General features: G+C 48.6%; 1 protein-coding gene across 1 annotated transcript; it reads left to right on the top strand.

The window, feature by feature from the left end:
* The first annotated feature begins 22,032 nt into the window (after positions 1-22,032).
* Positions 22,033-67,566, top strand: LOC135533000 (maternal embryonic leucine zipper kinase-like). The gene is made up of 19 exons (XM_064960411.1): positions 22,033-22,151; positions 22,594-22,675; positions 23,110-23,195; positions 24,140-24,256; positions 25,621-25,764; positions 27,638-27,706; positions 28,866-28,958; positions 33,039-33,137; positions 34,804-34,872; positions 36,014-36,112; positions 41,711-41,797; positions 42,648-42,782; positions 43,371-43,454; positions 43,538-43,838; positions 49,982-50,087; positions 58,313-58,475; positions 64,072-64,175; positions 65,488-65,575; positions 67,147-67,566. Exons 2-19 carry the CDS (start codon positions 22,618-22,620, stop codon positions 67,234-67,236), a joined length of 1,992 nt encoding a protein of 663 aa, XP_064816483.1. The 5' UTR covers positions 22,033-22,151; positions 22,594-22,617; the 3' UTR covers positions 67,237-67,566.
* Positions 67,567-72,089: the final 4,523 nt, after the last annotated feature.

Below are 72,089 nucleotides of genomic sequence, written 5' to 3'. Positions count from 1 at the left end.
CCTCCCTCAGAGCCCTGTGGTGCTCCCCAAACCCTGCCAACATCAGCCCTCCTCCCTCAAAGCCCTGTGGTGCTCCCCAAACCCTGCCAACATCAGCCCTCCTCCCTCAGAGCCCCGTGGTGCTCCCCAAACCCTGCCAACATCAGCCCTCCTCCCACAGAGCCCTGTGGTGCTCCCCAAACCCTGCCAACATCAGCTCTCCTCCCTCAGAGCCCCGTGGTGCTCCCCAAACCCTGCCAACATCAGCCCTCCTCCCTCAGAGCCCCGTGGTGCTCCCCAAACCCTGCCAACATCAGCTCTCCTCCCTCAGAGCCCTGTGGTGCTCCCCAAACCCTGCCAACATCAGCCCTCCTCCCTCATAGCCCTGTGGTGCTCCCTAAACCCTGCCAACATCAGCCCTCCTCCCTCAGAGCCCCGTGGTGCTCCCAAACCCTGCCAACATCAGCCCTCCTCCCTCAGAGCCCCGTGGTGCTCCCCAAACCCTGCCAACATCAGCCCTCCTCCCTCAGAGCCCCGTGGTGCTCCCCAAACCCTGTCAACATCAGCTCTCCTCCCTCAGAGCCCCGTGGTGCTCCCCAAACCCTGCCAACATCAGCCCTCCTCCCTCAGAGCCCCGTGGTGCTCCCCAAACCCTGCCAACATCAGCTCTCCTCCCTCAGAGCCCCGTGGTGCTCCCCAAACCCTGCCAACATCAGCCCTCCTCCCTCAGAGCCCCGTGGTGCTCCCCAAACCCTGCCAACATCAGCTCTCCTCCCTCAGAGCCCTGTGGTGCTCCCCAAACCCTGCCAACATCAGCCCTCCTCCCTCAGAGTGGAGGTGACATCAGCCCTCCTCCCTCAGAGCCCCGTGGTGCTCCCCAAACCCTGCCAACATCAGCCCTCCTCCCTCAGAGCCCCGTGGTGCTCCCCAAACCCTGCCAACATCAGCCCTCCTCCCTCAGAGCCCTGTGGTGCTCCCCAAACCCTGCCAACATCAGCCCTCCTCCCTCAGAGTGGAGGGGACATCAGCCCTCCTCCCTCAGAGTGGAGGGGACATCAGCCCTCCTCCCTCAGAGCCCCGTGGTGCTCCCCAAACCCTGCCAACATCAGCCCTCCTCCCTCAGAGCCCTGTGGTGCTCCCCAAACCCTGCCAACATCAGCCCTCCTCCCTCAGAGCCCCGTGGTGCTCCCCAAACCCTACCAACATCAGCCCTCCTCCCTCAGAGCCCCGTGGTGCTCCCCAAACCCTGCCAACATCAGCCCTCCTCCCTCAGAGTGAAGGGGACATCAGCCCTCCTCACTCAGAGCCCTGTGGTGCTCCCCAAACCCTGCCAACATCAGCTCTCCTCCCTCAGAGCCCCGTGGTGCTCCCCAAACCCTGCCAACATCAGCCCTCCTCCCTCAGAGCCCCGTGGTGCTCACCAAATCCTGCCAACATCAGCTCTCCTCCCTCAGAGTGGAGGGGACATCAGCCCTCCTCCCTCAGAGTGGAGGGGACATCAGCCCTCCTCCCTCAGAGCCCTGTGGTGCTCCCCAAACCCTGCCAACATCAGCCCTCCTCCCTCAAAGCCCTGTGGTGCTCCCCAAACCCTGCCAACATCAGCCCTCCTCCCTCAGAGCCCCGTGGTGCTCCCCAAACCCTGCCAACATCAGCCCTCCTCCCACAGAGCCCTGTGGTGCTCCCCAAACCCTGCCAACATCAGCTCTCCTCCCTCAGAGCCCCGTGGTGCTCCCCAAACCCTGCCAACATCAGCCCTCCTCCCTCAGAGCCCCGTGGTGCTCCCCAAACCCTGCCAACATCAGCTCTCCTCCCTCAGAGCCCTGTGGTGCTCCCCAAACCCTGCCAACATCAGCCCTCCTCCCTCATAGCCCTGTGGTGCTCCCTAAACCCTGCCAACATCAGCCCTCCTCCCTCAGAGCCCTGTGGTGCTCCCCAAACCCTGCCAACATCAGCCCTCCTCCCTCATAGCCCTGTGGTGCTCCCCAAACCCTGCCAACATCAGCCCTCCTCCCTCAGAGCCCCGTGGTGCTCCCCAAACCCTGCCAACATCAGCTCTCCTCCCTCAGAGCCCTGTGGTGCTCCCCAAACCCTGCCAACATCAGCCCTCCTCCCTCAGAGTGGAGGTGACATCAGCCCTCCTCCCTCAGAGCCCCGTGGTGCTCCCCAAACCCTGCCAACATCAGCCCTCCTCCCTCAGAGCCCCGTGGTGCTCCCCAAACCCTGCCAACATCAGCCCTCCTCCCTCAGAGCCCTGTGGTGCTCCCCAAACCCTGCCAACATCAGCCCTCCTCCCTCAGAGTGGAGGGGACATCAGCCCTCCTCCCTCAGAGTGGAGGGGACATCAGCCCTCCTCCCTCAGAGCCCCGTGGTGCTCCCCAAACCCTGCCAACATCAGCCCTCCTCCCTCAGAGCCCTGTGGTGCTCCCCAAACCCTGCCAACATCAGCCCTCCTCCCTCAGAGCCCCGTGGTGCTCCCCAAACCCTACCAACATCAGCCCTCCTCCCTCAGAGCCCCGTGGTGCTCCCCAAACCCTGCCAACATCAGCCCTCCTCCCTCAGAGTGAAGGGGACATCAGCCCTCCTCACTCAGAGCCCTGTGGTGCTCCCCAAACCCTGCCAACATCAGCCCTCCTCCTCAGAGCCCCGTGGTGCTCCCCAAACCCTGCCAACATCAGCCCTCCTCCCTCAGAGCCCTGTGGTGCTCCCCAAACCCTGCCAAAATCAGCTCTCCTCACTCAAAGCCCTGTGGTGCTCCCCAAACCCTGCCAACATCAGCCCTCCTCCCTCATAGCCCTGTGGTGCTCCCTAAACCCTGCCAACATCAGCCCTCCTCCCTCAGAGCCCTGTGGTGCTCCCCAAACCCTGCCAACATCAGCCCTCCTCCCTCATAGCCCTGTGGTGCTCCCCAAACCCTGCCAACATCAGCCCTCCTCCCTCAGAGCCCCGTGGTGCTCCCCAAACCCTGCCAACATCAGCCCTCCTCCCTCAGAGCCCCGTGGTGCTCCCCAAACCCTGCCAACATCAGCCCTCCTCCCTCAGAGCCCCGTGGTGCTCCCCAAACCCTGTCAACATCAGCTCTCCTCCCTCAGAGCCCCGTGGTTCTCCCCAAACCCTGCCAACATCAGCCCTCCTCCCTCAGAGCCCCGTGGTGCTCCCCAAACCCTGCCAACATCAGCCCTCCTCCCTCAGAGCCCCGTGGTGCTCACCAAACCCTGCCAACATCAGCCCTCCTCCCTCAGAGTGGAGGGGACATCAGCCCTCCTCCCTCAGAGTGGAGGGGACATCAGCCCTCCTCCCTCAGAGTGGAGGGGACATCAGCCCTCCTCCCTCAGAGCCCTGTGGTGCTCCCCAAACCCTGCCAACATCAGCCCTCCTCCCTCAAAGCCCTGTGGTGCTCCCCAAACCCTGCCAACATCAGCCCTCCTCCCTCAGAGCCCCGTGGTGCTCCCCAAACCCTGCCAACATCAGCCCTCCTCCCTCAGAGCCCTGTGGTGCTCCCCAAACCCTGCCAACATCAGCCCTCCTCCCACAGAGCCCTGTGGTGCTCCCCAAACCCTGCCAACATCAGCTCTCCTCCCTCAGAGCCCCGTGGTGCTCCCCAAACCCTGCCAACATCAGCCCTCCTCCCTCAGAGCCCCGTGGTGCTCCTCAAACCCTGCCAACATCAGCTCTCCTCCCTCAGAGCCCTGTGGTGCTCCCCAAACCCTGCCAACATCAGCCCTCCTCCCTCATAGCCCTGTGGTGCTCCCTAAACCCTGCCAACATCAGCCCTCCTCCCTCAGAGCCCTGTGGTGCTCCCCAAACCCTGCCAACATCAGCCCTCCTCCCTCATAGCCCTGTGGTGCTCCCCAAACCCTGCCAACATCAGCCCTCCTCACTCAGAGCACTGTGGTGCTCCCCAAACGCTGCCAACATCAGCCCTCCTCCCTCAGAGCCCCGTGGTGCTCCCCAAACCCTGCCAACATCAGCCCTCCTCCCTCAGAGCCCCGTGGTGCTCCCCAAACCCTGCCAACATCAGCCCTCCTCCCTCAGAGCCCCGTGGTGCTCCCCAAACCCTGCCAACATCAGCCCTCCTCCCTCAGAGCCCCGTGGTGCTCCCCAAACCCTGTCAACATCAGCTCTCCTCCCTCAGAGCCCCGTGGTGCTCCCAAACCCTGCCAACATCAGCCCTCCTCCCTCAGAGCCCCGTGGTGCTCCCCAAACCCTGCCAACATCAGCTCTCCTCCCTCAGAGCCCCATGGTGCTCCCCAAACCCTGCCAACATCAGCCCTCCTCCCTCAGAGCCCCGTGGTGCTCCCCAAACCCTGCCAACATCAGCTCTCCTCCCTCAGAGCCCTGTGGTGCTCCCCAAACCCTGCCAACATCAGCCCTCCTCCCTCAGAGTGGAGGTGACATCAGCCCTCCTCCCTCAGAGCCCCGTGGTGCTCCCCAAACCCTGCCAACATCAGCCCTCCTCCCTCAGAGCCCCGTGGTGCTCCCCAAACCCTGCCAACATCAGCCCTCCTCCCTCAGAGCCCCGTGGTGCTCACCAAACCCTGCCAACATCAGCTCTCCTCCCTCAGAGTGGAGGGGACATCAGCCCTCCTCCCTCAGAGTGGAGGGGACATCAGCCCTCCTCCCTCAGAGTGGAGGGGACATCAGCCCTCCTCCCTCAGAGTGGAGGGGACATCAGCCCTCCTCCCTCAGAGCCCTGTGGTGCTCCCCAAACCCTGCCAACATCAGCCCTCCTCCCTCAAAGCCCTGTGGTGCTCCCCAAACCCTGCCAACATCAGCCCTCCTCCCTCAGAGCCCCGTGGTGCTCCCCAAACCCTGCCAACATCAGCCCTCCTCCCTCAGAGCCCTGTGGTGCTCCCCAAACCCTGCCAACATCAGCCCTCCTCCCACACAGAGCCCTGTGGTGCTCCCCAAACCCTGCCAACATCAGCTCTCCTCCCTCAGAGCCCCGTGGTGCTCCCCAAACCCTGCCAACATCAGCCCTCCTCCCTCAGAGCCCCGTGGTGCTCCTCAAACCCTGCCAACATCAGCTCTCCTCCCTCAGAGCCCTGTGGTGCTCCCCAAACCCTGCCAACATCAGCCCTCCTCACTCAGAGCACTGTGGTGCTCCCCAAACGCTGCCAACATCAGCCCTCCTCCCTCAGAGCCCCGTGGTGCTCCCCAAACCCTGCCAACATCAGCCCTCCTCCCTCAGAGCCCCGTGGTGCTCCCCAAACCCTGCCAACATCAGCCCTCCTCCCTCAGAGCCCCGTGGTGCTCCCCAAACCCTGCCAACATCAGCCCTCCTCCCTCAGAGCCCCGTGGTGCTCCCCAAACCCTGTCAACATCAGCTCTCCTCCCTCAGAGCCCCGTGGTGCTCCCCAAACCCTGCCAACATCAGCCCTCCTCCCTCAGAGCCCCGTGGTGCTCCCCAAACCCTGCCAACATCAGCTCTCCTCCCTCAGAGCCCCATGGTGCTCCCCAAACCCTGCCAACATCAGCCCTCCTCCCTCAGAGCCCCGTGGTGCTCCCCAAACCCTGCCAACATCAGCTCTCCTCCCTCAGAGCCCTGTGGTGCTCCCCAAACCCTGCCAACATCAGCCCTCCTCCCTCAGAGTGGAGGTGACATCAGCCCTCCTCCCTCAGAGCCCCGTGGTGCTCCCCAAACCCTGCCAACATCAGCCCTCCTCCCTCAGAGCCCCGTGGTGCTCCCCAAACCCTGCCAACATCAGCCCTCCTCCCTCAGAGCCCTGTGGTGCTCCCCAAACCCTGCCAACATCAGCCCTCCTCCCTCAGAGTGGAGGGGACATCAGCCCTCCTCCCTCAGAGTGGAGGGGACATCAGCCCTCCTCCCTCAGAGCCCCGTGGTGCTCCCCAAACCCTGCCAACATCAGCCCTCCTCCCTCAGAGCCCTGTGGTGCTCCCCAAACCCTGCCAACATCAGCCCTCCTCCCTCAGAGCCCCGTGGTGCTCCCCAAACCCTACCAACATCAGCCCTCCTCCCTCAGAGCCCCGTGGTGCTCCCCAAACCCTGCCAACATCAGCCCTCCTCCCTCAGAGTGAAGGGGACATCAGCCCTCCTCACTCAGAGCCCTGTGGTGCTCCCCAAACCCTGCCAACATCAGCCCTCCTCCCTCAGAGCCCCGTGGTGCTCCCCAAACCCTGCCAACGTCAGCCCTCCTCCCTCAGAGCCCTGTGGTGCTCCCCAAACCCTGCCAAAATCAGCTCTCCTCACTCAAAGCCCTGTGGTGCTCCCCAAACCCTGCCAACATCAGCCCTCCTCCCTCATAGCCCTGTGGTGCTCCCTAAACCCTGCCAACATCAGCCCTCCTCCCTCAGAGCCCTGTGGTGCTCCCCAAACCCTGCCAACATCAGCCCTCCTCCCTCATAGCCCTGTGGTGCTCCCCAAACCCTGCCAACATCAGCCCTCCTCCCTCAGAGCCCCGTGGTGCTCCCCAAACCCTGCCAACATCAGCCCTCCTCCCTCAGAGCCCCGTGGTGCTCCCCAAACCCTGCCAACATCAGCCCTCCTCCCTCATAGCCCTGTGGTGCTCCCCAAACCCTGCCAACATCAGCTCTCCTCCCTCAGAGCCCCGTGGTGCTCCCCAAACCCTGCCAACATCAGCCGTCCTCCCTCAGAGCCCTGTGGTGCTCCCCAAACCCTGCCAACATCAGCTCTCCTCCCTCAGAGCCCTGTGGTGCTCCCCAAACCCTGCCAACATCAGCCCTCCTCCCTCAGAGTGGAGGGGACATCAGCCCTCCTCCCTCAGAGTGGACGGGACATCAGCCCTCCTCCCTCAGAGTGGAGGGGACATCAGCCCTCCTCCCTCAGAGTGAAGGGGACATCAGCCCTCCTCCCTCAGAGTGGAGGGGGACATCAGCCCTCCTCCCTCAGAGTGGAGGGGACATCAGCCCTCCTCCCTCAGAGTGGACGGGACATCAGCCCTCCTCCCTCAGAGTGAAGGGGACATCAGCCCTCCTCCCTCAGAGTGAAGGGGACATCATCTCTCCTCCCTCAGAGTGGAGGGGACATCAGCCCTCCTCCCTCAGAGTGGAGGGGACATCAGCCCTCCTCCCTCAGAGTGGAGGGGACATCAGCCCTCCTCCCTCAGAGTGAAGGGGACATCAGCCCTCCTCCCTCAGAGTGGAGGGGACATCAGCCCTCCTCCCTCAGAGTGAAGGGGACATCATCTCTCCTCCCTCAGAGTGAAGGGGACATCAGCCCTCCTCCCTCAGAGTGGAGGGAACATCAGCTCTCCTCCCTCAGAGTGAAGGGGACATCAGCCCTCCTCCCTCAGAGTGAAGGGGACATCAGCCCTCCTCCCTCAGAGTGGAGGGGACATCAGCCCTCCTCCCTCAGAGTGGAGGGGGACATCAGCCCTCCTCCCTCAGAGTGGAGGGGACATCAGCCCTCCTCCCTCAGAGTGGAGGGGACATCAGCCCTCCTCCCTCAGAGTGGAGGGGACATCAGCCCTCCTCCCTCAGAGTGGAGGGGACATCAGCCCTCCTCCCTCAGAGTGAAGGGGACATCAGCCCTCCTCCCTCAGAGTGGAGGGGACATCAGCCCTCCTCCCTCAGAGTGGAGGGGACATCAGCCCTCCTCCCTCAGAGTGGAGGGGACATCAGCCCTCATCCCTCAGAGTGGAGGGGGACATCAGCCCTCCTCCCTCAGAGTGGAGGGGACATCAGCTCTCATCCCTCAGAGTGGAGGGGGACATCAGCCCTCCTCCCTCAGAGTGGAGGGGACATCAGCCCTCCTCCCTCAGAGTGGAGGGGACATCAGCCCTCCTCCCTCAGAGTGAAGGGGACATCAGCCCTCCTCCCTCAGAGTGAAGGGGACATCATCTCTCCTCCCTCAGAGTGAGGGGGACATCAGCCCTCCTCCCTCAGAGTGAAGGGGACATCATCTCTCCTCCCTCAGAGTGGAGGGGACATCAGCCCTCCTCCCTCAGAGTGGAGGGGACATCATCTCTCCTCCCTCAGAGTGGAGGGGACATCATCCCTCCTCCCTCAGAGTGAAGGGGACATCATCTCTCCTCCCTCAGAGTGGAGGGGACATCAGCCCTCCTCCCTCAGAGTGGAGGGGACATCATCTCTCCTCCCTCAGAGTGGAGGGGACATCATCCCTCCTCCCTCAGAGTGGAGGGGACATCATCCCTCCTCCCTCAGAGTGGAGGGGGACATCAGCTCTCCTCCCTCAGAGTGGAGGGGACATCAGCCCTCCTCCCTCAGAGTGGAGGGGACATCATCTCTCCTCCCTCAGAGTGGAGGGGACATCAGCCCTCCTCCCTCAGAGTGGAGGGGGACATCATCTCTCCTCCCTCAGAGTGGAGGGGGACATCATCTCTCCTCCCTCAGAGTGGAGGGGGACATCATCCCTCCTCCCTCAGAGTGGAGGGGGACATCAGCTCTCATCCAGACACTCTGCCCCCCCCTCCTCTCTTCTCTCCACCACTCTGCCCCCCCCCTCCTCTCTTCCCCCCTCCTCTCCCCCCCTCTTCTCTCCACCACTCTGCCCCCTCCTCACTCAGATCTCCTGCCCCCCTCCTCACTCAGATCTCCTGCCCCCCCCCCCTCACTCAGATCTCCTGCCCCCCCCCCCCTCTCTTCTCTCCACCACTCTGCCCCCCCTCCTCACTCAGATCTCCTGCCCCCCCCCCTCCTCTCTTCTCTCCACCACTCTGCCCCCCCCCCCTCCTCACTCAGATCTCCTGCCCCCCCTCCTCACTCAGATCTCCTGCCCCCCTCACTCAGATCTCCTGCCCCCCCCCTCCTCACTCAGATCTCCTGCCCCCCCTCCTCACTCAGATCTCCTGCCCCCCCCCTCCTCACTCAGATCTCCTGCCCCCCCCCCTCACTCAGATCTCCTGCCCCCCCCCCTCACTCAGATCTCCTGCCCCCCTCCTCACTCAGATCTCCTGCCCCCCTCCTCACTCAGATCTCCTGCCCCCCCTCCTCTCTTCTCTCCACCACTCTGCCCCCCCTCCTCACTCAGATCTCCTGCCCCCCCCCCCTCCTCACTCAGATCTCCTGCCCCCCCCCCTCACTCAGATCTCCTGCCCCCCCCCCTCCTCACTCAGATCTCCTGCCCCCCCCCCCCCTCACTCAGATCTCCTGCCCCCCCTCCTCCTCACTCAGATCTCCTGCCCCCCCTCCTCACTCAGATCTCCTGCCCCCCCCTCACTCAGATCTCCTCCCCCCTCCTCACTCAGATCTCCTGCCCCCCCTCCTCACTCAGATCTCCTGCCCCCCCTCCTCACTCAGATCTCCTGCCCCCCCTCTCACTCAGATCTCCTGCCCCCCCTCCTCACTCAGATCTCCTGCCCCCCCTCACTCAGATCTCCTGCCCCCCCTCCTCACTCAGATCTCCTGCCCCCCCTCCTCACTCAGATCTCCTGCCCCCCCCTCCTCCTCACTCAGATCTCCTGCCCCCCCTCCTCACTCAGATCTCCTGCCCCCCCCTCCTCACTCAGATCTCCTGCCCCCCCTCCTCACTCAGATCTCCTGCCCCCCCCCCCTCACTCCAGATCTCCTGCCCCCCCTCCTCACTCAGATCTCCTGCCCCCCCCCTCCTCTCTTCTCTCCACCACTCTGCCCCCCCCCCCTCACTCAGATCTCCTGCCCCCCCCCCCTCACTCAGATCTCCTGCCCCCCCTCCTCACTCAGATCTCCTGCCCCCCCCCTCCTCTCTTCTCTCCACCACTCTGCCCCCCCTCCTCACTCAGATCTCCTGCCCCCCCCCCCTCACTCAGATCTCCTGCCCCCCCTCCTCACTCAGATCTCCTGCCCCCCCCTCCTCACTCAGATCTCCTGCCCCCCCCCCCTCACTCAGATCTCCTGCCCCCCCTCCTCACTCAGATCTCCTGCCCCCCTCCTCACTCAGATCTCCTGCCCCCCCTCCTCACTCAGATCTCCTGCCCCCCCCCTCCTCACTCAGATCTCCTGCCCCCCCTCCTCACTCAGATCTCCTGCCCCCCCCCCCTCCTCACTCAGATCTCCTGCCCCCCCTCCTCACTCAGATCTCCTGCCCCCCCTCCTCACTCAGATCTCCTGCCCCCCCCCCCCTCCTCACTCAGATCTCCTGCCCCCCCCCTCCTCACTCAGATCTCCTGCCCCCCCCCCCCCTCACTCAGATCTCCTGCCCCCCCCTCCTCACTCAGATCTCCTGCCCGCCCCCCTCCTCACTCAGATCTCCTGCCCCCCCCCTCCTCACTCAGATCTCCTGCCCCCCCCCTCCTCACTCAGATCTCCTGCCCCCCCTCCTCACTCAGATCTCCTGCCCCCCCCCCTCCTCACTCAGATCTCCTGCCCCCCCTCCTCACTCAGATCTCCTGCCCCCCCCCCCCTCCTCACTCAGATCTCCTGCCCCCCCCCTCCTCACTCAGATCTCCTGCCCCCCCCTCCTCACTCAGATCTCCCTGCCCCCCCCCCTCCTCACTCAGATCTCCTGCCCCCCCTCCTCACTCAGATCTCCTGCCCCCCCCCCTCCTCACTCAGATCTCCTGCCCCCCCCCTCCTCACTCAGATCTCCTGCCCCTCCAGAACCACATTTCTCAGGAGGCCGGTTGGTTACGTCTGATTCAGAACCATTAAATGACACACCACTACGGACCAGCTATATCAGGAACCAATTAGAGTGATTCAGAACCACTCCACCACCTGATGATTCACTCTCCTTTAAGAATCAAACCATTAAATGACACACCACTACGAACCAGCCATATCACGAACCAATTAGAGTGATTCAGAGGTTTCCAGTCAGTTCACTGGCAGAGAATCAAACAACACAACACTGTATTCCCCAAAGTCTGCAGAAGAGGGGCTCATTGCAAACTTAACCAGGAAGCAAGTTAGCCTATTGGTTAGAGTGTAGAAGAGGTAGGTAGTCTAGTGGTTAGAGTGTAGAGGAGGTAGGTAGTCTAGTGGTTAGAGTGTAGAGGAGGCAGGTAGCCTATTGGTTAGAGTGTAGAGGAGGCAGGTAGTCTAGTGGTTAGAGTGTAGAGGAGGCAGGTAGCCTATTGGTTAGAGTGTAGAAGAGGTAGGTAGTCTAGTGGTTAGAGTGTAGAGGAGGTAGGTAGTCTAGTGGTTAGAGTGTAAAGGAGGCAGGTAGACTAGTGGTTAGAGTGTAGAGGAGGCAGGTAGCCTAGTGGTGAGAGTGGAGGGACAGCAGGTAGCCTAGTGGTTAGAGTGTCGAGGTGGCAGGTAGCCTAGTGGTTAGAGTGTCGAGGTGGCAGGTAGCCATGTGGTTAGAGTGTAGAGGAGGCAGGTAGCCTAGTGGTTAGAGTGTAGAGGAGGCAGGTAGTCTAGTGGTTAGAGTGTAGAGGAGGTAGGTAGACTAGTGGTTAGAGTGTAGAGGAGGCAGGTAGCCTAGTGGTTAGAGTGGAGGGACAGCAGGTAGCCTAGTGGTTAGAGTGTAGAGGAGGTAGGTAGTCTAGTGGTTAGAGTGTAGAAGAGGCAGGTAGACTAGTGGTTAGAGTGTAGAGGAGGTAGGTAGTCTAGTGGTTAGAGTGTAGAGGAGGCAGGTAGCCTAGTGGTTAGAGTGGAGGGACAGCAGGTAGCCTAGTGGTTAGAGTGTAGAGGAGGTAGGTAGTCTAGTGGTTAGAGTGTAGAAGAGGCAGGTAGACTAGTGGTTAGAGTGTAGAGGAGGTAGGTAGTCTAGTGGTTAGAGTGTAGAGGAGGCAGGTAGCCTAGTGGTTAGAGTGGAGGGACAGCAGGTAGCCTAGTGGTTAGAGTGTAGAGGAGGTAGGTAGTCTAGTGTTTAGAGTGTAGAGGAGGCAGGTAGACTAGTGGTTAGAGTGTAGAGGAAGCAGGTAGCCTAGTGGTTAGAGTGTAGAGGAGGCAGGTAGTCTAGTGGTTAGAGTGTAGAGGAGGTAGGTAGACTAGTGGTTAGAGTGTAGAGGAGGCAGGTAGCCTAGTGGTTAGAGTGTAGAGGAGGCAGGTAGCCTAGTGGTTAGAGTGTAGAGGAGGTAGGTAGACTAGTGTTTAGAGTGTAGAGGAGGCAGGTAGACTAGTGGTTAGAGTGTAGAGGAAGCAGGTAGCCTAGTGGTTAGAGTGTAGAGGAGGCAGGTAGTCTAGTGGTTAGAGTGTAGAGGAGGTAGGTAGACTAGTGGTTAGAGTGTAGAGGAGGCAGGTAGCCTAGTGGTTAGAGTGTAGAGGAGGTAGGTAGACTAGTGGTTAGAGTGTAGAGGAGGCAGGTAGTCTAGTGGTTAGAGTGTAGAGGAGGTAGGTAGACTAGTGGTTAGAGTGTAGAGGAGGCAGGTAGCCTAGTGGTTAGAGTGTAGAGGAGGTAGGTAGACTAGTGGTTAGAGTGTAGAGGAGGCAGGTAGTCTAGTGGTTAGAGTGTAGAGGAGGTAGGTAGACTAGTGGTTAGAGTGTAGAGGAGGCAGGTAGTCTAGTGGTTAGAGTGTAGAGGAGGTAGGTAGACTAGTGGTTAGAGTGTAGAGGAGGCAGGTAGTCTAGTGGTTAGACTGTAGAGGAGGTAGGTAGACTAGTGGTTAGAGTGTAGAGGAGGCAGGTAGCCTAGTGGTTAGAGTGTAGAGGAGGCAGGTAGCCTAGTGGTTAGAGTGTAGAGGAGGTAGGTAGACTAGTGGTTAGAGCGTTGGACTGGTAACCGAAAGGTTGCAAGATCGAATCCCCCCGAGCTGACAAGGTAAAAATCTGTCGTTCTGTCCCTGAACAAGGCATTTTAACCCCACTGTTCCCGTCACTGTAAACAAGAAAATAAAGGTAGAAAAATAATAAGTTATTTCAAAAATGTTAAATAGCTGCCATGAAAGCTGGTATTTTACCATTAAAAACATTAAAAAGCATTACATTTGGTACAAACATTCTTCTGATCAACTGAAAACATCCCAGAACCGAGACGTGGAATTCAAAATGGCCGCCGACGTAGATGGTAATGTTTACAACAGGACGTTATTTAAGGACGTTATCTCAAATAACATGAAGAAATAATAGAGGAGAAAAGGAAACACTTCAGAGCCCTGGTTCGGCGTCATTACGGTACAGCATCTTGGACACTTCAGAGCCCTGGTTCGGCGTCATTACGGTACAGCATCTTGGACACTTCAGAGCCCTGGTTCGGCGTCATTACGGTACAGCATCTTGGACACTTCAGAGCCCTGGTTCGGCGTCATTATAACACAGCATCTTGGACACTTCAGAGCCCTGGTTCGGCGTCCTTACGGTACAGCATCTTGGACACTTCAGAGCCCTGGTTCGGCGTCATTACGGTACAGCATCTTGGACACTTCAGAGCCCTGGTTCGGCGTCATTACGGTACAGCATCTTGGACACTTCAGAGCCCTGGTTCGGCGTCATTACGGTACAGCATCTTGGACACTTCAGAGCCCTGGTTCGGCGTCATTACGGTACAGCATCTTGGACACTTCAGAGCCCTGGTTCGGCGTCATTACGGTACAGCATCTTGGACACTTCAGAGCCCTGGTTCGGCGTCATTACGGTACAGCATCTTGGAAACTTCAGAGCCCTGGTTCGGCATCATTACGGTACAGCATCTTGGACACTTCAGAGCCCTGGTTCGGCATCATTACGGTACAGCATCTTGGACACTTCAGAGCCCTGGTTCAGCATCATTACGGTACAGCATCTTGGACACTTCAGAGCCCTGGTTCGGCATCATTACGGTACAGCATCTTGGACACTTCAGAGCCCTGGTTCGGCATCATTACTGTACAGCATCTTGGACACTTCAGAGCCCTGGTTCAGCATCATTACGGTACAGCATCTTGGACACTTCAGAGCCCTGGTTCGGCATCATTACGGTACAGCATCTTGGACACTTCAGAGCCCTGGTTCAGCATCATTACGGTACAGCATCTTGGACACTTCAGAGCCCTGGTTCGGCGTCATTACGGTACAGCATCTTGGACACTTCAGAGCCCTGGTTCGGCGTCATTACGGTACAGCATCTTGGACACTTCAGAGCCCTGGTTCAGCATCATTACTGTACAGCATCTTGGACACTTCAGAGCCCTGGTTCGGCGTCATTACGGTACAGCATCTTGGACACTTCAGAGCCCTGGTTCGGCATCATTACTGTACAGCATCTTGGATACTTCAGAGCCCTGGTTCGGCGTCATTACGGTACAGCATCTTGGACACTTCAGAGCCCTGGTTCGGCATCATTACGGTACAGCATCTTGGACACTTCTGAGCCCTGGTTCGGCATCATTACGGTACAGCATCTTGGACACTTCAGAGCCCTGGTTCGGCATCATTACGGTACAGCATCTTGGACACTTCAGAGCCCTGGTTCGGCGTCATTACGGTACAGCATCTTGGACACTTCAGAGCCCTGGTTCGGCGTCATTACGGTACAGCATCTTGGACACTTCAGAGCCCTGGTTCGGCGTCATTACGGTACAGCATCTTGGACACTTCAGAGCCCTGGTTCGGCGTCATTACGGTACAGCATCTTGGACACTTCAGAGCCCTGGTTCGGCGTCATTACGGTACAGCATCTTGGACACTTCAGAGCCCTGGTTCGGCGTCATTACGGTATTACGGTACGGCGTTACAGGGAAGACATCCTCCTCCCTCATGTGGTACCCTTCCTGCAGGCTCATCATGACATGACCCTCCAGCGTGACAATGCCACCAGCCATACTGCTCGTTCTGTGTGCGTGATTTCCTGCAAGACAGGAAGGTCAGTGTTCTGCCATGGCCAGCGAAGAGCCCGGAACTCAATCCCATTGAGCACGTCTGGGACCTGTTGCATCGGAGGGTGAAGGCTCGGGCCAGTCCCCCCCAGAAATGTCCAGGAACTTGCAGGTGCCTTGGTGGAAGAGTGGGGTGACACCTCACAGCAAGAACTGGCAAATCTGGTGCAGTCCATGAGGAGGAGATGCACAGCAGTACATAATGCAGCTGGTGGCCACACCAGATACTGACTGTTACTTTCGATTTTGACCCCGCCTTTGTTCAGGGACACATTATTCCATTTCTGTTAGTCACATGTCTGTGGAACTTGTTCAGTTTATGTCTCAGTTGTTGAATCTTATGTTCATATAAATATTTACACAGATTTAAGTTTGCTGAAAATAAACTCAGTTGACAGTAAGAGGACGTTTCTGCTGAGTTTAGTGTGTGTGTGTGTGTGTGTGTAACTCACCTCTCATGGTGTTGGTTGAGTGTGTGTGTGTGTATCTCTCCTCTCATGGTGTTGGCTGTGTGTGTGTGTGTGTGTGTGTATCTCTCCTCTCATGGTGTTGGCTGAGTGTGTGTGTGTGTGTGTGTGTGTGTGTGTGTGTGTGTGTGTGTGTGTGTGTGTGTGTGTGTGTGTGTGTGTGTGTGTGTGTGTGTGTGTGTGTGTGTGTGTGTGTGTGTGTGTGTGTGTGTGTGTGTGTGTGTGTGTGTGTGTGTGTGTGTGTGTGTGTGTGTGTGTATCTCTCCTCTCATGGTGTTGGCTGAGTGTGTATCTCTCCTCTCATGGTTTTGGCTGAGTGTGTATCTCTCCTCTCATGGTGTTGGCTGAGTGTGTATCTCTCCTCTCATGGTGTTGGCTGAGTGTGTATCTCTCCTCTCATGGTGTTGGCTGAGTGTGTATCTCTCCTCTCATGGTGTTGGCTGAGTGTGTATCTCTCCTCTCATGGTGTTGGCTGAGTGTGTGTCTCTCCTCTCATGGTGTTGGCTGAGTGTGTGTGTGTCTCTCCTCTCATGGTGTTGGCTGAGTGTGTGTGTGTGTGTGTGTGTGTGTGTGTGTCTCCTCTCATGGTGTTGGCTGTGTGTGTATCTCTCCTCTCATGGTGTTGGCTGAGTGTGTGTGTGTGTCTCTCCTCTCATGGTGTTGGCTGAGTGTGTATCTCTCCTCTCATGGTGTTGGCTGAGTGTGTATCTCTCCTCTCATGGTGTTGGCTGAGTGTGTGTAGCTCTCCTCTCATGGTGTGTGTGTGTGTGTGTGTGTGTGTGTGTGTGTGTGTGTGTGTGTGTGTGTGTGTGTGTGTGTGTGTGTGTGTGTGTGTGTGTGTGTGTGTGTGTGTGTGTGTGTGTGTGTGTGTGTATCTCTCCTCTCATGGTGTTGGCTGAGCTCCTCTCCGTCTTGGTAATATTTATCTGGACATAAATGATTGGTTCAACTTTAAACACATAGGGACGCAATATTTTCATAACTCTGCTAACACACACACACACACACACACCGTGGGAGGTAACTGTAGAAGTTTCCAGACCTTCTGATTTTAACTGCTGGAAAGTGACGGATGTGAAGACAGACGAGAGATAAATAAATATTCCAAACGATCTTCACATTAAGAAAAGGTTTTCTACAGTACAGCCATATCTATCAGGTGTGTCAGAGGAAGAGCTGATCCCGGATCAGTTATGCCGGGGCAAGATCACAATGAATGAGATTACGTGGAGGGGGGCGGGGGGAAACCCTGATCCTAGATCAGATGCAGACTCCCCCCCTCAGAAATGCTGGAAGGCTCCGGAACATTGCTCTGGAATGTTGGGAATTCTAACCGGTTCTAGAACCGGAACACCAGCGTTCCACTGTAACAGCTTCATACAAGCCATGTTGGATAGTGTGTGTGTGCGCGCGCCAAAACATGTGGTTAGTTACGAGCATTGAGGGACCCTGAAATAACTTACAACACACACACACACAAACACACACACACACACATCAAGTTTCCCATTTTAATGTGCAGTAAAATACCCTTCTTGCTCTAAACTCTAAGCCCCACGACGCAGTCCTCAATAACAATGTAATAGTACAAATAACATAAAGGTCGAACAGAAAACACACAATCATTTTTCGATGATTCACTTCCTGTATTTGCTTCCCGACTCCCAGTGGACACGTTACACACACCTACTAAGGTTTAGAACACCTACTCATTCCAGGGTTTTTCTTACTGGTTAATTATTGTCTACATTGTAGAATTAATCGTGAAGACATCCAAAACTATGAAATAACACATATGGAATCATGTAGTAACCCAAAAAAAGGGTTCCTAGACATGAACCATTAGCATGGTGGCTAAACACAACATCAGGAAGTGACATTAACCATTAGCATGGTGGCTAAACACAACATCAGGAAGTGACATTAACCATTAGCATGGTGGCTAAACACAACATCAGGAAGTAACAGTCCTAGACATTAGCCATTAGCATGGTGGCTAAACACAACATCAGGAAGTAACATTAACCCTTAGCATGGTGGCTAAACACAACATCAGGAAGTAACATTAACCATTAGCATGGTGGCTAAACACAACATCAGGAAGTAACAGTCCTAGACATTAGCCATTAGCATGGTGGCTAAACACAACATCAGGAAGTAACATTAACTCTTAGCATGGTGGCTAAACACAACATCAGGAAGTAACATTAACCATTAGCATGGTGGCTAAACACAACATCAGGAAGTAACATTAACCATTAGCATGGTGGCTAAACACAACATCAGGAAGTTACATTAACCATTAGCATGGTGGCTAAACACAACATCAGGAAGTAACAGTCCTAGACATTAACCATTAGCATGGTGGCTAAACACAACATCTGGAAGTAACATTCCTAGACATTAACCATTAGCATGGTGGCTAAACACAACATCAGGAAGTAACATTAACCATTAGCATGGTGGCTAAACACAACATCAGGAAGTTACATTAACCATTAGCATGGTGGCTAAACACAACATCAGGAAGTAACATTCCTAGACATTAACCATTAGCATGGTGGCTAAACACAACATCAGGAAGTGACATTAACCATTAGCATGGTGGCTAAACACAACATCAGGAAGTTACATTAACCATTAGCATGGTGGCTAAACACAACATCAGGAAGTGACATTAACCATTAGCATGGTGGCTAAACACAACATCAGGAAGTGGCATTAACCATTAGCATGGTGGCTAAAATCCAGATAGCAGATGTTCTGAAAGAGCTGCAAAACCTGGACCCGTACAAATCAGCTGGGCTTGACAATCTGGACCCTCTATTTCTGAAACTATCCGCCGCCATTGTCGCAACCCCTATTACCAGCCTGTTCAACCTCTCTTTCATATCGTCTGAGATCCCCAAGGATTGGAAAGCTGCCGCAGTCATCCCCCTCTTCAAAGGGAGAGACACCCTGGACCCAAACTGTTACAGACCTATATCCATCCTGCCCTGCCTATCTAAGGTCTTCGAAAGCCAAGTCAACAAACAGGTCACTGACCATCTCGAATCCCACCGTACCTTCTCCGCTGTGCAATCTGGTTTCCGAGCCAGTCACGGGTGCACCTCAGCCACACTCAAGGTACTAAACAATATCATAACCGCCATCGATAAAAGACAGTACTGTGCATCCGTCTTCATCGACCTTGCCAAGGCTTTCGACTCTGTCAATCACCATATTCTTATCGGCAGACTCAGTAGCCTCGGTTTTTCGGGTGACTGCCTTGCCTGGTTCACCAATTACTTTGCAGACAGAGTTCAGTGTGTCAAATCGGAGGGCATGCTGTCCGGTCTTCTGGCAGTCTCTATGGGGGTGCCACAGGGTTCAATTCTCGGGCCGACTCTTTTCTCTGTATATATCAATGATGTTGCTTTTGCTGCGGGCGATTCCCTGATCCACCTCTACGCAGACGACACCATTCTATATACTTCCGGCCCGTCCTTGGACACTGTGCTATCTAACCTCCAAACGAGCTTCAATGCCATACAACACTTCTTCCGTGGCCTCCAACTGCTCTTAAACGCTAGTAAAACCAAATGCATGCTTTTCAACCGATCGCTGCCTGCACCCGCATGCCCGACGAGCATCAACACCCTGGATGGTTCCGACCTTAAATATGTGGACACCTATAAGTACCTAGGTGTCTGGCTAGACTGTAAACTCTCCTTCCAGACTCATATCAAACATCTCCAATCGAAAATCAAATCAAGAGTCGGCTTTCTATTCCGCAACAAAGCCTCCTTCACTCACGCCGCCAAACTTATCCTAGTAAAACTGACTATCCTACCGATCCTCGACTTTGGCGATGTCATCTACAAAATTGCCTCCAACACTCTACTCAGCAAACTGGATGCAGTTTATCACAGTGCCATCTGTTTTGTCACTAAAGCACCTTATACTACCCACCACTGCGACTTGTATGCTCTAGTCGGCTGGCCCTCGCTACATATTCGTCGCAAGACCCACTGGCTCCAGGTCATCTACAAGTCCATGCTAGGTAAAGCTCCGCCTAATCTCAGTTCACTGGTCACGATGGCAACTCCCATCCGTAGCATGCGCTCCAGCAGGTGTATCTCACTGATCATCCCTAAAGCCAACACCTCATTTGGCCGCCTTTCGTTCCAGTACTCTGCTGCCTGTGACTGGAACGAATTGCAAAAATCCCTGTAGTTGGAGACTTTTATCTCCCTCACCAACTTCAAACATGTGCTATCTGAGCAGCTAACCGATCGCTGCAGCTGTACATAGTCTATTGGTAAATAGCCCACCCATTTTCACCTACCTCATCCCCACACTGTTTTTATTTATTTACTTTTCTGCTCTTTTGCACACCAGTATCTCTACCTGTACATGACCATCTGATCATTTATCACTCCAGTGCTAATCTGCAAAATTGTAATTATTCGCCTACCTCCTCATGCCTTTTGCACACAATGTATATAGACACGCCTTTTTTTTGTACTGTGTTATTGACTTGTTAATTGTTTACTCCATGTGTAACTCTGTGTTGTCTGTTCACACTGCTAAGCTTTATCTTGGCCAGGTCGCAGTTGCAAATGAGAACTTGTTCTCAACTAGCCTACCTGGTTAAATAAAGGTGAAATAAAATAAAAAAATAAAATAAAATAAACACAACATCAGGAAGTGGCATTAACCATTAGCATGGTGGCTAAACACAACATCAGGAAGTAACATTAACCATTAGCATGGTGGCTAAACACAACATCAGGAAGTAACATTAACCATTAGCATGGTGGCTAAACACAACATCAGGAAGTAACATTAACCATTAGCATGGTGGCTAAACACAACATCAGGAAGTGGCATTAACCATTAGCATGGTGGCTAAACACAACATCAGGAAGTAACATTAACCATTAGCATGGTGGCTAAACACAACATCAGGAAGTGGCATTAACCATTAGCATGGTGGCTAAACACAACATCAGGAAGTAACATTAACCATTAGCATGGTGGCTAAACACAACATCAGGAAGTGGCATTAACCATTAGCATGGTGGCTAAACACAACATCAGGAAGTGGCATTAACCATTAGCATGGTGGCTAAACACAACATCAGGAAGTAACATTAACCATTAGCATGGTGGCTAAACACAACATCAGGAAGTGGCATTAACCATTAGCATGGTGCTGGAAAATCACGTTTTACTTTTTTAAAGTATGCATATTTTCCACCTTCTCAACATTAAAACTACTTAAGGAGGAAATCGAAGCCTTTCCAGCCTGAATGGAGAATGTTATAGGTAGGAACCGGTCACCAGGGGACAGGAGTGTATCACCAGCTGTGTACATCAAGCCCAGAGGATAGTGGAGCCCAGAGGGTAGTGGAGCCCAGAGGATAGTGGAGCCCAGAGGGTAGTGGAGAAACATCAACCCCAGAGGATAGTGGAGCCCAGAGGGTAGTGGAGCCCAGAGGATAGTGGAGCCCAGAGGGTAGTGGAGAAACATCAAGCCCAGAGGATAGTGGAGCTCAGATGGTAGTGGAGCCCAGAGGATAGTGGAGCCCAGAGGATAGTGGAGCCCAGAGAGTAGTGGAGAAACATCAAGCCCAGAGGATAGTGGAGCCCAGAGGGTAGTGGAGAAACATCAAGCCCAGAGGATAGTGGAGCCCAGAGGATAGTGGAGCTCCATCAAGCCCAGAGGATAGTGGAGCCCAGAGGATAGTGGAGCCCAGAGGATAGTGGAGCTCCATCAAGCCCAGAGGATAGTGGAGCTCCATCAAGCCCAGAGGATAGTGGAGCCCAGAGGATAGTGGAGCCCAGAGGGTAGTGGAGCCCAGAGGGTAGTGGAGATCCATCAAGCCCAGAGGATAGTGGAACCCAGAGGGTAGTGGAGCCCAGAGGATAGTGGAGCCCAGAGGATAGTGGAGCCAAGAGGATAGTGGAGCCCAGAGGGTGGTGGAGAACCTTCAAGCCCAGAGGGTAGTGGAGAACCATCAAGCCCAGAGGATAGTGGAGCCCAGAGGATAGTGGAGCCCAGAGGGTGGTGGAGAACCTTCAAGCCCAGAGGGTAGTGGAGAACCTTCAAGCCCAGAGGATAATGGAGGACCTTCAAGCCCAGAGGATAGTGGAGAACCTTCAAGCCCAGAGGATAGTGGAGAACCTTCAAGCCCAGAGGATAGTGGAGAACCATAAAGCCCAGAGGGTAGTGGAGAACCATAAAGCCCAGAGGGTAGTGGAGAACCTTCAAGCCCAGAGGATAGTGGAGCCCAGAGGATAGTGGAGAACCTTCAAGCCCAGAGGGTAGTGGAGAACCTTCAAGTCCAGAGGATAGTGGGAGAACCTTCAAGCCCAGAGGATAGTGGAGAACCATCAAGCCCAGAATATAGTGGAGAACCATAAAGCCCACTAGCGGCTACCCAGGTTATGCACGTGACAACGTCATTTCGCTGAGTCTACCTTTAAATCTAGAATGTTATGAATGGTCAGTCCTTGCATCCATAGCTTCGTCTAGGAATTTGAGAGTGATTACATTTCTCCAGTCCCATTCTTCAGCTTTTTACCGAAACAGTGGCGTGTCGTTGCTTTGTTATTGTTTCAACCGCTGATTGGCCCTTTAAAGTTAGGTTTGTGGGCTAGAATGGTCTGATCCAAGATCCTGAATTAGGGATTTATAGTGTAGAATCCGTTTTATAACTGCAGTGTCAATACTGAACGATAGATGCAATGACGGGGTAGGCCGTAATTGTAAATAAGAATTTATTCTTAAATTACTTTCCAAATTAAATAAAGGTTAAATATATATATATTTTTTTAAATCAATTTTATAGATGCAGTGCCATTTCTCAACGATAGAGGGAGGAAGTAGATACGTTGGATGCAGACACCGGAAGTAGGACATTTCGTCACTGTAGTGGGGAATTCAAACTTCGACAACAGGACATCACTGAGCGAGAGGGCTGTAATATTACAAATACTAAGTATATATTTCCACATCCGCGATTACGTTTTGCTTTCCTCACTATATCCAAGTTTTGTATTTAAGGTAGGTTCGACGCTTCAGCATAGGATAACTTAGTTAGCCAAACTGTACAAAAGTATCGTTAGCCTCGCGAGGTGAAACATTAGCGAACTTGGGGCAACCCGCAAGTCAGTGATTTAACGAACGTAATAATGTTGCTCGCTGGTTTGAATTGATAAGCTTGCTACCGTATTTGTTTACATGTTAGAAGTGTAATTATGTTCTTTTTTGTCATCTTATGCGTTGAAACATTTCGATGTTTTAGTTTAACATGAGCTTATCAACTATTTCAAAAGAGACCGAAGGTTGTCAGTTGACAGGCAGCTATAACGTTAGCAAGCTAGCTAAGCCAGACAGGCAGGTCTGGTTGGGATGGGATGTTATTTTATCCAGCAGTAGCCACCTATCGGAAACTAACCTTCTGGAGCCTTTCAGCTAAATGTCGCTGTGTGTTTGTTTATCGCAGCTGGAAGGTTGTGTTTTCGGCGAGATGGACAGCGCGGCGGAACTCCTCGAGTACTATGAAGTCTACGAGACCATCGGCTCGGGTGAGACACTTCAACACAACCGTCTGTACCGACACATGAGCCACCAGGAATGTGTGTGTGTTCTCCGTTCTGATCGGTGTGGGTGTGTTATCCGTTCTGATCGGTGTGTGTTGTCCGTTCTGATCGGTGTGGGTGTGTTAACCGTTCTGATCAGTGTGTGTTGTCCGTTCTGATCGGTGTGGGTGTGTTAACCGTTCTGATCAGTGTGTGTTGTCCGTTCTGATCGGTGTGTGTGGTCCGTTCTGATCGGTGTGGGTGTGTTGTCCGTTCTGATCGGTGTGGGTGTGTTGTCCGTTCTGATCGGTGTGGGTGTGTTGTCCGTTCTGATCGGTGTGTGTTGTCCGTTCTGATCGGTGTGTGTTGTCCGTTCTGATCGGTGTGTGTGGTCACTCATCTGACCTGCTATTCTGCTGGGTGTGTGTTGTGTCCTACAGGAGGCTTTGCTAAGGTCAAGCTGGGTCGCCACATCCTGACGGGAGAGAAGGTGGCCATTAAAATCATGGAGAAGAAGGAACTGGGGGTGAGTCTCTCTATCTCTCTTTCTGTCTCTCTCTCTCTCTCTCTTTTTCTCTCTCACTTTTTCTCTCTCTCTCTCTCTCTCTCTTTTTCTGTCTCTCTCTCTTTTTCTGTCTCTCTTTCTCTCTCTCTCTTTCTGTCTCTCTCTCTCTCTCTCTTTTTCTGTCTCTCTCTCACTTTTTCTCTCTCTCTCTCTCTTTCTCTCTCTCTCTTTTTCTCTCTCTCTCTCTCTTTTTCTGTCTCTCTCTCTTTTTCTGTCTCTCTTTCTCTCTCTCTCTTTCTGTCTCTCTCTCTTTCTGTCTCTCTCTTCTGTCTCTCTCTCTTTCTGTCTCTTTCTGTCTCTCTCTCTCTCTTTCTGTCTCTCTCTTTCTGTCTTTCTGTCTCTCTCTCTCTCCCTCTCTCTCTCCCCCTCTCTCTCTTTCTCTGTCTCTCTCTCTCTTTTTCTGTCTCTCTCTCTCTTTTTTTCTCTCTCTCTCTCTCTCTTTCTCTCTCTCTCTCTTTTTCTGTCTCTCTCTCTCTCTCTTTTTCTGTCTCTCTCTCTCTCTTTTTCTGTCTCTCTTTCTCTCTCTCTCTTTTTCTGTCTCTCTTTCTCTCTCTCTCTTTTTCTGTCTCTCTTTCTCTCTCTCTCTTTTTCTGTCTCTCTTTCTCTCTCTCTCTTTCTCTCTCTCTCTTTCTCTCTCTCTCTTTCTGTCTCTCTCTCTTTCTGTCTCTCTCTTTCTGTCTCTTTCTGTCTCTCTCTCTCTCTCTCTCTTTCTGTCTCTCTGTCTCTCTCTTTCTGTCTTTCTGTCTCTCTCCCCCTCTCTCTCTCTCTCTCTTTCTCTGTCTCTCTCCCTCTCTCTCTTTCTCATCTAAGTCTCCACTATTTATTGTGTTTTTACTGTGATGGTTTTAATCTAATGTAGATGGCATGTAAAAGAAACAGACTTTCTGTTTTCTTCTTCTGTGCAGGAGGACCTTCCTCGTGTGAAGGTGGAGATAGAGGCCATGAAGAGTCTGAGCCATCAGCATGTCTGTAGACTGTACCATGTTATCGAGACTAATACCAAGATATACATGATGTTGGAGGTGGGACCCACGTCAGCATGTCTGTAGACTGTACCATGTTATCGAGACTAATACCAAGATATACATGATGTTGGAGGTGGGACCCACGTCAGCATGTCTGTAGACTGTACCATGTTATCGAGACTAATACCAAGATATACATGATGTTGGAGGTGGGACCCACGTCAGCATGTCCGTAGACTGTACCATGTTATCGAGACTAATACCAAGATATACATGATGTTGGAGGTGGGACCCACGTCAGCATGTCTGTAGACTGTACCATGTTATAGACTCTGTAGACTGTACCATGTTATAGACTCTGTAGACTGTACCATGTTATAGACTCTGTAGACTGTACCATGTTATAGACTCTGTAGACTGTACCATGTTATAGACTCTGTAGACTGTACCATGTTATAGACTCTGTAGACTGTACCATGTTATAGACTCTGTAGACTGTACCATGTTATAGACTCTGTAGACTGTACCATGTTATAGACTCTGTAGACTGTACCATGTTTTAGACTCTGTAGACTGTACCATGTTATCGAGACTAATACCAAGATATACATGATGTTGGAGGTGGGACCCATGTCAGCATGTCTGTAGACTGTACCATGTTATAGACTCTGTAGACTGTACCACGTTATCGACTCTGTAGACTGTACCATGTTATAGACTCTGTAGACTGTACCATGTTATAGACTCTGTAGACTGTACCATGTTATCGAGACTAATACCAAGATATACATGATGTTGGAGGTAGGACCCACGTCAGCATGTCTGTAGACTGTACCATGTTATAGACTCTGTAGACTGTAGCATGTTATAGACTCTGTAGACTGTAGCATGTTATAGACTCTGTAGACTGTAGCATGTTATAGACTCTGTAGACTGTACCATGTTATAGACTCTGTAGACTGTAGCATGTTATAGACTCTGTAGACTGTAGCATGTTATAGACTCTGTAGACTGTAGCATGTTATAGACTCTGTAGACTGTACCATGTTATAGACTCTGTAGACTGTAGCATGTTATAGACTCTGTAGACTGTAGCATGTTATAGACTCTGTAGACTGTACCATGTTATAGACTCTGTAGACTGTACCATGTTATAGACTCTGTAGACTGTACCATGTTATAGACGCTGTAGACTGTACCATGTTATAGACTCTGTAGACTGTACCATGTTATAGACTCTGTAGACTGTACCATGTTATAGACTCTGTACCATGTTATAGACTCTGTACCATGTTATAGACTCTGTAGACTGTACCATGTTATAGACTAATACCAGATACACATGATCCTGGAGGTAGAACCTACACATCAGACAGACTGGCCCCAATATGAACCTCTCTCTCCCCCCTCCTCTTCTCCAGTATTGTCCGGGAGGAGAGCTGTTTGACTACATCATCGCTAAGGACCGTCTGTCTGAAGAGGAGACCAGAGTGTTCTTCAGGCAGATCGTCTCAGCTCTGGCCTACGTCCACAGCCAGGGGTACGCCCACAGAGACCTCAAACCGGTAGGTAACCAGGGGTACCTCCACAGAGACCTCAAACCGGTAGGTAACCAGGGGTACGCCCACAGAGACCTCAAACCGGTAGGTAACCAGGGATACGCCCACAGAGACCTCAAACCGGTAGGTAACCAGGGGTACCTCCACAGAGACCTCAAACCGGTAGGTAACCAGGGGTACGCTCACAGAGACCTCAAACCAGTAGGTAACCAGGGGTACGCTCACAGAGACCTCAAACCGGTAGGTAACCAGGGGTACGCCCACAGAGACCTCAAACCGGTAGGTAACCAGGGGTACGCTCACAGAGACCTCAAACCGGTAGGTAACCAGGGGTACGCCCACAGAGACCTCAAACCGGTAGGTAACCAGGGGTACGCTCACAGAGACCTCAAACCGGTAGGTAACCAGGGGTACGCCCACAGAGACCTCAAACCGGTAGGTAACCAGGGGTACGCCCACAGAGACCTCAAACCGGTAGGTAACCAGGGGTACGCCCACAGAGACCTCAAACCGGTAGGTAACCAGGGGTACGCCCACAGAGACCTCAAACCAGTAGGTAACCAGGGGTACGCCCACAGAGACCTCAAACCGGTAGGTAACCAGGGGTACGCTCACAGAGACCTCAAACCGGTAGGTAACCAGGGTTGGGTGTGGGTGTCTGTGTGGGTGTCTGTCTGTGTGGGTGTCTGTCTGTCTCTGTGGGTGTCTCTGTGGGTGTCTGTCTGTGTGGGTGTCTGTCTGTCTCTGTGGGTGTCTCTGTGGGTGTCTGTGTGGGTGTCTGTGTGGGTGTCTGTCTGTGTGGGTGTCTGTCTGTCTCTGTGGGTGTCTGTGTGGGTGTCTGTGTGGGTGTCTGTGTGGGTGTCTCTGTGGGTGTCTCTGTGGGTGTCTGTGTGGGTGTCTCTGTGGGTGTCTCTGTGGGTGTCTGTGTGGGTGTCTCTGTGGGTGTCTGTGTGGGTGTCTGGGTGGGTGTCTGTGTGGGTGTCTGTCTGGGTGTCTGTCTGGGTGTCTGTCTGGGTGTCTGTGTGGGTGTCTCTGTGGGTGTCTCTGTGGGTGTCTGTGTGGGTGTCTCTGTGGGTGTCTGTGTGGGTGTCTGTCTGGGTGTCTGTCTGGGTGTCTGTCTGGGTGTCTGTCTGGGTGTCTGTGTGGGTGTCTGTGTGGGTGTCTGTGTGGGTGTCTGTGTGGGTGTCTGTGTGGGTGTCTGTGTGGGTGTCTGTGTGGGTGTCTGTGTGGGTGTCTCTGGGTGTCTGGGTGGGTGTCTCTGTGGGTGTCTGGGTGGGTGTCTCTGTGGGTGTCTGTCTGTGTGGGTGTCTGTCTGGGTGGGTGTCTGTCTGTGTGGGTGTCTGTCTGGGTGGGTGTCTGTCTGTGTGGGTGTCTGTCTGGGTGGGTGTCTGTCTGTCTGGGTGGGTGTCTGTCTGGGTGGGTGTCTGTCTGTGTGTGTGTGTCTGTGTGGGTGTCTGTGTGGGTGTCTGTACTACCCACTGGTGCTGAATGCAGTTGTAAGACACTGCTATTAAACATTATTGGTTCAATGAGGTGGTATATATGTAATACATGTATAGAGCTATTGTTAATTCCTCTCTTTGCCCCCTCTCTCTCCCTCCTCCCCTCTTTCTTTCTCTCTCATCTCTCCTCTCTCTCTTTCTATCTCTCTTCTTCTCTCCTCCCCTCTTTCTCTCTCATCTCTCTCTCTTTCTATCTCTCCTTCTCTCCTCCCCTCTTTCTCTCTCATCTCTCTCTTTCTATCTCTCCTTCTCTTCTCCCCTCTTTCTCTCTCATCTCTCCTCTCTCTCTTTCTATCTCTCTCCTTCTCTCCTCCCCTCTTTCTCTCTCTTCTCTCCTCCCCTCCTTCTCTATCTCTCTCCCTCTCCTCCTCCCTCAGGAGAACCTGTTGATAGATGAAGACCACAACCTGAAACTGATTGACTTTGGTCTCTGTGCCAAACCAAAGGTAACCACACTGTCATGTTGTCTCAGTGATATGTGTCATTGTCTATAAATATATAGATTTGATTCATGTGTTCTGTGTGCTAAGTCCTCCTTATTAATCACTGTGTTTATAGAGGGGGTTAATGACCTGTTGTGGTCCAGTCTAATAACAGTCTTTATAGGGGGGTCTGGGATATGAGCTGATGACCTGTTGTGGAAGTCCAGCCTAATAACAGTCTTTATAGGGGGGTCTGGGATATGAGCTGATGACCTGTTGTGGTCCAGTCTAATAACAGTCTTTATAGGGGGTCTGGGATATGAGCTGATGACCTGTTGTGGAAGTCCAGCCTAATAACAGTCTTTATAGGGGGTCTGGGATATGAGCTGATGACCTGTTGTGGAAGTCCAGCCTAATAACAGTCTTTATAGGGGGTCTGGGATATGAGCTGATGACCTGTTGTGGAAGTCCAGCCTAATAACAGTCTTTATAGGGGGTCTGGGATATGAGCTGATGACCTGTTGTGGAAGTCCAGTCTAATAACAGTATTTATAGGGGGGTCTGGGATATGAGCTGATGACCTGTTGTGGAAGTCCAGCCTAATAACAGTCTTTATAGGGGGGTCTGGGATATGAGCTGATGACCTGTTGTGGAAGTCCAGTCTAATAACAGTCTTTATAGGGGGGTCTGGGATATGAGCTGATGACCTGTTGTGGAAGTCCAGCCTAATAACAGTCTTTATAGGGGGTCTGGGATATGAGCTGATGACCTGTTGTGGAAGTCCAGTCTAATAACAGTCTTTATAGGGGGGTCTGGGATATGAGCTGATGACCTGTTGTGGAAGTCCAGCCTAATAACTGTCTTTATAGGGGGGTCTGGGATATGAGTTAATGACCAGTTGTGGAAGTCCAGCCTAATAACAGTCTTTATAGGGGGGTCTGGGATATGAGCTGATGACCTGTTGTGGAAGTCCATACTAATAACAGTCTTTATAGGGGGGTCTGGGATATGAGCTGATGACCTGTTGTGGAAGTCCAGCCTAATAACAGTCTTTATAGGGGGTCTGGGATATGAGCTGATGACCTGTTGTGGAAGTCCAGCCTAATAACAGTCTTTATAGGGGGGTCTGGGATATGAGCTGATGACCTGTTGTGGAAGTCCAGCCTAATAACAGTCTTTATAGGGGGGTCTGGGATATGAGCTGATGACCTGTTGTGGAAGTCCAGCCTACGCTGCTCCTGAACTCATCCAGGGAAAAGCCTACATCGGCTCGCAGGTGAGACACCCGGTGGGAGGAGTTTAATGTCTGGGTGTGTGTGAATATAATGAGTGTGTGTGGTCACTTAGAAATCTACTTGTTTGTGTAAGAAAAGCAATAAAAAATAATGTCCGTTAAAATGACATCAAATTGATCAGAAATACAGTGTCGACATTGTTAGCGTTGTAAATGACTGTTGTAGCTGGAAATGGCTGATTGTACCCCTATGTAGATATTCCATTGACAGAGGCCCATTATCAGCAACCATCACTCCTGTGTTCCAATGGCACGTTGTGTTAGCTCAATCAAGTTTATCATTTAAAAAAAAAGGCTAATTGATCATCACAAAACCCTTTTGCAATTCTGTTAGCACAACTGGAAACTAATGTTTTGATTTAAAGAAGCAATAAAACTGTCCTTTTTTAGACTAGTTGAGTATCTGGAGCATCAGCATTTTGTGGGTTCGATTACAGACTCAAAATGGCCAGAAACAAAGGGGCGACTCCGGGATGCTGGCCTTCTAGGAACTCTGTCTCGAAGGCCAGCATCCCGGAGTCTCCTCTTCACTGTTGACGTTGAGACTGGACAGAGGAACTCTGTCTCGAAGGCCAGCATCCCGGAGTCTCCTCTTCACTGTTGACGTTGAGACTGGACAGAGGAACTCTGTCTCGAAGACCAGCATCCCGGGGTCTCCTCTTCACTGTTGACGTTGAGACTGGACAGAGGAACTCTGTCTCGAAGGCCAGCATCCCGGAGTCTCCTCTTCACTGTTGACGTTGAGACTGGACAGAGGAACTCTGTCTCGAAGGCCAGCATCCCGGAGTCTCCTCTTCACTGTTGACGTTGAGACTGGACAGAGGAACTCTGTCTCGAAGGCCAGCATCCCGGAGTCTCCTCTTCACAGTTGACGTTGAGACTGGACAGAGGAACACTGTCTCGAAGACCAGCATCCCGGGGTCTCCTCTTCACTGTTGACGTTGAGACTGGACAGAGGAACTCTGTCTTGAAGGTCAGCATCCCGGAGTCTCCTCTTCACTGTTGAGACTGGACAGAGGAACTCTGCCTAGAAGGCCAGCATCCCGGAGTCTCCTCTTCACTGTTGACGTTGAGACTGGACAGAGGAACTCTGCCTCGAAGGCCAGCATCCCGGGGTCTCCTCTTCACTGTTGACGTTGAGACTGGACAGAGGAACTCTGTCTCGAAGGCCAGCATCCGGGGTCTCCTCTTCACTGTTGACGTTGAGACTGGACAGAGGAACTCTGTCTCGAAGGCCAGCATCCCGGAGTCTCCTCTTCACTGTTGACGTTGAGACTGGACAGAGGAACTCTGTCTCGAAGACCAGCATCCCGGAGTCTCCTCTTCACTGTTGACGTTGAGACTGGACAGAAGAACTCTGTCTCGAAGACCAGCATCCCGGAGTCTCCTCTTCACTGTTGACATTGAGACTGGACAGAGGAACTCTGTCTCGAAGACCAGCATCCCGGAGTCTCCTCTTCACTGTTGACGTTGAGACTGGACAGAGGAACTCTGTCTCGAAGACCAGCATCCCGGAGTCTCCTCTTCACTGTTGAGACTGGACAGAGGAACTCTGTCTCGAAGACCAGCATCCCGGAGTCTCCTCTTCACTGTTGAGACTGGACAGAGGAACTCTGTCTCGAAGACCAGCATCCCAGAGTCTCCTCTTCACTGTTGACGTTGAGACTGGACAGAGGAACTCTGTCTCGAAGACCAGCATCCCGGGGTCTCCTCTTCACTGTTGACGTTGAGACTGGACAGAGGAACTCTGTCTCGAAGACCAGCATCCCGGAGTCTCCTCTTCACTGTTGACGTTGAGACTGGACAGAGGAACTCTGCCTAGAAGGCCAGCATCCCGGAGTCTCCTCTTCACTGTTGACGATGAGACTGGACAGAGGAACTCTGCCTAGAAGGCCAGCATCCCAGAGTCGCCTCTTCACTGTTGACGTAGAGACTGGACAGAGGAACTCTGCCTAGAAGGCCAGCATCCCGGGGTCTCCTCTTCACTGTTGACGTTGAGACTGGACAGAGGAACTCTGTCTAGAAGGCCAGCATCCCGGAGTCGCCTCTTCACTGTTGACGTTGAGACTGGACAGAGGAACTCTGCCTAGAAGGCCAGCATCCCGGAGTCTCCTCTTCACTGTTGACGTTGAGACTGGACAGTGGAACTCTGCCTAGAAGGCCAGCATCCCGGAGTCTCCTCTTCACTGTTGACGTTGAGACTGGACAGAGGAACTCTGCTTAGAAGGCCAGCATCCCGGAGTCTCCTCTTCACTGTTGACGTTGAGACTGGACAGAGGAACTCTGTCTTGAAGGTCAGCATCCCGGAGTCTCCTCTTCACTGTTGAGACTGGACAGAGGAACTCTGCCTAGAAGGCCAGCATCCCGGAGTCTCCTCTTCACTGTTGACGTTGAGACTGGACAGAGGAACTCTGCCTCGAAGGCCAGCATCCCGGGGTCTCCTCTTCACTGTTGACGTTGAGACTGGACAGAGGAACTCTGTCTCGAAGGCCAGCATCCCGGAGTCTCCTCTTCACTGTTGACGTTGAGACTGGACAGAGGAACTCTGTCTCGAAGACCAGCATCCCGGAGTCTCCTCTTCACTGTTGAGACTGGACAGAGGAACTCTGTCTCGAAGACCAGCATCCCGGAGTCTCCTCTTCACTGTTGAGACTGGACAGAGGAACTCTGCCTCGAAGACCAGCATCCCGGAGTCTCCTCTTCACTGTTGACGTTGAGACTGGACAGAGAAACTCTGTCTCGAAGACCAGCATTCCGGAGTCTCCTCTTCACTGTTGACGTTGAGACTGGACAGAGGAACTCTGTCTCGAAGACCAGCATCCCAGAGTCTCCTCTTCACTGTTGACGTTGAGACTGGACAGAGGAACTCTGTCTCGAAGACCAGCATCCCGGGGTCTCCTCTTCACTGTTGACGTTGAGACTGGACAGAGGAACTCTGTCTCGAAGACCAGCATCCCGGAGTCTCCTCTTCACTGTTGACGTTGAGACTGGACAGAGGAACTCTGCCTAGAAGGCCAGCATCCCGGAGTCTCCTCTTCACTGTTGACGATGAGACTGGACAGAGGAACTCTGCCTAGAAGGCCAGCATCCCGGAGTCTCCTCTTCACTGTTGACGTTGAGACTGGACAGTGGAACTCTGCCTAGAAGGCCAGCATCCCGGAGTCTCCTCTTCACTGTTGACGTTGAGACTGGACAGAGGAACTCTGCTTAGAAGGCCAGCATCCCGGAGTCTCCTCTTCGCTGTTGACGTTGAGACGAGCCTTCATTTCTCAGAACAATAATAGGCTGATGAGTTTCAGAAGAAAGTTATTTGATTCTGGACATTTTGAGCCTGTAATCGAACCCACAAATGCTGTTATTTTAATGGACAAAAAAATTAGAATTTCTAAGTGACAAACCTTTGAACAGTAGTTTACATGTGTGTGCGTGTGTGTGTGTGTGTGTGTGTGTGTGTTACCAGGCTGATGTGTGGAGTATGGGGGTGCTGCTGTGTGGATATATAATGTGTGTGTGTGTGTGTGTGTGTGTGTGTGTGTGTGTTACCAGGCTGATGTGTGGAGTATGGGGGTGCTGCTGTGTGGATATATAATGTGTGTGTGTGTGTGTGTGTTACCAGGCTGATGTGTGGAGTATGGGGGTGCTGCTGTGTGGATATATAATGTGTGTGTGTGTGTGTGTGTTACCAGGCTGATGTGTGGAGTATGGGGGTGCTGCTGTGTGGATATATAATGTGTGTGTGTGTGTGTGTGTGTGTGTGTGTGTGTGTGTGTGTGTGTTGTGTTACCAGGCTGATGTGTGGTGTATGGGGGTGCTGCTGTGTGGATATATAATGTGTGTGTGTGTGTGTGTGTGTGTTGTGTTACCAGGCTGATGTGTGGAGTATGGGGGTGCTGCTGTGTGGATATATAATGTGTGTGTGTGTGTGTGTGTGTGTGTGTTACCAGGCTGATGTGTGGATATATAATGTGTGTGTGTTGTTACCAGGCTGCTGTGTGGATATATAATGTGTGTGTGTGTGTGTGTGTGTGTGTGTGTGTGTGTGTGTGTGTGTTGTGTTACCAGGCTGATGTGTGGAGTATGGGGGTACTGCTGTTTGCTCTGCTCTGTGGATATCTGCCCTTTGATGACGACAACTGTATGGTCCTCTACAGGAAAATCACCGTAAGTTACTGTCTGTATTGGTCAAGTTGCAGGGTGGTTAGCCAGGTATCCAAGGTAACGTGACAGAACATGGTGGTTAGCCAGGTATCCAAGGTAACGTGACAGAACATGGTTGTTAGCCAGGTATCCAAGGTAACGTGACAGAACATGGTTGTCAGCCAGGTATCCAAGGTAACGTGACAGAACATGGTTGTTAGCCAGGTATCCAAGGTAACGTGACAGAACATGGTTGTTAGCCAGGTATCCAAGGTAGCTTGACAGAACATGGTTGTTAGCCAGGTATCCAAGGTAACGTGACAGAACATGGTTGTTAGCCAGGTATCCAAGGTAACGTGACAGAACATGGTTGTTTAACAAATGGTTCAGCCAGCTAGTAGTTTTAGAACAGACAGCTATTCCTGACACGGTAGAAGATAAAACACATTTAGTGCCACTAATATAGTTCAGAACTGTTTCTCTGGAGGAAAGGGTTCAACCGTGACAGTTGGTTTTCTCTGGAGGAGGAAAGGGTTCAACCGTGACAGTTGGTTTTCTCTGAAGGAGGAAAGGGTTCAACCGTGACAGTTGGTTTTCTCTGAAGGAGGAAAGGGTTCAACCGTGACAGTTGGTTTTCTCTGAAGGAGGAAAGGGTTCAACCGTGACAGTTGGTTTTCTCTGCAGGAGGAAAGTGTTCAACCGTGACAGTTGGTTTTCTCTGGAGGAAAGGGTTCAACCGTGACAGTTGGTTTTCTCTGGAGGAAGGAAGTGTTCAACCGTGACAGTTGGTTTTCTCTGGAGGAAAGGGTTCAACCGTGACAGTTGGTTTTCTCTGAAGGAGGAAAGGCTTCAACCGTGACAGTTGGTTTTCTCTGAAGAAGGAAAGGGTTCAACCGTGACAGTTGGTTTTCTCTGGAGGAAGGAAAGGGTTCAACCGTGACAGTTGGTTTTCTCTGGAGGAAGGAAAGGGTTCAACCGTGACAGTTGGTTTTCTCTGGAGGAAGGAAAGGGTTCAACCGTGGCAGTTGGTTTTCTCTGAAGGAAAGGGTTCAACCGTGACAGTTGGTTTTCTCTGGAGGAAAGGGTTCAACTGTGACAGTTGGTTTTCTCTGGAGGAAAGGGTTCAACCGTGACAGTTGGTTTTCTCTGAAGGAGGAAAGGGTTCAACCGTGACAGTTGGTTTTCTCTGGAGGAAGGAAAGGGTTCAACCGTGACAGTTGGTTTTCTCTGGAGGAAGGAAAGGGTTCAACCGTGGCAGTTGGTTTTCTCTGAAGGGAAGGGTTCAACTGTGACAGTTGGTTTTCTCTGAAGGAAAGGGTTCAACCGTGACAGTTGGTTTTCTCTGGAGGAAAGGGTTCAACTGTGACAGTTGGTTTTCTCTGGAGGAAAGGGTTCAACCGTGACAGTTGGTTTTCTCTGGAGGGAGGAAAGGGTTCAACCGTGACAGTTGGTTTTCTCTGAAGGAGGAAAGGGTTCAACCGTGACAGTTGGTTTTCTCTGAAGGAGGAAAGGGTTCAACCGTGACAGTTGGTTTTCTCTGAAGGAGGAAAGGGTTCAACCGTGACAGTTGGTTTTCTCTGGAGGAAGGAAAGGGTTCAACCGTGACAGTTGGTTTTCTCTCTTTGGGATCGTATAAAAGCCCGATTCAAAGCCTCTGGCGTAAACTAACCTACGTGTTTTACTGTTCTAGAGAGGAAGTTACAACAACCCTCATTGGCTGTCTCCTGGGAGCATCCTGCTACTCAACCAAATGATGCAGGTACACACACACACACACACACACAGACACAGACGCACGCACGCACGCACGCACGCACGCACACACACACACGCACACGCACACCTCTTGCTCTTTGATTTTCACATATGATCAGGTTTTGTATAGTAGCAGTTATTGATTGTGCGACATCAGGTTTTGTATAGTAGGAGATAATGATTGTGCGACATCAGGTTTTGTATAGTAGGAGATAATGATTGTGCGACATCAGGTTTTGTATAGTAGGAGATAATGATTGTGAGACATCAGGTTTTGTATAGTAGCAGTTATTGATTGTGAGACATCAGGTTTTGTATAGTAGGAGATAATGATTGTGCGACATCAGGTTTTGTATAGTAGGAGATAATGATTGTGCGACATCAGGTTTTGTATAGTAGGAGATAATGATTGTGCGACATCAGGTTTTGTATAGTAGGAGATAATGATTGTGCGACATCAGGTTTTGTATAGTAGGAGTTAATGATTGTGCGACATCAGGTTTTGTATAGTAGCAGTTAATGATTGTGCGACATCAGGTTTTGTATAGTAGGAGATAATGATTGTGCGACATCAGGTTTTGTATAGTAGCAGTTAATGATTGTGCGACATCAGGTTTTGTATAGTAGGAGATAATGATTGTGCGACATCAGGTTTTGTATAGTAGGAGATAATGATTGTGCGACATCAGGTTTTGTATAGTAGCAGTTATTGATTGTGCGACATCAGGTTTTGTATAGTAGGAGATAATGATTGTGCGACATCAGGTTTTGTATAGTAGGAGATAATGATTGTGCGACATCAGGTTTTGTATAGTAGGAGATAATGATTGTGCGACATCAGGTTTTGTATAGTAGGAGATAATGATTGTGTGACATCAGGTTTTGTATAGTAGGAGATAATGATTGTGCGACATCAGGTTTTGTATAGTAGGAGATAATGATTGTGCGACATCAGGTTTTGTATAGTAGGAGATAATGATTGTGCGACATCAGGTTTTGTATTTTAGGAGATAATGATTGTGTGACATAAGGTTTTGTATAGTAGGAGATAATGATTGTGTGACATCAGGTTTTGTATAGTAGGAGATAATGATTGTGTGACATCAGGTTTTGTATAGTAGGAGTTAATGATTGTGTGTGTATAGGTGGATCCTAAGCATCGTGTGACCATCAGACAACTCCTAGACCATCCCTGGACGATGTCTGGCTATGGCAGCCCTGTAGAGTGGCACAGCAAGCAACCTGTAAGAACACACACACACACACACTCAAACACACACCTAAACACATCTACACACACCTAAACACACCTACACCTACACACACACCTAAACACACACACCTACGCCTAAGAACCCCCGAACGCACCTCTAAGAACCCCCAAACGCACCTCTAAGAACCCCCAAACGCACCTCTAAGAACCCCCGAACGCACCTCTAAGAACCCCCGAACGCTCCTCTAAGAACCCCCGAACGCTCCTCTAAGAACCCCCGAACGCTCCTCTAAGAACCCCCGAACGCACCTCTAAGAACCCCCGAACGCTCCTCTAAGAACCCCCGAACGCACCTCTAAGAACCCCCGACCGCTCCTCTAAGAACCCCCGACCGCTCCTCTAAGAACCCCCGAACGCTCCTCTAAGAACCCCCGAGCGCTCCTCTAAGAACCCCCGAACGCTCCTCTAAGAACCCCCGAGCGCTCCTCTAAGAACCCCCGAACGCTCCTCTAAGAACCCCCGAACGCTCCTCTAAGAACCCCCGAGCGCTCCTCTAAGAACCCCGAACGCTCCTCTAAGAACCCCCGAGCGCTCCTCTAAGAACCCCGAACGCTCCTCTAAGAACCCCCGAACGCTCCTCTAAGAACCCCCGAACGCTCCTCTAAGAACCCCCGAACGTTAAACACCTCTAGTTGTCTCTAGATGTGGAGGGTTAAACACCCCTAGTTGTCTCTAGATGTGGAGGGTCGACTCCTAGTTGTCTCTAGATGTGGAGGGTTAAACACCTTTAGTTGTCTCTAGATGTGGAGGGTTAAACACCTCTAGTTGTCTCTAAATGTGGAGGGTTAAACACCTTTAGTTGTCTCTAGATGTGGAGGGTTAAACACCTTTAGTTGTCTCTAGATGTGGAGGGTCGACTCCTAGTTGTCTCTAGATGTGGAGGGTTAAACACCTCTAGATGTCTCTTGATGTGGAGGGTTAAACACCTTTAGTTGTCTCTAGATGTGGAGGGTTAAACACCTCTAGTTGTCTCTAGATGTGGAGGGTTAAACACCCCTAGTTGTCTCTAGATGTGGAGTTGTCTCTAGATGTGGAGGGTTAAACACCTAGTTGTCTCTAGATGTGGAGGGTTAAACACCTTTAGTTGTCTCTAGATGTGGAGGGTTAAACACCTTTAGTTGTCTCTAGATGTGGAGGGTTAAACACCTCTAGTTGTCTCTAGATGTGGAGGGTTAAACACCTTTAGTTGTCTCTAGATGTGGAGGGTTAAACACCTCTAGTTGTCTCTAGATGTGGAGGGTTAAACACCTTTAGTTGTCTCTAAATGTGGAGGGTTAAACACCTTTAGTTGTCTCTAGATGTGGAGGGTTAAACAGATGTGGAGGGTTAAACACTCTAGTTGTCTCTAGATGTGGAGGGTTAAACACCTCTAGTTGTCTCTAGATGTGGAGGGTTAAACACCTCTAGTTGTCTCTAGATGTGGAGGGTTAAACACCTTTAGTTGTCTCTAGATGTGTCTCTAGATGTGGAGGGATGTAGGGTTAACACCTCTAGATGTCTCTTGATGTGGAGGGTTAAACACCTTTAGTTGTCTCTAGATGTGGAGGGTTAAACACCTCTAGTTGTCTCTAGATGTGGAGGGTTAAACACCCCTAGTTGTCTCTAGATGTGTCTCTAGATGTGGAGGGTTAAACACCTTTAGTTGTCTCTAGATGTGGAGGGTTAAACACCTTTAGTTGTCTCTAGATGTGGAGGGTTAAACACCTCTAGTTGTCTCTAGATGTGGAGGGTTAAACACCTTTAGTTGTCTCTAGATGTGGAGGGTTAAACACCTCTAGTTGTCTCTAGATGTGGAGGGTTAAACACCTTTAGTTGTCTCTAGATGTGGAGGGTTAAACACCTCTAGTTGTCTCTAGATGTGGAGGGTTAAACACCTTTAGTTGTCTCTAGATGTGGAGGGTTAAACACCTCTAGTTGTCTCTAAATGTGGAGGGTTAAACACCTTTAGTTGTCTCTAGATGTGGAGGGTTAAACACCTCTAGTTGTCTCTAGATGTGGAGGGTTAAACACCTCTAGTTGTCTCTAGATGTGGAGGGTTAAACACCTCTAGTTGTCTCTAGATGTGGAGGGTTAAACACCTCTAGTTGTCTCTAGATGTGGAGGGTTAAACACCTTTAGTTGTCTCTAGATGTGGAGGGTTAAACACCTTTAGTTGTCTCTAGATGTGGAGGGTTAAACACCTCTAGTTGTCTCTAAATGTGGAGGGTTAAACACCTTTAGTTGTCTCTAGATGTGGAGGGTTAAACACCTCTAGTTGTCTCTAGATGTGGAGGGTTAAACACCTCTAGTTGTCTCTAGATGTGGAGGGTTAAACACCTCTAGTTGTCTCTAGATGTGGAGGGTTAAACACCTTTAGTTGTCTCTAGATGTGGAGGGTTAAACACCTCTAGTTGTCTCTAGATGTGGAGGGTCGACTCCTAGTTGTCTCTAGATGTGGAGGGTTAAACACCTCTAGTTGTCTCTAGATGTGGAGGGTTAAACACCTCTAGTTGTCTCTAGATGTGGAGGGTTAAACACCTCTTGTTGTCTCTAGATGTGGAGGGTCGACTCCTAGTTGTCTCTAGATGTGGAGGGTCGACACCTTTAGTTGTCTCTAGATGTGGAGGGTTAAACACCTTTAGTTGTCTCTAGATGTGGAGGGTTAAACACCTCTAGTTGTCTCTAGATGTGGAGGGTTAAACACCTTTAGTTGTCTAGATGTGGAGGGTTAAACACCTTTAGTTGTCTCTAGATGTGGAGGGTTAAACACCTCTAGTTGTCTCTAGATGTGGAGGGTTAAACACCTCTTGTTGTCTCTAGATGTGGAGGGTTAAACACCTCTAGTTGTCTCTAGATGTGGAGGGTCGACTCCTAGTTGTCTCGAGATGTGGTGGGTTGACCCCTAGTTGTCTCTAGATGTGGAGGGTCGACTCCTAGTTGTCTCTAGATGTGGAGGGTCGACTCCTAGTTGTCTCTAGAGGTGGAGGGTCGACTCCTAGTTGTCTCTAGATGTGGAGGGTTAAACATCTCTAGTTGTCTCTAGATGTGGAGGGTTAAACACCTTTAGTTGTCTCTAGATGTGGAGGGTTAAACACCTTTAGTTGTCTATAGATGTGGAGGGTTAAACACCTCTAGTTGTCTCTAGATGTGGAGGGTTAAACACCTTTAGTTGTCTAGATGTGGAGGGTTAAACACCTTTAGTTGTCTAGATGTGGAGGGTTAAACACCTCTAGTTGTCTTGATGTGGTTCTCTTGATCGTACGTTCTACTCTCCGTGTCTGCCGCGGACCGGTACAAGGAGGCGCGCAATGGATTATGGTCATTGTAGTTAATTACCATGTTTTCTGCACTATACACTATGTAGACTATTGGTCTGTTGGAAACTACAACTCCCTACTACATCACACAGTTCAGTCTGGTCTGATTTATCTCTAGAGAAACTACAACTCCCTACTACATCACACAGTTCAGTCTGGTCTGATTTATCTCTAGAGAAACTACAACTCCCTACTACATCACACAGTTCAGTCTGGTCTGATTTATCTCTAGAGAAACTACAACTCCCTACTACATCACACAGTTCAGTCTGGTCTGATTTATCTCTAGAGAAACTACAACTCCCTACTACATCACACAGTTCAGTCTGGTCTGATTTATCTCTAGAGAAACTACAACTCCCTACTACATCACACAGTTCAGTCTGGATCTGATTTATCTCTAGAGAAACTACAACTCCCTACTACATCACACAGTTCAGTCTGGATCTGATTTATCTCTAGAGAAACTACAACTCCCTACTACATCACACAGCTGGATCTGATTTATCTCTAGAGAAACTACAACTCCCTACTACATCACACAGTTCAGACTGGGTCTGATTTATCTCTAGAGAAACTACAACTCCCTACTACATCACACAGCTGGATCTGATTTATCTCTAGAGAAACTACAACTCCCTACTACATCACACAGTTCAGTATGGTCTGATTTATCTCTAGAGAAACTACAACTCCCTACTACATCACACAGTTCAGTCTGGTCTGATTTATCTCTAGAGAAACTACACATTGAGCTCAGAAAAAAACGGAATAAAATAGAATTCAAATAATTAAACCCCCCAAAAATTATTTGCATTTTATTATTATTTTTTTTTTAAAGATGTAAATTAACCAATATTTAATTTAATCACTCTGCAGAGACACACACAGTTCCTACATTAATCTGTGTATCTCCTCCATCTTCCCTCTCTCTCCTCTCTCTCCTCCCTCTCCTCTCCTCCCCCTCTCTCTCCTCTCTCTCCTCCATCTCCTCTCTCTCCTCCCTCTCCTCTCCTCCCCCTCTCTCTCCTCCCTCTCCCCCTCTCCATCTCATCTCTCTCTCCTCTCCCTCCCCCCTCTCTCTCCTCCCTCTCCCCCCTCTCCATCTCATCTCTCTCTCTCCTCTCCCTCCCCCCTCTCTCTCTCCTCTCTCTCTCCTCTCCTCCTCCTCTCTCTCTCCTCTCTCTCTCTTATCCCTTTCCCCCCTCTCCATCTCATCTCTCTCTCCCCCTCCCTCTCTCTCTCCCTCCTCTCAATCTCCTCTCTCTCCTCTCTCCCCCTCTCCATCTCTCCCCTCTCCTCTCCTCCCCCTCTCTCTCCTCTCTCCTCCATCTCCTCTCTCTCCTCTCTCTCCTCCCTCTCCTCTCTCTCCTCTCTCCTCCCTCTCCCCCCTCTCCTCTCCCTCCCCCTCTCTCTCTCTCTCTCTCTCCTCCATCTCATCTCTCTCTCCCCCTCTCTCTCTCCTCTCTCCCCCTCCCCCTCTCTCTCTCCTCTCTCTCTCCATCTCATCTCTCTCTCCTCCCTCTCCTCTCTCTCTCCCTCCTCCCTCTCCTCACTCTCTCCCCCTCTCTCTCTCTCCTCTCCCTCCCCCCTCTCTCTCTCCTCTCTCTCTCCTCCATCTCATCTCTCTCTCCTCCCTCTCCTCACTCTCTCCCCCCTCTCTCTCTCTCTCCTCACTCTCTCTCTCCTCCCTCTCCTCTCTCTCTCTCCTCCCTCTCCTCTCTCTCTCCTCTCTCTCTCCTCCATCTCATCTCTCTCTCCTCTCTCTCTCCTCCATCTCATCTCTCTCTCCTCTCTCTCTCTCTCCTCCCTCTCCTCTCTCTCTCCTCCCTCTCCTCTCTCTCTCCTCCCTCTCCTCTCTCTCTCCTCTCTCTCTCCTCCCTCTCTTCTCTCTCTCCTCCCTCTCCTCTCTCTCTCCTCTCTCTCTCCTCCATCTCATCTCTCTCTCCTCTCTCTCTCTCTCTCCTCCCTCTCCTCTCTCTCCTCTCTCTCTCCTCCCTCTCCTCTCTCTCTCCTCCCTCTCTTCTCTCTCTCCTCCCTCTCCTCTCTCTCTCCTCTCCCCCCTCTCCATCTCCTCTCTCTCCTCCCTCTCCTCACTCTCTCTCTCCTCCCTCTCCTCTCTCTCCTCTCTCCCCCCTCTCCATCTCATCTCTCTCTCCTCTCTCCCTCTCCTCCCTCTCCTCTCCCCCTCTCTCTCTCCTCTCTCTCCTCCCTCTCCCTCCTCTCCATCTCCTCTCCCCCCTCTCTCCCCATCTCCTCTCTCTCCTCTCTAGTTGGGTTATATAGATGAGGACTGCATCACTGAGATGTCCGTCAGCCTGAAGATGTCCAGACAGAGCACCCTACAGCTGGTCAATGAGGTGTGTGGGGCTGTATTTTATTCATCAGTAGAGGTAAGGGGTACGGGGGGTTCGTCAGTAGGGGTACGGGGGGTTCGTCAGTAGAGGTAAGGGGTACGGGGGTTCGTCAGTAGAGGTAAGGGGTACGGGGGGGTTCGTCAGTAGAGGTAAGGGGTACGGGGGTTCGTCAGTAGAGGTAAGGGGTACGGGGGTTAGTCAGTAGAGGTAAGGGGGTACGGGGGTTCGTCAGTAGAGGTAAGGGGTACGTGGGGGTTCGTCAGTAGAGGTAAGGGGTACGGGGGGGGTTCGTCAGTAGAGGTAAGGGGTACGGGGGGGTTCGTCAGTAGAGGTAAGGGGTACGGGGGGTTCGTCAGTAGGGGTAAGGGGTACGGGGGGGTTCGTCAGTAGGGGTACGGGGGGGGAGGGGGTGCCAACAATGTACAAGCGGTGGGCCAAATGAATATAGGTGGAGACACTGTGTATATCATTGTGTGTGTGGTGTTGACGGGTTTCACCAGTAGATGGCAGTATAACACAGCTGATTGAATGAACACTGACAGTTTAGTTTATACATTAATTCATCTGTGTGTAGATATATATGTTTTCTTTCTATAGATAGATGGATATATAACACACACACACACACACACACACACACACACACACACACACACACACACACACACACACACACACGACCAGCCAAAAGAACTCCTACAGGGTTTGTCTTTATTTTTACTATTTTCTACATTGTAGAACAATAGTGAAGACCTCACAACTATGAAATAACACGTATGGAGTCATGTTGTAACCAAAAAAAATGTGATTTAATTTTTCTATATATACACACTGTGTGTGTGTGTGTGTACAGTGGAAGTACGACCAGACCACTGCCACCTACCTGTTGCTGCTCTCTAAGAAACAGAGAGGGAAACCTGTCCGGATCAGGCCTCAACTTCCTGTCTGTGATGTCATGTCCTGTTCACCTCAACGCTTGGGAGTACAGGTCAGAATCTACTGCTACCTCTCTTCTCTGTCTCTCCCCTATCTCTGTCTCTCCCCTCTCTGTCTCTCCCCTCTCTCTCCCTCATCTCTCCTTCTCCTCTCCTTCATCTCTCCTCCTCGCCCTTCCTCTCTTTCTCCCTTCCTCTCTCTCTCCCTCCTCTCTCTCTCCTTCCTCTCCCCCCTCCTCTCTCTCCCTCCCTCCCTCCTCTCTCCTTCTCCTCCTTCATCTCTCCTCCTCTCCCTTCCTCCCTCCCCCTCTCTCTCCTTCTCCTCTCTCCTTCCTCTCTCCCTCCCTCCTCTAGCCTTCTCCTCTCCTTCATCTTTCCTCCTCTCTCTCCCTCCCCTCCTCTCTCTCCCTCCCCTCCTCTCTCTCCCTCCCTCCTTTCTCTCTCCCTCCCTCCTTTCTCTCCCTCCCCTCTCCCTCCTTTCTCTATCTCCCCTCTCCCTCCTTTCTCTCCCTCCTTTCTCTCCCTCCCCTCTCCCTCCCTCCCTCCCTCCCTCCCTCCTCCGTTGCCTTGAAAAGTGAGTAAACATATTTGTTCCTTTTCTCTTCTTTTCTCTTCTCTCGATCTCCCTCCTGTCTAAGAAGACTCTACTCTTCGATGATGATGATGCTGAGGAACGTTGCCATGACGACGACCTGCCCTGGGTTCCGCTCACACCCCAGCAAGAGGTCAGGGGGTCATCTCTCTCTCTCTGTCTGTTTCTGTCTCTGTCTCTCTTGTTATCAACATTCTTGTTTCTGTCTTCCTAAAGAGAGCGACCTGTCCGTCAGCTGAAAAGAGGCGGGATCAGACTAAACACGCCCCCACTCCGGAGAGGGAGCCAATCGCACACCACCACCGTCACCAGGAGAGGCGGGACCGATGCCGGGAACGGACCAATGAAAACAAAGAGAACGTTGCCGTGGCCAATAAGGATGCTGATATATTTGCTTTGCCCGCCCGCCGATCCCCAGTAGCCAATAGGAAGGCAACTCGGCCCAATAAGAGGGTCTTGACAACACCAACCCATAATAACACCAACAAGGTTGGCAACAAGGTTGACACACCCCAAGGTAAGACCACCCACACACACACACACACACACACACACACACACACACACACAGAGACAGACAATACACACAAACACACATCCTGATTCCGTTTGAGTTTTTCCCAAATGTAGTATTTTTTTCTCTTTTGGGAGGGGAGGGGGGTTTCTCTCCAAATCACACTTTATTTTAACGGTGTGTTTCTGTGGCTCACAGCTTTTTAATCCCAGTGATCACCTCTCAATACGGTGTGTTTCTGTGGCTCACAGCCTTTTAATCCCAGTGATCTCAATACGGTGTGTTTCTGTGGCTCACAGCCTTTTAATCCCAGTGATCTCAATACGGTGTGTTTCTGTGGCTCACAGCCTTTTAATCCCAGCGATCACCTCTCAATACGGTGTGTTTCTGTGGCTCACAGCCTTTTAATCCCAGTGATCTCAATACGGTGTGTTTCTGTGGCTCACAGCCTTTTAATCCCAGCGATCACCTCTCAATACGGTGTGTTTCTGTGGCTCACAGCCTTTTAATCCCAGTGATCTCAATACGGTGTGTTTCTGTGGCTCACAGCCTTTTAATCCCAGCGATCACCTCTCAATACGGTGTGTTTCTGTGGCTCACAGCCTTTTAATCCCAGCGATCACCTCTCAATACGGTGTGTTTCTGTGGCTCACAGCCTTTTAATCCCAGCGCGGTCACCTCTCAATACGGTGTGTTTCTGTGGCTCACACTTGATTCCCTACTAATTTCAATACATTGAGTTGATTCACTACTAAAGTCCAATACATTGAGTTGATTCCCTACTAAAGTCCAATACGTTGAGTTGATTCACTACTAAAGTCCAGTACGTTGAGTTGATTCACTACTAAAGTCCAGTACGTTGAGTTGATTCACTACTAAAGTCCAGTACGTTGAGTTGATTCACTACTAAAGTTAAATACGTTGAGTTGATTCACTACTAAAGTTAAATACGTTGAGTTGATTCACTACTAAAGTCCAGTACGTTGAGTTGATTCACTACTAAAGTCCAGTACGTTGAGTTGATTCACTACTAAAGTCCAATACGTTGAGTTGATTCACTACTAAAGTCCTGTACGTTGAGTTGATTCACTACTAAAGTCCAGTACATTGAGTTGATTCACTACTAAAGTCCAGTACGTTGAGTTTATTCACTACTAAAGTCCAGTACGTTGAGTTGATTCACTACTAAAATCCAATTCATTTTGTAATATTGTTGCGTTCTGTTTTATTGCCTGGATTCCGTGTGGGGTTTTAAAGGGACATACCACCCCACCCCCCCACCACCACCACTCAGAATCAGAAGTGGCACATTTGCAAGTAAATTGTATTCTGGTAATAGTCACTTCAACAGCTTTTTGCCGAAGACGCTCATATTCATCTGATTTATCTCTCTCTCTCTCTGTGTAATTATGATCACTGTCGACCCAAAGGTGTGCCCCATTTTGTTTTATAATAGCTAACCTAATGCTAACTAGCGTGGCTAACGCCGTAACAGTTATTTGTGAATGAGTGGAATGCTAATGTTGTTAGCTATTAGCTGTTAGCCCTCTGCGTTTCAATGAGAGAGATGAGGATGGTAGGTTTATAATGTATCTTGCTGTCTCAGCCTTTCACTGGATCCTGGCTTTTACTTCTGACAAATAATACAGACTAGATATAGAGAGAGAGATAGATAGATATACAGATAGATAGATAGATAGATAGATATTTAGATAGATATACAGATATACAGATAGATAGATAGATAGATAGATAGATAGATAGATAGATAGATATAGAGAGAGATATACAGATATATATGTGTATAGAGATATGGAGATATACAGATAGATAGATATACAGATATATATAGATAGATAGATATACAGAGATAGATAGATAGATAGATATACAGATATATATAGATAGATAGATATACAGATAGATAGATAGATAGATATACAGATATATATGTGTATAGAGATATGGAGATATACAGATAGATAGATATACAGATATATATAGATAGATAGATATACAGAGATAGATAGATAGATATACAGATAGATATAGATAGATAGATATACAGAGATAGATATACAGATAGATAGATAGATATACAGATCAATAGATATACAGATAGATAGATAGATATACAGATAGATATACAGATATATATGTGTATAGAGATATGGAGATATACAGATAGATAGATATACAGATATATATAGATAGATAGATATACAGAGATGGATAGATAGATATACAGATATATATAGATAGATAGATATACAGAGATAGATATACAGATAGATAGATAGATATACAGATCAATAGATATACAGATAGATAGATAGATATACAGATAGATATACAGATCGATAGATATACAGATAGATAGATATACAGATAGATATACAGATAGATAGATATACAGATAGATAGATACATAGATAGATATAGAGATATAGAGAGAGATATACAGATATATGTGTATAGAGATATGGAGATATACAGATAGATGGATATACAGATATATAGATAGATAGATAGATATACAGATAGATATATAGATAGATAGATAGATATACAGATAGATAGATAGATAGATAGATAGATAGATATACAGATAGATAGATAGATATACAGATAGATATATATACAGATAGATAGATAGACAGATAGATAGATATACAGATAGATAGATATACAGATAGATAGATAGACAGAGATAGATAGATATACAGATAGATAGATATACATAGATAGATAGATATAGAGAGAGATATACAGATATATATGTGTATAGAGATATGGAGATATGCAGATAGATAGATATACAGATATATATAGATAGATAGATATACAGATAGATAGATAGATAGATAGATATAGAGATATAGAGAGAGATATACAGATATATATGTGTATAGAGATATGGAGATATACAGATAGATAGATATATAGATATACATAGATAGATAGATATACAGATATATATAGATAGATAGATATACAGATAGATATACAGATAGATAGATAGATATACAGATAGATATACAGATATATATAGATAGATAGATATACAGATAGATAGATAGATATACAGATAGATAGATATACAGATAGATAGATAGATAGATATACAGATAGATAGATAGATAGATATAGAGATATAGATATGATATAGATATATATATATATGTGTATAGAGATATGGAGATATACAGATATATAGATATACAGATAGATAGATATACAGATATATATAGATAGATAGATATACAGATAGATAGATAGATAGATAGATATACAGATATATATAGATAGATACATAGATAGATATAGAGATAGATACATAGATAGATATAGAGATATAGAGAGAGATATACAGATATATATGTGTATAGAGATATGGAGATATACAGATAGATAGATATACAGATATATATAGATAGATAGATATAAGGATAGATAGATATACAGATATATATAGATAGATAGATATACAGATAGATAGATAGATATAGATAGATAGATATACAGATAGATAGATATACAGATAGATAGAATACTATATAGAGTAATACAGACTAGATAGATAGATAGATATACAGATAGATATACAGATAGATAGATAGATAGATATAGAGATATAGATATGATATAGATATATATATATATGTGTATAGAGATATGGAGATATACAGATATATAGATATACAGATAGATAGTAATACAGACTAGAGATATAGATAGATATACAGATATAGATAGATAGATATATAGAGTAATATATAGATATAGATATATAGAATAATACAGACTAGATAGATATAGATAGATAGACAGATATATGTGTATAGAGATATGGAGATAGATAGGTAGATATAGACACATATAGAGAGATAGATAGATATATGGACAGATATATAGATAGATAGATTGAGATATAGATATATTGAGATAGATATAGGTGTACATATAATATCGATAGATATAGGTGTATATATATAGATAGATAGATGGATAGAGAGAGAGAGATAGATGGATGGATATAGCTAGATATATATATATATATAGCTATAGATAGATATAGATATCTATGACCAGTTTTTCACTAATAATATTGATGTCACACACTCTCTCTCTGTGTAATTTATAGCCCTATATAGATAGATATATACATATATAATATTGATGTCACACACTCTCTCTCTGTGTAATTTATAACCCTATATAGATAGATAGATGGATATATAGATAGATATCTATGACCAGTTTTTCACTAATAAGATTGATGTCACACACTCTCTCTCTGTGTAATTTATAACCCTATATAGACTTATAGATATATAGATATCTATGACCAGTTTTTCACTAATAATATTGATGTCACACACTCTCTCTCTGTGTAATTTATAACCCTATATAGATATATAGATATATATATATATATAATATTGATGTCACACACTCTCTCTCTGTGTAATTTATAACCCTATATAGACTTATAGATATATAGATATCTATGACCAGTTTTTCACTAATAATATTGATGTCACACACTCTCTCTCTGTGTAATTTATAACCCTATATAGACTTATAGATATATAGATATCTATGACCAGTTTTTCACTAATAATATTGATGTCACACACTCTCTCTCTGTGTAATTTATAACCCTATATAGATATATATATATATATATATATATAATATTGATGTCACACACTCTCTCTCTGTGTAATTTATAACCCTATATAGATAGATAGATGGATATATAGATAGATATCTATGACCAGTTTTTCACTAATAATATTGATGTCACACACTCTCTCTCTGTGTAATTTATAACCCTATATAGACTTATAGATATATAGATATCTATGACCAGTTTTTCACTAATAATATTGATGTCACACACTCTCTCTCTGTGTAATTTATAACCCTATATAGATATATATATATATATATATATATATATATATATATATATATATATAATATTGATGTCACACACTCTCTCTCTGTGTAATTTATAACCCTATATAGATATATATATATATATATAATATTGATGTCACACACTCTCTCTCTGTGTAATTTATAACCCTATATAGATATATATATATATATATATAATATTGATGTCACACACTCTCTCTCTGTGTAATTTATAACCCTATATAGATATATATATATATATATATAATATTGATGTCACACACTCTCTCTCTGTGTAATTTATAACCCTATATAGACTTATAGATATATAGATATCTATGACCAGTTTTTCACTAATAATATTGATGTCACACACTCTCTCTCTGTGTAATTTATAACCCTATATAGATATATAGATATATATATATATATAATATTGATGTCACACTCTCTCTCTCTGTGTAATTTATAACCCTATATAGATAGATAGATATATATATATATATAATATTGATGTCACACTCTCTCTCTGTGTAATTTATAACCCTATATAGATAGATAGATATATATATATATATAATATTGATGTCACACTCTCTCTCTGTGTAATTTATAACCCTATATAGATAGATAGATATAGATATATATATAATATTGATGTCACACTCTCTCTCTGTGTAATTTATAACCCTATATAGATAGATAGATATATATATATATATAATATTGATGTCACACTCTCTCTCTCTGTGTAATTTATAACCCTATATAGATAGATAGATATATATATATATATAATATTGATGTCACACTCTCTCTCTGTGTAATTTATAACCCTATATAGATAGATAGATATATATATATATATAATATTGATGTCACACTCTCTCTCTCTGTGTAATTTATAACCCACCTCTCTACTCCTGCTACAGCTGACAGCTCTGTCCAGACTAACACACCAGGGACTCTGTGTGTGTGTGTGTGTGTGTGTACTGTGTGTGTGTGTACTGTGTGTGTGTGTACTGTGTGTGTGTGTGTACTGTGTGTGTGTGTCCCTGGACGTGTACTGTGCGTGTGTGTCCCTGGGCGTGTACTGTGACAGGTGTTGCTGTCTCTTTCCCTGCTCTCTGTCCCATGTGGTGTGTACTGACATGTGTTACACACTTCTCCCGTGTGTGTGTGTGTGTGTGTGTGTGTGTGTGTGTGTGTGTGTGTTGCAGGAGGAGGCAGTACTTGTAAGGACCCATCGAGGAAGAGACCGAGGGAGAGAGTAGAAGGAAAGGAGGAAGAAGAGATGGAGATGCTGGCCTTCAGCCCAGAGAGAAGGTATGATGGAGGTACTGGCCTTCAGCCGAGAGAGAAGGTATGATGGAGGTACTGGCCTTCAGCCCAGAGAGAAGGTATTGTGGAGATACTGGCCTTCAGCCCAGAGAGAAGGTATTGTGGAGATACTGGCCTTCAGCCCAGAGAGAAGATATGATGGAGATGCTGGCCTTCAGCCCAGAGAGAAGGTATGATGGAGGTACTGGCCTTCAGCCCAGAGAGAAGGTATGATGGAGATGCTGGCCTTCAGCCCAGAGAGAAGGTATGATGGAGATACTGGCCTTCAGCCCAGAGAGAAGGTATGATGGAGATGCTGGCCTTCAGCCCAGAGAGAAGGTATGATGGAGATACTGGCCTTCAGCCCAGAGAGAAGGTATGATGGAGATGCTGGCCTTCAGCCGAGAGAGAAGGTATGATGGAGATACTGGCCTTCAGCCCAGAGAGAAGGTATGATGGAGATACTGGCCTTCAGCCCAGAGAGAAGGTATGATGGAGATACTGGCCTTCATCCCAGAGAGAAGGTATGATGGAGATACTGGCCTTCAGCCCAGAGAGAAGGATATACTGTCCTTCAGCCCATAGAGAAGGTATGATGGAGATACTGGCCTTCAGCCCAGAGAGAAGGTATGATGGAGATGCTGGCCTTCAGCCCAGAGAGAAGGTATGATGGAGATGCTGGCCTTCAGCCCAGAGAGAAGGTATGATGGAGATGCTGGCCTTCAGCCCAGAGAGAAGGTATGATGGAGATGCTGGCCTTCAGCCCAGAGAGAAGGTATGATGGAGATGCTGGCCTTCAGCCCAGAGAGAAGGTATGATGGAGATACTGGCCTTCAGCCCAGAGAGAAGGTATGATGGAGATGCTGGCCTTCAGCCCAGAGAGAAGGATATACTGTCCTTCAGCCCATAGAGAAGGTATGATGGAGATACTGGCCTTCAGCCCAGAGAGAAGGTATGATGGAGATATTGGCCTTCAGCCCAGAGAGAAGGATATACTGGCCTTCAGCCCAGAGAGAAGGTATGATGGAGATGCTGGCCTTCAGCCCAGAGAGAAGGTATGATGGAGATGCTGGCCTTCAGCCCAGAGAGAAGGTATGATGGAGATGCTGGCCTTCAGCCCAGAGAGAAGGTATGATGGAGATACTGGCCTTCAGCCCAGAGAGAAGGTATGATGGAGATGCTGGCCTTCAGCCCAGAGAGAAGGTATGATGGAGATACTGGCCTTCAGCCCAGAGAGAAGGTATGATGGAGATGCTGGCCTTCAGCCCAGAGAGAAGGATATACTGTCCTTCAGCCCAGAGAGAAGGTATGATGGAGATACTGGCCTTCAGCCCAGAGAGAAGGTATGATGGAGATATTGGCCAGCCCAGAGAGAAGGATATACTGGCCTTCAGCCCAGAGAGAAGGTATGATGGAGATATTGGCCTTCAGCCCAGAGAGAAGGTATGATGGAGATACTGGCCTTCAGCCCAGAGAGAAGGAGATACTGGCCTTCAGCCCAGAGAGAAGGAGATACTGGCCTTCAGCCCAGAGAGAAGGTATGATGGAGATACTGGCCTTCAGCCCAGAGAGAAGGTATGATGGAGATACTGGCCTTCAGCCCAGAGAGAAGGTATGATGGAGATACTGGCCTTCAGCCCAGAGAGAAGGTATGATGGAGATGCTGGCCTTCAGCCCAGAGAAGGTATGAAGGAGATACTGGCCTTCAGCCCAGAGAGAAGGTATGATGGAGATACTGGCCTACAGCCCAGAGAGAAGCAGATACTGGCCTTCAGCCCAGAGAGAAGATATGATGGAGATACTGGCCTACAGCCCAGAGAGAAGGAGATACTGGCCTTCAGCCCAGAGAGAAGGTATGATGGAGATGCTGGCCTTCAGCCCAGAGAGAAGGAGATACTGGCCTTCAGCCCAGAGAGAAGGTATGATGGAGATACTGGCCTTCAGCCCAGAGAGAAGGAGATACTGGCCTTCAGCCGAGGGAGAAGGTATGATGGAAATACTGGCCTGCAGCCCAGAGAGAAGGTATGATGGAGATGCTGGCCTTCAGCCCAGAGAGAAGGAGATACTGGCCTTCAGCCGAGAGAGAAGGTATGATGGAAATACTGGCCTTCAGCCCAGAGAGAAGGTATGATGGAGATGCTGGCCTTCAGCCCAGAGAGAAGGAGATACTGGCCTTCAGCCGAGAGAGAAGGTATGGTGGAAATACTGGCCTGCAGCCCAGAGAGAAGGTATGATGGAGATACTGGCCTTCAGCCCAGAGAGAAGGATATACTGGCCTTCAGCCGAGAGAGAAGGTATGATGGAGATGCTGGCCTTCAGCCCAGAGAGAAGGTATGATGGAGATGCTGGCCTTCAGCCCAGAGAGAAGGTATGATGGAGATGCTGGCCTTCAGCCCAGAGAGAAGGTATGATGGAAATACTGGCCTTCTGCCCAGAGAGAAGGTATGATGGAGATGCTGGCCTTCAGCCTAGAGAGAAGGTATGATGGAGATGCTGGCCTTCAGCCCAGAGAGAAGGTAGAAGGAGAGCTGGCCTTCAGCCCAGAGAGATGGTATGATGGAGATACTGGCCTTCAGCCCAGAGAGAAGGTATGATGGAGATACTGGCCTTCAGCCCAGAGAGAAGGTATGATGGAGGTACTGGCCTTCAGCCCAGAGAGAAAGTAGAAGGAGAGCTGGCCTTCAGCCCAGAGAGAAGGTATGATGGAGATACTGGCCTTCAGCCCAGAGAGAAATTATGATGGAGATACTGGCCTTCAGCCCAGAGAGAAAGTATGATGGAGGTACTGTCCTTCAGCCCAGAGAGAAGGTATGATGGAGATGCTGGCCTTCAGCCCAGAGAGAAGGATATACTGTCCTTCAGCCCAGAGAGAAGGTATGATGGAGATACTGGCCTTCAGCCCAGAGAGAAGGTATGATGGAGATATTGGCCAGCCCAGAGAGAAGGATATACTGGCCTTCAGCCCAGAGAGAAGGTATGATGGAGATATTGGCCTTCAGCCCAGAGAGAAGGTATGATGGAGATACTGGCCTTCAGCCCAGAGAAAGGAGATACTGGCCTTCAGCCCAGAGAGAAGGAGATACTGGCCTTCAGCCCAGAGAGAAGGTATGATGGAGATACTGGCCTTCAGCCCAGAGAGAAGGTATGATGGAGATACTGGCCTTCAGCCCAGAGAGAAGGTATGATGGAGATACTGGCCTTCAGCCCAGAGAGAAGGTATGATGGAGATGCTGGCCTTCAGCCCAGAGAGAAGGTATGAAGGAGATACTGGCCTTCAGCCCAGAGAGAAGGTATGATGGAGATACTGGCCTACAGCCCAGAGAGAAGCAGATACTGGCCTTCAGCCCAGAGAGAAGATATGATGGAGATACTGGCCTACAGCCCAGAGAGAAGGAGATACTGGCCTTCAGCCCAGAGAGAAGGTATGATGGAGATGCTGGCCTTCAGCCCAGAGAAGGAGATACTGGCCTTCAGCCCAGAGAGAAGGTATGATGGAGATACTGGCCTTCAGCCCAGAGAGAAGGAGATACTGGCCTTCAGCCGAGGGAGAAGGTATGATGGAAATACTGGCCTGCAGCCCAGAGAGAAGGTATGATGGAGATGCTGGCCTTCAGCCCAGAGAGAAGGAGATACTGGCCTTCAGCCGAGAGAGAAAGGTATGATGGAAATACTGGCCTTCAGCCCAGAGAGAAGGTATGATGGAGATGCTGGCCTTCAGCCCAGAGAGAAGGAGATACTGGCCTTCAGCCGAGAGAGAAGGTATGGTGGAAATACTGGCCTGCAGCCCAGAGAGAAGGTATGATGGAGATACTGGCCTTCAGCCCAGAGAGAAGGATATACTGGCCTTCAGCCGAGAGAGAAGGTATGATGGAGATGCTGGCCTTCAGCCCAGAGAGAAGGTATGATGGAGATGCTGGCCTTCAGCCCAGAGAGAAGGTATGATGGAGATGCTGGCCTTCAGCCCAGAGAGAAGGTATGATGGAAATACTGGCCTTCTGCCCAGAGAGAAGGTATGATGGAGATGCTGGCCTTCAGCCTAGAGAGAAGGTATGATGGAGATGCTGGCCTTCAGCCCAGAGAGAAGGTAGAAGGAGAGCTGGCCTTCAGCCCAGAGAGATGGTATGATGGAGATACTGGCCTTCAGCCCAGAGAGAAGGTATGATGGAGATACTGGCCTTCAGCCCAGAGAGAAGGTATGATGGAGGTACTGGCCTTCAGCCCAGAGAGAAAGTAGAAGGAGAGCTGGCCTTCAGCCCAGAGAGAAGGTATGATGGAGATACTGGCCTTCAGCCCAGAGAGAAATTATGATGGAGATACTGGCCTTCAGCCCAGAGAGAAAGTATGATGGAGGTACTGTCCTTCAGCCCAGAGAGAAGGTATGATGGAGATGCTGGCCTTCAGCCCAGAGAGAAGGTATGATGGAAATACTGGCCTTCAGCCCAGAGAGAAGGTATGATGGAAATACTGGCCTTCAGCCCAGAGAGAAGGTATGATGGAGATGCTGGCCTTCAGCCCAGAGAGAAGGAGATACTGGCCTTCAGCCGAGAGAGAAGGTATGGTGGAAATACTGGCCTGCAGCCCAGAGAGAAGGTATGATGGAGATGCTGGCCTTCAGCCCAGAGAGAAGGAGATACTGGCCTTCAGCCGAGAGAGAAGGTATGATGGAGATACTGGCCTTCAGCCCAGAGAGAAGGTATGATGGAGATACTGGCCTTCAGCCCAGAGAGAAGGAGATACTGGCCTTCAGCCCAGAGAGAAGGTATGATGGAGATACTGGCCTTCAGCCCAGAGAGAAGGTATGATGGAAATACTGGCCTGCAGCCCAGAGAGAAGGTATGATGGAGATACTGGCCTTCAGCCCAGAGAGACGGTATGATGGAGATGCTGGCCTTCAGCCCAGAGAGAAGGTATGATGGAGATACTGTCCTTCAGCCCAGAGAGAAGGTATGATGGAGATGCTGGCCTTCAGCCCAGAGAGAAGGTATGATGGAAATACTGGCCTTCAGCCCAGAGAGAAGGTATGATGGAAATACTGGCCTTCATCCCAGAGAGAAGGTATGATGGAGATACTGGCCTTCAGCCCAGAGAGAAGGATATACTGTCCTTCAGCCCATAGAGAAGGTATGATGGAGATACTGGCCTTCAGCCCAGAGAGAAGGTATGATGGAGATGCTGGCCTTCAGCCCAGAGAGAAGGTATGATGGTGATGCTGGCCTTCAGCCCAGAGAGAAGGTATGATGGAGATGCTGGCCTTCAGCCCAGAGAGAAGGTATGATGGAGATGCTGGCCTTCAGCCCAGAGAGAAGGTATGATGGAGATGCTGGCCAGCCCAGAGAGAAGGATATACTGGCCTTCAGCCCAGAGAGAAGGTATGATGGAGATATTGGCCTTCAGCCCAGAGAGAAGGTATGATGGAGATACTGGCCTTCAGCCCAGAGAGAAGGAGATACTGGCCTTCAGCCCAGAGAGAAGGAGATACTGGCCTTCAGCCCAGAGAGAAGGTATGATGGAGATACTGGCCTTCAGCCCAGAGAGAAGGTATGATGGAGATACTGGCCTTCAGCCCAGAGAGAAGGTATGATGGAGATACTGGCCTTCAGCCCAGAGAGAAGGTATGATGGAGATGCTGGCCTTCAGCCCAGAGAGAAGGTATGAAGGAGATACTGGCCTTCAGCCCAGAGAGAAGGTATGATGGAGATACTGGCCTACAGCCCAGAGAGAAGCAGATACTGGCCTTCAGCCCAGAGAGAAGATATGATGGAGATACTGGCCTACAGCCCAGAGAGAAGGAGATACTGGCCTTCAGCCCAGAGAGAAGGTATGATGGAGATGCTGGCCTTCAGCCCAGAGAGAAGGAGATACTGGCCTTCAGCCCAGAGAGAGGTATGATGGAGATACTTGCCTTCAGCCCAGAGAAAGGAGATACTGGCCTTCAGCCGAGGGAGAAGGTATGATGGAAATACTGGCCTGCAGCCCAGAGAGAAGGTATGATGGAGATGCTGGCCTTCAGCCCAGAGAGAAGGAGATACTGGCCTTCAGCCGAGAGAGAAGGTATGATGGAAATACTGGCCTTCAGCCCAGAGAGAAGGTATGATGGAGATGCTGGCCTTCAGCCCAGAGAGAAGGAGATACTGGCCTTCAGCCGAGAGAGAAGGTATGGTGGAAATACTGGCCTGCAGCCCAGAGAGAAGGTATGATGGAGATACTGGCCTTCAGCCCAGAGAGAAGGATATACTGGCCTTCAGCCGAGAGAGAAGGTATGATGGAGATGCTGGCCTTCAGCCCAGAGAGAAGGTATGATGGAGATGCTGGCCTTCAGCCCAGAGAGAAGGTATGATGGAGATGCTGGCCTTCAGCCCAGAGAGAAGGTATGATGGAAATACTGGCCTTCTGCCCAGAGAGAAGGTATGATGGAGATGCTGGCCTTCAGCCTAGAGAGAAGGTATGATGGAGATGCTGGCCTTCAGCCCAGAGAGAAGGTAGAAGGAGAGCTGGCCTTCAGCCCAGAGAGATGGTATGATGGAGATACTGGCCTTCAGCCCAGAGAGAAGGTATGATGGAGATACTGGCCTTCAGCCCAGAGAGAAGGTATGATGGAGGTACTGGCCTTCAGCCCAGAGAGAAAGTAGAAGGAGAGCTGGCCTTCAGCCCAGAGAGAAGGTATGATGGAGATACTGGCCTTCAGCCCAGAGAGAAATTATGATGGAGATACTGGCCTTCAGCCCAGAGAGAAAGTATGATGGAGGTACTGTCCTTCAGCCCAGAGAGAAGGTATGATGGAGATGCTGGCCTTCAGCCCAGAGAGAAGGTATGATGGAAATACTGGCCTTCAGCCCAGAGAGAAGGTATGATGGAAATACTGGCCTTCAGCCCAGAGAGAAGGTATGATGGAGATGCTGGCCTTCAGCCCAGAGAGAAGGAGATACTGGCCTTCAGCCGAGAGAGAAGGTATGGTGGAAATACTGGCCTGCAGCCCAGAGAGAAGGTATGATGGAGATGCTGGCCTTCAGCCCAGAGAGAAGGAGATACTGGCCTTCAGCCGAGAGAGAAGGTATGATGGAGATACTGGCCTTCAGCCCAGAGAGAAGGTATGATGGAGATACTGGCCTTCAGCCCAGAGAGAAGGAGATACTGGCCTTCAGCCCAGAGAGAAGGTATGATGGAGATACTGGCCTTCAGCCCAGAGAGAAGGTATGATGGAAATACTGGCCTGCAGCCCAGAGAGAAGGTATGATGGAGATACTGGCCTTCAGCCCAGAGAGACGGTATGATGGAGATGCTGGCCTTCAGCCCAGAGAGAAGGTATGATGGAGATACTGTCCTTCAGCCCAGAGAGAAGGTATGATGGAGATGCTGGCCTTCAGCCCAGAGAGAAGGTATGATGGAAATACTGGCCTTCAGCCCAGAGAGAAGGTATGATGGAAATACTGGCCTTCAGCCCAGAGAGAAGGATATGCTGGCCTTCAGCCCAGAGAGAAGGTATGATGGAGATGCTGGCCTTCAGCCTAGAGAGAAGGTATGATGGAGATGCTGGCCTTCAGCCCAGAGAGAAGGTAGAAGGAGAGCTGGCCTTCAGCCCAGAGAGATGGTATGATGGAGATACTGGCCTTCAGCCCAGAGAGAAGGTATGATGGAGGTACTGGCCTTCAGCCCAGAGAGAAGGTAGAAGGAGAGCTGGCCTTCAGCCCAGAGAGAAGGTATGATGGAGATACTGGCCTTCAGCCCAGAGAGAAATTATGATGGAGATACTGGCCTTCAGCCCAGAGAGAAAGTATGATGGAGGTACTGGCCTTCAGCCCAGAGAGAAGGTAGAAGGAGAGCTGGCCTTCAGCCCAGAGAGAAGGTAGAAGGAGAGCTGGCCTTCAGCCCAGAGAGAAGGTAGAAGGAGAGCTGGCCTTCAGCCCAGAGAGAAGGTTACTGATGATGACTCGATAAAGACCGACAACAGAAAGTATCCATTCTATCCCGAGGTTCTTTCTGTGGTAGAGTCAGGAGTCAGGGTTAACTGAGCAGTGTGTTAAGAATTAGAGAGGCTTGACGGGTGATGTTTTCGGGAGGACGCTTGACTCTCGAACTTCGACCTCTCCCGAGTCCGTTGGGGGGAGTTGCTGCGATCAGACGAGATCGTAACATCCAATTGGAAATCAGGAAGTTGGGGAGAAAAATTGTTTAAAAAAAGAACCACTGGTCTTGAGATCATTGTCCCCTCCCTCCTTCCGTCCTTCTCTTAGGTCCCGGTCGTTAGACCTGGCGGGGGCGTCTCGGGGGGACAGCAGCCAGAAGAGAAGGGGGGGGAAGGTTTTCGGCAGTCTGGAGAGAGGGCTGGATAAAGTCATCACCTTGCTCACACCCAGCAAGAGACGAGGGCTGCGGGACGGACCACGCAGGATCAAGGTACCTATATATAGACACCCCCTCTAGGATCAAGGTACCTATATATAGAAACCCCCTATAGGATCAAGGTACATATATATAGACACCCCCTATAGGATCAAGGTACATATATATAGACACCCCCTACAGGGTCAAGCTACCTATATATAGACACCCTCCTACAGGGTCATATAGACGCCCCCTATAGGATACAGGTACCTATATATAGACACCCCCTATAGGATACAGGTACCTATATATAGACACCCCCTATAGGATCAAGGTAACTATATATAGACACCCCCTACAGGATCAAGGTAACTATATATAGACACCCTACACGATCAAGGTAACTATATATAGACACCCCCTATAGGATCCAGGTACCTATATATAGACACCCCCTACAGGGTCATATAGACACCCCCTATAGGATACAGGTACCTATATAGACACCACCCTACAGGGTCATATAGACACCCCCTATAGGATCAAGGTAACTATATATAGACACCCCCTACAGGATCAAGGTACATATATATAGACACCCTATAGGATCCAGGTACCTATATATAGACACCCCCTATAGGATCAAGGTACACATATATAGACACCCCCTATAGGATAAAAGGTACCTATATATAGACACCCCCTATAGGATCAAGGTACCTATATATAGACACCCCCTACAGGATCAAGGTACCTATATATAGACACCCCCTATAGGATCAAGGTAACTATATATAGACACCCCCCTATAGGATCAAGGTACATATATATAGACACCCCCTATAGGATCAAGGTACCTATATATAGACACCCCCTACAGGATCAAGGTACATATATATAGACACCCCCTATAGGATCAAGGTACCTATATATAGACACCCCCTATAGGATCAAGGTACCTATATATAGACACCCCCTACAGGATCAAGATACCTATATATAGACACCCCCTATAGGATCAAGGTAACTATATATAGACACCCCCCTATAGGATCAAGGTACATATATATAGACACCCCCTATAGGATCAAGGTACCTATATATAGACATCCCCTACAGGATCATATAGACACCCCCTATAGGATCAAGGTACCTATATATAGACATCCCCTACAGGATCATATAGACACCCCCTATAGGATCAAGGTACCTATATATAAACACCCCCTATAGGATCAAGGTACCTATATATAGACACCCCCCTACAGGGTCATCTAGACAACCCCTATAGGATACAGGCACCTATATAGACACCCCCCTACAGGGTCATATAGACACCCCCTATAGGATACAGGTACATATATATAGACACCCCCTATAGGATACAGGTACCTATATATAGACACCCCCTACAGGGTCAAGCTACCTATATATAGACACCCCCCTACAGGGTCATATAGACACCCCCTATAGGATACAGGTACCTATATATAGACACCCCCTACAGGATACAGGTACCTATATATAGACACCCCCCTACAGTGTCATAGACACCCCCTATAGGATACAGGTACCTATATATAGACACCCCCCTACAGTGTCATATAGACACCCCCTATAGGATACAGGTACCTATATATAGACACCCCCCTACAGTGTCATATAGACACCCTATAGGATCCAGGTACCTATATATAGACACCCCCTACAGGATCAAGGTACACATATATAGACACCCCCTATAGGATCAAGGTACCTATATATAGACACCCCCTATAGGATCAAGGTACCTATATATAGACACCCCCTACAGGATCAAGGTACCTATATTTAGACACCCCCTATAGGATCAAGGTACCTATATATAGACACCCCCTATAGGATCAAGGTACCTATATTTAGACACCCCCTATAGGATCAAGGTACCTATATATAGACACCCCCTATAGGATCAAGGTACCTATATTTAGACACCCCCTATAGGATCAAGGTACCTATATATAGACACCCCCTATAGGATCAAGGTACCTATATTTAGACACCCCCTACAGGATCAAGGTACCTATATATAGACACCCCCTATAGGATCAAGGTACCTATATATAGACACCCCCTACAGGATCAAGGTACCTATATATAGACACCCCCTATAGGATCAAGGTACCTATATATAGACACCCCCTATAGGATCAAGGTACCTATATATAGACACCCCCTACAGGATCATATAGACACCCCCTACAGGATCAAGGTACCTATATATAGACACCCCCTATAGGATCAAGGTACCTATATATAGACACCCCCTATAGGATCAAGGTACCTATATTTAGACACCCCCCCACAGGGTCATATAGACGCCCCCTATAGGATACAGTTACCTATATATAGACGCCCCCTATAGGATACAGTTACCTATATATAGACACCCCCTACAGGATCAAGGTACCTATATATAGACACCCCCTATAGGATCAAGGTACCTATATATAGACACCCCCTACAGGATTTAGGTACATATATATAGACACCCCCTATAGGATCAAGGTACATATATATAAACACCCTATAGGATCCAGGTACCTATATATAGACACCCCCTACAGGGTCAATGTAAATATATATAGACACCCCCTACAGGGTCAAGGTATATATATATATAGACACATATAGACACCCCCTATAGGATCAAGGTACATATATATATAGACACCCCCTATAGGATCAAGGTACATATATATAGACACCCCCTATAGGATCAAGGTACATGTATATAGACACCCCCTATAGGATCAATGTACATATATATAGACACCCCCTATAGGATCAAGGTACCTATATTTAGACACCCCCTACAGGATCAAGGTACCTATATATAGACACCCCCTATAGGATCAAGGTACCTATATATAGACACCCCCCTACAGGATCAAGGTACCTATATATAGACACCCCCTATAGGATCAAGGTACCTATATTTAGACACCCCCTACAGGATCAAGGTACCTATATATAGACACCCCCTATAGGATCAAGGTACCTATATATAGACACCCCCCTATAGGATCAAGGTACCTATATATAGACACCCCCTACAGGATTTAGGTACATATATATAGACACCCCCTATAGGATCAAGGTACATATATATAGACACCCCCTATAGGATCAAGGTACCTATATATAGACACCCCCTATAGGATCAAGGTACCTATATATAGACACCCCCCACAGGGTCATATAGACGCCCCCTATAGGATACAGTTACCTATATATAGACACCCCCTATAGGATCAAGGTAACTATATATAGACACCCCCTATAGGATCAAGGTAACTATATATAGACACCCCCTACAGGGTCAAGGTAAATATATATAGACACCCCCACAGGGTCATATAGACGCCCCCTATAGGATACAGTTACCTATATATAGACACCCCCTATAGGATCAAGGTAACTATATATAGACACCCCCTACAGGATCAAGGTACCTATATTTAGACACCCCCTATAGGATCAAGGTACCTATATATAGACACCCCCTACAGGATTTAGGTACATAAATATAGACACCCCCTATAGGATCAAGGTACATATATATAAACACCCTATAGGATCCAGGTACCTATATATAGACACCCCCTACAGGGTCAATGTAAATATATATAGACACCCCCTACAGGGTCAAGGTATATATATATATAGACACATATAGACACCCCCTATAGGATCAAGGTACATATATATATAGACACCCCCTATAGGATCAAGGTACATATATATAGACACCCCCTATAGGATCAAGGTACATATATATAGACACCCCCTATAGGATCAAGGTACATGTATATAGACACCCCCTATAGGATCAAGGTACATATATATAGACACCCCCTATAGGATCAAGGTACCTATATATAGACACCCCCTACAGGGTCAAGCTACCTATATATAGACACCCCCCCACAGGGTCATATAGACACCCCCTATAGGATCCAGGTACCTATATATAGACACCCCCTATAGGATCAAGGTAACTATATATAGACACCCCCTACAGGATCAAGGTACATATATATAGACACCCCCTACAGGATCAAGGTACATATATATAGGCACCCCCTTTTTTTTTAACCTTTATTTCACCAGGCAAGTCAGTTAAGAACAAATTCTTATTTTCAATGACGGCCTAGGACTGGTCTAGGAACAGTGGGGTTAACTGGTCTAGGAACAGTGGGGTTAACTGGTCTAGGAACAGTGGGGTTAACTGGTCTAGGAACAGTGGGGTTAACTGGTCTAGGAACAGTGGGGTTAACTGGTCTAGGAACAGTGGGGTTAACTGGTCTAGGAACAGTGGGTTAACTGGTCTAGGAACAGTGGGGTTAACTGGTCTAGGAACAGTGGGGTTAACTGGTCTAGGAACAGTGGGGTTAACTGGTCTAGGAACAGTGGGGTTAACTGGTCTAGGAACAGTGGGTTTAACTGGTCTAGGAACAGTGGGGTTAACTGGTCTAGGAACAGTGGGGTTAACTGGTCTAGGAACAGTGGGGTTAACTGGTCTAGGAACAGTGGGTTTAACTGGTCTAGGAACAGTGTTCAGCTCCTGTTCAGGAGCAGAACGACAGATTTGTACCTTGTCAGCTCGGGGATTTGAACTTGCAACCTTCCTGTTACTAGTCCAACGCTCTAACCACTAGGCTACCCTGCCGCCCCATATAGGATCAAGATATATATATATATATATAGACACCCCCCTATAGGATCAAGGTACATATATATAGACACCCCCTATAGGATCAAGGTACATGTATATAGACACCCCCTATAGGATCAAGGTACATATATATAGACACCCCCTATAGGATCAAGGTACCTATATATAGACACCCCCTACAGGGTCAAGCTACCTATATATAGACACCCCCCCACAGGGTCATATAGACACCCCCTATAGGATCCAGGTACCTATATATAGACACCCCCTATAGGATCAAGGTAACTATATATAGACACCCCCTACAGGATCAAGGTACATATATATAGACACCCCCTACAGGATCAAGGTACCTATATATAGACACCCCCTATAGGATCAAGGTACCTATATATAGACACCCCCTTTTTTTTAACCTTTATTTCACCAGGCAAGTCAGTTAAGAACAAATTCTTATTTTCAATGACGGCCTAGGACTGGTCTAGGAACAGTGGGGTTAACTGGTCTAGGAACAGTGGGTTAACTGGTCTAGGAACAGTGGGGTTAACTGGTCTAGGAACAGTGGGTTAACTGGTCTAGGAACAGTGGGGTTAACTGGTCTAGGAACAGTGGGTTTAACTGGTCTAGGAACAGTGGGTTTAACTGGTCTAGGAACAGTGGGGTTAACTGGTCTAGGAACAGTGGGGTTAACTGGTCTAGGAACAGTGTTCAGCTCCTGTTCAGGAGCAGAACGACAGATTTGTACCTTGTCAGCTCGGGGATTTGAACTTGCAACCTTCCTGTTACTAGTCCAACGCTCTAACCACTAGGCTACCCTGCCGCCCCATATAGGATCAAGATATATATATATATATATATAGACACCCCCCTATAGGATCAAGGTACATATATATAGACACCCCCCTATAGGATCAAGGAACAATCAGTCTTACATTAAACTCCTCTCCCCAGGCCCAGTACAATGTAACGTTGACCAGTCAGACCAACCCAGACCAGGTGTTGAACCAGATCCTCTCCATTCTACCGGAGAAACACGTAGACTTCGCACAGAAAGGGTGAGGCCCGCACACACTTTTTAGGCACTGATCTGAGACAGTGGAGCTTTTCTTCTCAGTGTCTCCATCTTTCTCCCTCAGCTTTTCTTCTCTCTCTCCATCTTTCTCCCTCAGCTTTTCTTCTCAGTGTCTCCATCTTTCTCCCTCAGCTTTTCTTCTCAGTGTCTCCATCTTTCTCCCTCAGCTTTTCTTCTATTTCTCCATCTTTCTCCCTCAGCTTTTCTTCTCTCTCCATCTTTCTACCTCAGCTTTTCTTCTCTCTCCATCTTTCTCCCTCAGCTTTTCTTCTATTTCTCCATCTTTCTCCCTCAGCTTTTCTTCTCAGTGTCTCCATCTTTCTCCCTCAGCTTTTCTTCTCAGTCTCTCCATCTTTCTCTCTCAGCTTTTCTTCTCAGTGTCTCCATCTTTCTCTCTCAGCTTTTCTTCTCAGTGTCTCCATCTTTCTACCTCAGCTTTTCTTCTCAGTGTCTCCATCTTTCTCTCTCAGCTTTTCTTCTCAGTCTCTCCATCTTTCTCTCTCAGCTTTTCTTCTCAGTGTCTCCATCTTTCTCTCTCAGCTTTTCTTCTCAGTGTCTCCATCTTTCTACCTCAGCTTTTCTTCTCAGTGTCTCCATCTTTCTCTCTCAGCTTTTCTTCTCAGTGTCTCCATCTTTCTCCCTCAGCTTTTCTTCTCTCTCTCCATCTTTCTCCATCTGCTTTTCTTCTCAGTGTCTCCATCTTTCTCCCTCAGCTTTTCTTCTCTCTCTCCATCTTTCTCTCCCTCAGCTTTTCTTCTCTCTCTCCATCTTTCTCTCTCAGCTTTTCTTCTCAGTGTCTCCATCTTTCTCTCTCAGCTTTTCTTCTCTCTCCATCTTTCTCAGCTTTTCTTCTCTTTCTCCATCTTTCTCTCTCAGCTTTTCTTCTCAGTGTCTCCATCTTTCTCCCTCAGCTTTTCTTCTCAGTGTCTCCATCTTTCTCCCTCAGCTTTTCTTCTCAGTGTCTCCATCTTTCTCCCTCAGCTTTTCTTCTCAGTGTCTCCATCTTTCTCCCTCAGCTTTTCTTCTCATTCTCTCCATCTTTCTCTCCCTCAGCTTTTCTTCTCTCTCTCCATCTTTCTACCTCAGCTTTTCTTCTCTCTCTCCATCTTTCTCCCTCAGCTTTTCTTCTCAGTGTCTCCATCTTTCTCCCTCAGCTTTTCTTCTCAGTGTCTCCATCTTTCTCTCTCAGCTTTTCTTCTCTCTCTCCATCTTTCTCTCTCTCAGCTTTTCTTCTCAGTGTCTCCATCTTTCTCCCTCAAATATTCCCGTTAAACAGACTGTCCTCTCCCCCCCAGCTATACTCTGAAGTGTCGCACCCAGGGGGACTTTGGGAAGGTAACCATGGCGTTTGAGCTGGAGGTGTGTCTGCTGCACAGACCTGAGGTACATATTGATTACTACTGATCGGGTTATTGATGGTTAGTGACCAGCATCTTGCTGCCACAGTGGACCATTGTAGGTTATTGATTACTGACACCCAGTAGGGATCACATTATTGATTACTGACGCCCAGTAGGGATCACATTGATTACTGACACCCAGTAGGGATCACATTATTGATTACTGACACCCAGTAGGGATCACATTATTGATTACTGACACCCAGTAGGGATCACATTATTGATTACTGACACCCAGTAGGGATCACGTTATTGATTACTGACACCCAGCAGGGATCACATTATTGATTACTGACACCCAGTAGGGATCACATTATTGATTACTAACACCCAGTAGGGATCACATTATTGATTACTGACACCCAGTAGGGATCACATTATTGATTACTGACACCCAGTAGGGATCACATTATTGATTACTGACACCCAGCAGGGATCACGTTATTGATTACTGACACCCAGTAGGGATCACATTATTGATTACTGACACCCAGCAGGGATCACGTTATTGATTACTGACACCCAGCAGGGATCACGTTATTGATTACTGACACCCAGTAGGGATCACGTTATTGATTACTGACACCCAGTAGGGATCACATTGATTACTGACACCCAGTAGGGATCACATTATTGATTACTGACACCCAGTAGGGATCACATTATTGATTACTGACACCCAGTAGAGATCACATTATTGATTACTGACACCCAGTAGGGATCACATTATTGATTACTGACACCCAGTAGGGATCACATTATTGATTACTGACACCCAGTAGGGATCACATTATTGATTACTGACACCCAGCAGGGATCACATTATTGATTACTGACACCCAGTAGGGATCACATTATTGATTACTGACACCCAGTAGGGATCACATTATTGATTACTGACACCCAGCAGGGATCACATTATTGATTACTAACACCCAGTAGGGATCACATTATTGATTACTGATGTGTGTTGTAGGTTATTGATTACTGACACCCAGCAGGGATCACGTTATTGATTGTTTGTGTTGGTTATTGATGATTGATGCTGTGTGTTGTAGGTTATTGATTACTGACACCCAGCAGGGATCACGTTATTGATTACTGATGTGTGTTGTAGGTTATTGATTACTGACACCCAGTAGGGATCACATTATTGATTACTGACACCCAGTAGGGATCACATTATTGATTGTGTTGGTTATTGATGCTGTGTGTTGTAGGTTATTGATTACTGACACCCAGCAGGGATCACGTTATTGATTGTGTTGGTTATTGATGCTGTGTGTTGTAGGTTATTGATTACTGACACCCAGCAGGGATCACGTTATTGATTGTGTTGGTTATTGATGATTGATGCTGTGTGTTGTAGGTTATTGATTACTGACACCCAGTAGGGATCACATTATTGATTACTGACACCCAGTAGGGATCACATTATTGATTGTTTGTGTTGGTTATTGATGATTGATGCTGTGTGTTGTAGGTTATTGATTACTGACACCCAGTAGGGATCACATTATTGATTGTGTTGGTTATTGATGCTGTGTGTTGTAGGTGGTGTGTGTGAGGAGACAGCGGCTGAAGGGAGACTCTTGGGTTTACAAACACCTGGTGGAGGACATTCTCTCTACGTCCAGCATCTAGACGACACTACTTCCTGTCGATGATATCACATCCTGTCCACGTTCCAGCACCTAAAGCCGGTGTCTTAACTAAATTCCATGTAGGGCAGAGTGTCTGCAGGTTCACTCCTCCCTTGTACTTCATTGATAAATTAAGGTCACTGATTAGTTAGGACCTCCCCTCACCTGGTTGTCTAGGACCTCCCCTCACCTGGTTGTCTAGGACCTCCCCTCACCTGGTGATCTAGGACCTCCCTTCACCTGGTTGTCTAGGACCTCCCCTCACCTGGTGATCGAGGACCTCCCCTCACCTGGTTGTCTAGGACCTCCCCTCACCTGGTGATCGAGGACCTCCCCTCACCTGGTTGTCTAGGACCTCCCCTCACCTGGTTGTCTAGGACCTCCCCTCACCTGGTGATCTAGGACCTCCCCTCACCTGGTGATCTAGGACCTCCCTTCACCTGGTTGTCTAGGACCTCCCCTCACCTGGTGATCGAGGACCTCCCCTCACCTGGTTGTCTAGGACCTCCCCTCACCTGGTGATCGAGGACCTCCCCTCACCTGGTTGTCTAGGACCTCCCCTCACCTGGTTGTCTAGGACCTCCCCCTCACCTGGTTGTCTAGGACCTCCCCCTCACCTGGTTGTCTAGGACCTCCCCTCACCTGGTTGTCTAGGACCTCCCCTCACCTGGTTGTCTAGGACCTCCCCTCACCTGGTTGTCTAGGACCTCTCCTCACCTGGTTGTCTAGGACCTCCCCTCACCTGGTTGTCTAGGACCTCCCCTCACCTGGTTGTCTAGGACCTCCCCTCACCTGGTTGTCTAGGACCTCACCTGGTTGTCTAGGACCTCACCTGGTTGTCTAGGACCTCCCCTCACCTGGTTGTCTAGGACCTCCCCTCACCTGGTTGTCTAGGACCTCACCTGGTTGTCTAGGACCTCCCCCTCACCTGGTGATCGAGGACCTCCCCTCACCTGGTTGTCTAGGACCTCCCCCTCACCTGGTTGTCTAGGACCTCCCCTCACCTGGTTGTCTAGGACCTCCCCTCACCTGGTTGTCTAGGACCTCCCCTCACCTGGTTGTCTAGGACTTCATACTGACACATATTGAAAACTAAAACCAGCAGATGACTGTCCTCCATGGAATGAGTTTGGACACCTTCTGCTCTCGTGCCTGTCGACAGAAGCACAGATCCAGGAGCAGTCTCCATTTCCTCAACCTTAACCAGTGCAGTATAAGTTAACTAGTAGGGGGATCCGCGTGAAAACTGACCTGAGATCAGTGTCGTGTTTTTATAAGATGACCACTTCCTCTCTTTTACAGGTGACATTGCTTTCCTCCTTAAACATGTTTCCTTTAAGGTGTCGCGTTTTATTCCCTCCCCCCCACTGATTCAGTAGCAGGAAGGAGTTGAGGTGTCGCGTTTTATTCCCTCCCCCCCCCCTGATTCAGTAGCAGGAAGGAGTTGAGGTGTCGCGTTTTTATTCCCTCCCCCCACTGATTCAGTAGCAGGAAGGAGTTGAGGTGTCGCGTTTTATTCCCTCCCCCCACTGATTCAGTAGCAGGAAGGAGTTGAGGTGTCGCGTTTTATTCCCTCCCCCACGGATTCAGTAGCAGGAAGGAGTTGAGGTGTCGCGTTTTATTCCCTCCCCCCCACGGATTCAGTAGCAGGAAGGAGTTGAGGTGTCGCGTTTTATTCCCCCCCACTGATTCAGTAGCAGGAAGGAGTTTTGAGGTGTCGCGTTTTATTCCCTCCCCCCCACTGATTCAGTAGCAGGAAGGAGTTTTGAGGTGTTACGTTTTATTCCCTCCCCCACTGATTCAGTAGCAGGAAGGAGTTTTGAGGTGTTACGTTTTATTCCCTCCCCCCCCACTGATTCAGTAGCAGGAAGGAGTTTTGAGGTGTTAGGTTTTATTCCCTCCCCCCCACTGATTCAGTAGCAGGAAGGAGTTTTGAGGTGTCGCGTTTTATTCCCTCCCCCACTGATTCAGTAGCAGGAAGGAGTTTTGAGGTGTTACATTTTATTCCCTCCCCCCCACTGATTCAGTAGCAGGAAGGAGTTTTGAGGTGTTACGTTTTATTCCCTCCCCCCCACTGATTCAGTAGCAGGAAGGAGTTTTGAGGTGTTACGTTTTATTCCCTCCCCCCCCACTGATTCAGTAGCAGGAAAGAGTTGAGGTGTCGCGTTTTATTCCCTCCCCCCCACTGATTCAGTAGCAGGAAGGAGTTGAGGTGTCGCGTTTTATTCCCTCCCCCACTGATTCAGTAGCAGGAAGGAGTTGAGGTGTCGCGTTTTATTCCCTCCCCCCCACTGATTCAGGAGCAGGAAGGAGTTTTGAGGTGTTACGATATCATAGAGCCTTTCAGCGTCACAGAATACCAGTTTACCGAAAGCATTAATTCAGCGATTGTTAGTTTGTACATAGACCAGTACCAGGATCCATATTTGCTTGTTTCTCTATCATGTCTTTTACATTTGTAGGAGAAGTTGTTGTTTTAATGAACTATCTTTGTTTCAGATGATCTGTCTGTCTTGTCTGTGTGTACGATTTATTGTAAAATAATTGTAAAGGATCAAAATAAATGGAGTTTGGAGAGAGTTTGTGTTGACTTTTCCCGGAGAGAAACCCCTCCTGGACGTTCCAGCTCTGAAATGGACAATACAGATTCATTGTAGAAATATATTACACTAGATGGGACTCACTGTGTAGATATATATTACACTAGATGGGACTCACTGTGTAGATATATATATATTACACTAGATGGGACTCACTGTGTAGATATATATTACACTAGATGGGACTCAATGTGTAGATATATATTAAACTAGATGGGAATCACTGTGTAGATATATATTACACTAGATGGGAATCACTGTGTAGATATATATTACACTAGATGGGACTCAATGTGTAGATATATATTACACTAGATGGGACTCACTGTGTAGATATATATTAAACTAGATGGGACTCACTGTGTAGATATATATTAAACTAGATGGGACTCACTGTGTAGATATATATTACACTAGATGGGACTCACTGTGTAGATATATATTACACTAGATGGGACTCACTGTGTAGATATATATTAAACTAGATGGGAATCACTGTGTAGATATATATTACACTAGATGGGACTCACTGTGTAGATATATATTACACTAGATGGGACTCACTGTGTAGATATATATTACACTAGATGGGACTCACTGTGTAGATATATATTACACTAGATGGGACTCACTGTGTAGATATATATTACACTAGATGGGACTCACTGTGTAGATATATATTACACTAGATGGGACTCACTGTGTAGATATATATTAAACTAGATGGGAATCACTGTGTAGATATATATTACACTAGATGGGACTCACTGTGTAGATACATATTACACTAGATGGGACTCACTGTGTAGATATATATTACACTAGATGGGACTCACTGTGTAGATATATATTAAACTAGATGGGACTCACTGTGTAGATATATATTACACTAGATGGGACTCACTGTGTAGATATATATTAAACTAGATGGGACTCACTGTGTAGATATATATTACACTAGATGGGACTCACTGTGTAGATATATATTACACTAGATGGGACTCACTGTGTAGATATATATTAAACTAGATGGGAATCACTGTGTAGATATATATTACACTAGATGGGACTCACTGTGTAGATATATATTAAACTAGATGGGAATCACTGTGTAGATATATATTACACTAGATGGGACTCACTGTGTAGATACATATTACACTAGATGGGACTCACTGTGTAGATATATATTAAACTAGATGGGACTCACTGTGTAGATATATATTACACTAGATGGGACTCACTGTGTAGATATATATTAAACTAGATGGGACTCACTGTGTAGATATATATTACATTAGATGGGACTCACTGTGTAGATATATATTACACTAGATGGGACTCACTGTGTAGATATATATTAAACTAGATGGGAATCACTGTGTAGATATATATTACACTAGATGGGACTCACTGTGTAGATATATATTACACTAGATGGGACTCACTGTGTAGATATATATTAAACTAGATGGGAATCACTGTGTAGATATATATTCAACTAGATGGGACTCAATATGTAGATATATATTAAACTAGATGGGAATCACTGTAGATATATATTACACTAGATGGGACTCACTGTGTCGCTATATTACACTAGATGGGACTCACTGTGTCGCTATATTACACTAGATGGGACTCACTGTGTAAAACATATGGGTTTGTCTTACATTACACTAAACAAAAATAAATTCTGTTGCGAAACGTTTTTCTACGGTGTGCTCTAATGAACACATCTCAGTTGTTTCTTCTGAGATCTTCTTGGTCTCAGCAGGGGGTGAGGGGTGGGGGGGGTGAGATGGTCATTTAGGGTGGGTGGTGACTGCCCCCTCCCACCCCCCCAGCTGTGATAATGACTCCCGCTGGTTGGGGGGGGTAGAGGTGTGTGCTCGTGCGCTCCAGGGGCAGGGGGCACCAGCAGGAACAGACGCTACCTGTCACCTGCCTAAACATAAGAGATGATTCTCCACTCCTCTCTCACCCTCTGTCTCTCTCTCTCTCTTCAACCTCTCTCTCTCTCTTCAACCTCTGTCTCTCTCTGTCTCTTTCTCTCTCTTCTCCCTCTCTTTCCCTCTCTTCTCCCTCTCTCTCTCTTCTCCCTCTCTCTTTCTCTCTCTCTTCAACCTCTGTCTCTGTCTCTCTCTCTCCCCCTCTCTCTCTCTGTCTCTCTCTTTCTCTCTTCAACCTCTGTCTCTCTCTCTCCCCCTCTCACCCTCTGTCTCTCTCTCTATCTTCAACCTCTGTCTCTCTC

This window comes from Oncorhynchus masou, unplaced genomic scaffold (genome assembly GCF_036934945.1).
Source record: "Oncorhynchus masou masou isolate Uvic2021 unplaced genomic scaffold, UVic_Omas_1.1 unplaced_scaffold_2150, whole genome shotgun sequence".
NCBI lineage: Eukaryota > Metazoa > Chordata > Actinopteri > Salmoniformes > Salmonidae > Oncorhynchus > Oncorhynchus masou.
Note: the sequence above shows the minus strand (reverse complement) of the source record. Positions and strands in the feature narration are given on the sequence as shown.

Excerpts from the sequence above, each read along its gene's own strand:
- LOC135533000 (XM_064960411.1), top strand. The coding sequence starts at position 22,618 with ATGGACAGCGCGGCGGAACTCCTCGAGTACTATGAAGTCTACGAGACC. Across the intron at positions 64,176-65,487 it reads GTAGACTTCGCACAGAAAGG|CTATACTCTGAAGTGTCGCA; the intron begins GTGAGGCCCGCA and ends TCTCCCCCCCAG. Across the intron at positions 65,576-67,146 it reads GTCTGCTGCACAGACCTGAG|GTGGTGTGTGTGAGGAGACA; the intron begins GTACATATTGAT and ends TGTGTGTTGTAG.